This window comes from Arachis ipaensis, chromosome B10 (genome assembly GCF_059453495.1).
Source record: "Arachis ipaensis isolate K30076 ecotype BB chromosome B10, ASM5945349v1, whole genome shotgun sequence".
Classification (NCBI taxonomy): Eukaryota; Viridiplantae; Streptophyta; class Magnoliopsida; order Fabales; family Fabaceae; genus Arachis; species Arachis ipaensis.
In genome coordinates, this window is record NC_142435.1 from 128,961,907 (window position 1) to 129,033,995 (window position 72,089).

Genomic DNA, 72,089 nt, shown 5'->3' on the forward strand with positions numbered 1-72,089 from the left:
TTAGATTTTTAATATTGTTATAGGGTATAATTCTACTTTCTATAGTTTAAGAGTAATTCTGATTCTGATTTAAATTTTGGTAGGTTTTTCATGATCTAGGATTGATTTTGTTTCTAATTATGAAAGCGGTTGAAGGATTGAAATTAGAAACATAATAAAAGGATAATTTGATAATTTTAAAGTAAAAATTAACCGAGTCAACTATAAATTTATAAGTTGAATAGTTTTGTCAAATAAAATTTATTTTTATAGGTATAAAATTAGTTTTAATCATTTATTATTAGTTTTGTCGGCATTTAAATGTTTGATGATGATTAAAAATGATTATTTACTCTAAAAATAAAATTTAAAATGTTTTTATAATTGTGCCAGTGAAAATGTGAAAAATTGAGTTTCCATCCTTGTTAATGGTGCAAGCAAAAGTACACCTAAATTTTTGTGATGACCAGATTCACATACATTCATATATAGGCTTTCCACCCATAAATTATTTAAGGAAACAACAGAAAGTCCCAAACACAACATTATATATATAAAATAAAATAAATTTGATATTTATTCGTTTGACTTAATTTAGTAATAGGAATAGTAGAAGTGTAGAACTAAGTTGATATTTATACATTAATTTAGTATTTTTTTTTAGTATTGCATTAATTTAGTGTTTATTTAGTAATACTGTTCTATGGGTCGTGATATTTATTTTATTATACAAAAATTGAGTTTTTGTAATTAATGATAAAGCTAACGTGACATATTTTTGAGAGTATTTTTTATTTATTTTTTTTAACTTATTAAATATAATTTATTATGTGGATTAATTATATCAACTAATTGATTTGATTAAATATTTAAGTATCACACAATTTAATATTATGTATATTAATTAATTGAATATAATTGTTGGAGTATAATTAGGATCAATTAGATCAATTAGTATTATTTAACATATTTAAATATTTATTATAAGATATTACATCTTTATTATTTCGATGATCTCTTATCACCTATAAATATCCTTTTATATTATATTATTCTACACAACTTGAATACTCATAAACCTTTTTTCCTATTGCTCCCTCTCCTCTTTCTAACATGGTATCAGAGCCATGGTATCCTCCGTACTTTTCATACTTTTCTTCCGTGGCATTTGTTTCCCTTCTCTTTGGTCAATGCTTTGATACTTTTCTGACCTCACCGATTAGCTCATGCATTACTTACTTATTCTCATAAAGAAACTATATGTTTTTCGTCGCCTTCCGATAGTTTGTCATCTCTTCGCACTTTGTCACTTTTCAGCAATTTTTCGGAGTTTGCCATCTTTTCAGCAGTTTTTCGGCAGTTGGCCACTCATGCGGCAGTTCTGTTTATGTTCTCTTCTGACAGTTTCATCTGCGTTCTCTTTCAGCAGTTTCGTCTGCGCTTCTTTTCGGTAATTCCATTTGTGCTTTCTCGTGGCAGTTTCGTCTGTGCTTTCTTGTGGCAGTTCCATCTGCGCTTCCTTCTGGCAGTTTCGTCTGTGCTTCCTTCTGGTAGTTCCGTCTGCGCTTCCTTCCAACAATTTTGTCTGCGCTTTTTTCAGGTAGTTCCGTCTGCACCCGTTCTATCAGTTTGCCTTTTTTTTTAGTTATTTCAAATAAGTTTCAAACTCAAATTGCCACTTGAGTTTGAGGGATGATGTTAGAGTATAATTAGGATCAATTAACATTATTTAACATATCTGAATATTTATTATAGGATATTACATCTTTATTATTTTGATTCTTTTAGCACCTTTAAATACCCTTTTATATTTATCTTTCTATACAATTTGAATACACACAAATCTTTTTCTCTACTGCTCTCTCTTACCCTTTCTAATAATAATAAACACAATTTAATTTAATTAATAGTTCATTATTTTATAGTCTTTTATATATATAAACATGACAAAATAAAATTGTAAAGATAATCTTTTTATCACTTTAGATATTTTAACTCTTTTTTCTTTTTTTTTCTCTTTATGTGTAATTTTATTTTGCATTAACTTTGTTTATTTAATGATAAAATATACTCATGTTAATTTTATTATATAATAGTTTATTTTTCTCCTATGTATTTTGATTTATATAATTACTATTAATCTTGCTATTTTCGTTTTCTTAAATTGTTCTTTATTTTTTTATGACTTGATAATTTAAATAAAAAAGCAAAAAAAAAAAAGGAAAAAAACGATGGCCAAAGGCGAAGGCTAGAAGCCTAAAGCAGCAATATCATTCCTCAGTATTATTATTAGTATTATGAACTTTATTATTTCTTTTCTAACATTCTTTAATATGTCATTTCTTTTTCTTTATTATTATTAATATTTTTATTATTTTCTTCTCTAATTATAAATCTCTTTATAATAATTCTTTGATAGAATATTTTTTTGGTCTAATATATTTTTTTCTTATTTTTTGTCAAAAATAAATTTTATTAGGAGAAAGAAAGAAGATACAAATTAAATTTTAAAATTTAAATTTAAATAAGATGTGCAAAGGATAATAACTATTGAATTTATTTGGTAGATTTAAACTCTTTGTATTATCGTCATTGAAAATTTCAATACTATTATAAAATTTTAGATTTTTTTTCTTATTATTCTTAAATTATACATTATATCGTCTATTTGAAGAGTTTCATCTTTTTTGAAATAAATGTGACATTATATACTTTTTTGGATACAGAGGAATGATGAAGTTGAAGTGAGTAACAAAATTAATTATATAATAAGATACAAATTTTTAGAATTTCTAGCACAATTTGCAAATTTTTAGTTTTAAAATAAATTTGTACTCTATTTTTTATCTTTTATTTGATTTTTTTTTATAATTTTTTCTTTATTTTCTTAACGAATTATGATTGTAATAATTCATCACAAATTTGTATTTTGTAAAGAAAATTTATCAATCATAAAATACAGAAGACTTAACCAAAAAATTTAAAAAATATTAATTAATCACAAAATAAAAAATTATGAATTGTGTTTTAATTATGTTGTAAAATATAAATTGGGACTATTTAAAATTATTTTTTTTACCATTAATGCTAACTTAAATTATAATAAGGTAAGTAAAAATTGTATATAATAATTTAATTTAATTATTTATACTACCAAAATTATTCTTTATTATATTCCATTCATTTTTATTTATTGGTGATCTTTAATTGTCTATTTTAAATAAAAATTTGAATTGATTGAATTGATTTTTTTTAATTAGTAATATAATTATTGTGATATTTACTTTGTTCAGTAATATTTTTTAATTTATTTAATCTGATTAATCATCTCTTTTTTATTTTATGCTAATTTAACTAATTAAAGTTAATAAATTTCAGTTATTTTAATTCTTGCAATTTTTTATTCTAATAATGTATTTCAATTAATGCATTAATACAATTTTTATATTTATATATTATTAATAATAATAATCTCATTTTAATAATATATATATATATATATATATATATATGTTTAATTATAAAAAATCTACTATTTCTTTATACAATTAGATTAGATATATTTGTATTCAATTTATTTGATTACTTAATTAGAATTTAATTATATTAAAAAATTAGATTAAAATTATGGTAGACTAATTATATTGTTATTAATTAATTATATTAAAAGATTAAAATTATGATAAATTATTATTATTTTATTATTTTTTATTTTTGATATTAATTTAAATATTTAATTTTTTTATTATTATTTTTCATTCTCTTATTCTATGTTTTATTCTCATAAATCTTGCTAAACTAAACAAGATATTGTATATCTTCTTTTCATTCCTCTTTTATATACACATAAAATTTATTAAATTATTTCTCTTCCGTCTAATAATTTTGTTTCTCTTCTATTTATATTTCTTTTCTTCAATATTTTATTGGTTCTTATTTTTCTAAATTTTACTTTAATTTATGTATTTGTTCTTATTACACCTAACATTTTTTATTTATGTGTAATATACATTCTTATATATGTTATAGAAATATGATTTGATTCCATTAACTTGCCAAATTTTTTAAAAAATCTAAAGCTAAAGCACAAAAATATATTTATAGATATTTTACTTTTTTAACTAAAAAATATAATATTTTTTGCCATATTTATTAAAATTCTAAGTTAAATATGAATATTAATTTTTGAAATAGAATAAATATATTTTAAATTTTTTGCATCTAAAAATAATATTCTATCAATGTTAGAATATTTAGATGGATAAGTAATAGTTAATATAAAATTATTTAGGATGGATAGAACTAAGTATATCTTTTTATTGAAAATACGAATTTAAAAATATTATATTCAATTCTCAATAGTCAACTTCTAATTGAACCATTGTATGTTCAAAAGATTTTTAAAGTATTGAAATAATATTAAGTACATAATTTTTTGTGAAAATTTAATTAATTCAAGATATTTATTGTCGTTGATTAAAAAAATAAATTGAAATGACAATTTAATATTTTTATACTCTTAAAATATTATTTATTTATTTTTCTAGCATTCTTTATCATCCAATGATCACATTAATATAATTTAATTCAGTAAATTTATTTATCATCATTTGATTGAATAAAAATTTTATTTTATCTGAAAATTTCAAGATTTCTCAACCAAAAGATCATGCATGTTAAATCATTAAGAAATATAACTGGGAGCGCAAAAGTGTTCCTTCATTCGAGAACATGATTAAGATCAGAGAGCTTGGTCCTTGTGGTTCTTTTATCATCGTGAACCAAAACTTTCTGTATCCCTAATAGGGCTGAATCACATAACCGTTATATAAGTCATTTAATGTGAAATTACTTAATTTATAATTATAATTAATATATGTATTGCCCATAAATATATTAAGAAATAATAATTTCCTAACAATCTTTCATTTGGACTATACATACATATTTTCATGAGATAATCACATCTTATAAATTTTATGCACACATATGAATATTATTATCCTGATTACTTTAATAATCTAGTGTGTCTCATATATAAGTTATGAAATTACCGTAGCTTTTATTACATTAGTGTCGCAACGAAACCACGATGATCGTCATACTAAAATACTCAACCATATAGATCAAATTTGGATCAGAAAATTCAGAAATTATATGCAAAAATGATCTCATGCATGCTTATTTCCAACTGATCCAACTTGAATAAAAATTCTATTTTATTCGGTGACAGAATAAGATGAAACTGCAAGAGTAATGCCCAGACTCATAGCGACGATGACTAAGTGATGAGTTTGTGAAGAAAGATGGGAGTTGTGAAGGGGTAGGCGGCGATGGGCTCAACAACGACGATGACAAGAGCTATGAGAATTTTTGTGAAGAAGTCGAGAAGAAGAAGACTCTGGGTGAGGATGACTGGGTTTCTCTTGCATGGCTATAGAGTATAGATTGAAGCTATGAATAACTGAATCTGTGATGTGAGGCAAATTCTAATTCCTAAAAAGTGTTTTATATGTATATATCCGGGACGGATACACCCTAAATCCGACCACGCCCTGTCCTGAGCAAAATCAGTCTCGACTCGGGTAAGTTATTACCCTCCCCAACTGGGTATGGACGGGTCGGGTATTCCTGCCAAGTCTAACCACGTATTGATACTTCATTTATTAAGGGTTTATCACTAGTCAATGGATTGCTACACACACAAGACGATATTCTAATTCCTAATAGTTGTTTAAGCGTATGTATGAGATGATCACTCAACAAACTCAAATTGATTAAGACAAATATTAATTATTTTTATATTTTAATATTAAAAATCTTGAGAATTTGATTTTAAGTATAACTTTGTAAAATATTTATAATAATAATTACTACATATATTTTATTTAATTTTTTAATACAATTTTTTATATAATTTTATGTATTATTTTGTATAGGGTACGAAAACATACACTAATATATTTAACTATTAAATTATCAAAAACAGCTTTTTGCACTATATACATTTAATGTATCTATTAATAAATTATTTTGTATCTTGTATTGTAAATTTTGTACACATTTTTTATTTATGTTTTATATAGAATATGTCTATTAATAATAGTCGTAATATATAGCCATAATATGTTCGTATAATAAATATCTTTATATTAATTAGGAATTATTTTATAAAATCATTTTTTAGTCCCGTTCATTAGAAAGTAGAGAACCAGAAATCCTGAAGAATATGTGCGTTTAAGTAGAAGTTTCATTTTTATTTTATGTTATTTTATATTATATAATATTGGACAGTATCCGAAATAATGCAGAAAAGGCTATTATCAAAGAAATCTTTGAATTAAAACAGCAAAGAACTTGGATTTCTAGTTTTGGTTTGATCCAAAAGGGAGGCTAATAAAGTTGCCAATTCATAGCTAAAGAAGGAGCCCAGTCAGAATTAGATTTCCGGGAGTGGCTAAGTGCAAATAGTTCGGTTCATGCCGCTATTATGTTTTATTGTGGTTGTTACGAATTTGAATTCTTTAAATTTTAAATTTTCACTTGAGATGGTAAAGTGTGATCTCTCACTTTTGAATAGTTTTCTCTTATTTTCTCTATAAATGGTGAGAGATCACACTTTACCCTTTAAAATAACATTCAAAATTTAGAGGATTCAAATCCGATTGTTAGGAACCTGGCTATATTAGTTTTTTTTGTCTTTCGATTTGCCTTTTGTTTTCTTTCTCTTTTGTATCTCATTCACTCAAAACAAAAGAAAATTAGGCTAGTCAGGAAAACGAGTTTTAGAGTGTGTTGCCAGTCAAAAAGAATCTCACACCATCTTGATTCGTTTGCAGCTTGAATTAGAATTACGGATCCCTCTAGTGGTCACGGAATACGCTGCAGATGCTGATTTCAGAGAAGGAGATTTGTCAATATACGCATGCCGTTCATCGCCATTCCAAAATAAGATTATCCGATTCGTGCATGAATGCGACCAGCTATCGCCTGTTCAATCGTTATAAACAACAAACAAAGCTTTCAACAAAAATGCATCTGATCAAGGGATGAATACAATAAAAGTAAAAAATAAAACACTTACCTAGTGCAAGGGTCAATTGATATGAACCTTCAATGTACTTGGTTGTCACTTGATTCAAAAGAACAACCTACCAAACACAATCAAGATTTAGTTTTTGTTCACTGTTAATGAAAAACAAAATTATACAGACATCTATTTATATATGATTACATCAGTAAGCATAAGAACTTTTTATATCCACAATTTGAATGATCGTATAAAAGAATAAATTTGATCGAATGGCAAAAATCTAAGGTGGAAAAGAACAGTAAAAGATAACAGAGAAAGCCATCAAGTATTGGGCGAAGAAGTCAAGGTAATAAGAGCAACTTGATTTGTTTGCAATCACAGATTATAAAGTTAAAAAACACCTCTGGCAGAAAGAATAAAAATAGTTTCTTACAGCCAAACAGAACTTTCTTGCAAGCTTCATCAACTTCAAAGCCATTTCATTCAATAACCGAGTCCTGAGTGCCATGTCATCAAAATCTTGGCGGAAATGGAAGGTGACACTGTCAATAATGATGATTTTTACCTGGAATAGCATAATCAGTACCGATCATGATAGAACTCTTAAAAATGTACAACAAATATTAATTGAAAACAATTGGAAAGAAAACAAAAAGCTACTTCTATAGGTCCACCATGTCTAGAATCCAGCAAATACTATGTGACTGACTAATGCTAAAATAAAAATCGAGAATTGTCATCAAGATGCATTTATAAAAGTTATCAATTAATGGATAAAATATACTCACATCTTTATGCTCTTCAATGAATTTATCTAAGTAATTCACCAAAGCAATTTGTTCAGTATAGCTGCAAACGCGAAAATAGAATATATTTTCCAATATACTATTAGGGTGCATTTTGACTTCGCAATCTTGAACATTGTTGTGAAAGTGGTGGCTATATTCTGGCATGTCTTCTATGCATGCTTCCGCAATTTGTAAAACACGTTCAACCATAAAACTTCCCTCTGTGTCTGAGTATAACACACGTGAAAAAATTCCAATAAATGATCTTAATAAATCAAATGTTGCATGAGTTATAGATCTGATTAAGGCTCTTACCAATGTATATTGCCTTCCCACCTAGACCACCATACTCTAGTGGAATCTGAACATTTACTGCAAGTTGAATCCTGCAAATGTAAACAACCAAATTTCACTACTAAAATTAACCAAAATAATTCACAATTTAGGATGAAATGAAAACAAGAACATGAGGCGAAAAATTGGGATGACAAAGCATACCCAATTTGTGTTTTACCAATGCCGGGAACTCCACCTAATTAAATAAACATAGAATTATATTGCAACCCGTAATAAGGAAGAAGGAAAGAAGAAAACTGTTGTAACATTCATGCTCGTAAACAAGTTAAAGAACATGCAATTTAATTAGAAATCATAAACAATTTGATCATATTAGGAGAATCCAAAGCAGTCGCTAACCTAATTCAGTAACTTCTTTGCAGGTAATCCCTCCACCAAGGATGTTATCTAGATCCACACAAGATGTCGTAATGCGAGTACTAAACTTTTCCTCATTGAGCATAGTCCACGCGGTCTGACCACCTTACATGACACGAAACACCAAATGAATAAAAAGCAAAACAAAAAGGAAGGATTATATGAAATTCTTTGGACAATCATGCACAGTAGAATCCTAAAGCAAATTGAATTCATAACACACAAAACAAAATATAAGCATTCCAATAGTAAGGGAAAGTCACATACTCACATAACCTGGTAACCGTAATATTTTATAAAGAAATAGAATGTCAAATAACTCTTAATCATGTCCTCCTAATAGCATTTCAAGTTTCAACTTCTCCATCAGCCAGTAACGTTCACATACTCATTGCGCGGACAATTTCTTTTGACGAAGATTAAACTAATGGTTTAGGAGAGTAAACTACCTAGCTATTAATTACTTGGTATAGATTCAGTCATAGCGTCTATAACATAATCCAAGCTTCCAAAAGCTTTGATCACATAACCTGAAACTTCTGTGGCACGGTAGTTCCATTTTTCAATAGTACAGCACCAAAAACAATTGAAGAGAGCTTTCCCTGTCATCATTCTGTTTGGACCATTACTTTTTAACATAAATTAACAGTATCCACTCTATTCCTTAGAGTAAACCACCATTTTGAACCCACAAAAGATTGGTGACATCAGCCCCCAACAAAAGGATTTAGTCCGCCTCACAAAATGCACTGAAGTCAGATTAAATCAATCCTAATTTCCTTGTTACTTCACCACTATGAAATAATGGTGTACTCATTTGAAGTTCATAACCGAACACAATTATTACATATAAAAATACCAGAAAAAAAAAATCCCAAAATTTTGATATCAAGCCAAAACTAAACAATTGCCAAGTTAAAAAATAGAAAAGAGAGAAAAAAAAATGAAATAGCAACGCTATATGACCAACAAATATTATTAATTTGGACCAGTATTTCACCGGCAAAAATTTGCACCTATATTTACAGTATTTGTACACATAAAGCACATGGTTTACACCTATACTTACCCAAGTTTAAACATAAGTCAACACAATTTGCACCCACATTTATCAAAGTTTGCATAAATAAATCAGTAAAATTTATTTGTTGAAGATAATTTGATACTTATACTGACCAAATCCTGGTCCAAATTGATAAAAAATGCTCAAGAGTTTCTGAAAATGAAAAGTAGCCATTTATGAGAAAATCAGAATCATCACATACCATAGAGGTTAGAAGTATTACTACTATTCCCAATTGATCGGTCCAAAGCACTGGTTTGGGATGCATATTTCCGAATTTCACAAGCCTCATCCTCAGATACTTCGATATCTATTCAAAATCAAATAATGCGCATTTCAAAAGCTAAAACCGCTCTCTTTCTTTCTTTTATTGAACCCTAATAATTGAAAAAATGCAGGGAAAAGAGGGAATGAAAAAGCAAAAAAAAAAAAAAAAAGATCGAAAGGTTAACCTGTGGCAAGTTGTGAAGCGGAAGCACGGGAAATGGAATGGAGTGAAGTGTAGCCAGCTGCCAAGAGCTTCCCTCTCTTCGAAGCTGATATTGGAAGCATTCCCACCTCCATATCTCTCTTAACTATCTTTCATCTTCTTCACTCTTGACTGGTTAGTACTTAGTAGAGAATGTTTGGAACTACAAGAATCGGAATTCATTTAAAAATGGAATTATTTTTGTTATAGTTTGAAACAAATAAAAATAAATAATTTTAATTTATTTCACAATTTTAATTTTTATGTTTACAAATTAGATTAAAAGTGGCCAATTTTTAAATTAATTCTCGTAATAACCATGTTTAATTTGAAAAATAAAAACATATGAACTATGAAGTATGAATACTTCGTTGAGTTGCGTATCCATGTGTCATGTGTTGAAAACATGTCAGACACTGACATGTATGGACACTTGTCCGACACGTATGTCTGCCGTATTCAGTTGTGTCTTACTAAAAAATAAAAAAAAAAATTTCGGATACGTTTGAACACACCTAGATATCATCACGTGTCAACATATCCGGCCTTATTCTTAATATGTATTCTTGACATAAATTTATAAATAGTATATGTTATTATTTATTTAAACAAAAAATATTTAAATACTTTATATAATTAAAATAAAACATTAAAAGTAATTAAAAAATTAATTATGTTTTAATATTAATAAAATATTAAAATATCATTACGATTTATTTAAAAAATACTTTATGTGTGTGTGTGTCTTACACAATGTTCTAAAAACCGGACCGATCATCAAACCGCTTTAGTTATTGGTTTACTGGTTCAATCGAAAAAACTGTTTTAGAATAAAATAATAAATAAATTACAAAGGACCAAACATGAGGTACTCCAAGAACTCCTATTAGATGCAATAGCATTCAACATTATCACATATTCTCACACACACATACAAAGCCTTAACTCAAAGAACAACCATAGCAAGTGATTCGGAAAGAAAATGTAAACACCGAAACAATCACAAGCATACACAACATGTGAATATTTTTATAGCAAACATAAAATAATAAAATAACTCTTCTAATGCGTATCCGAAAATATCCCAAATCAAGAAAACTACATAATCTGATCCACTTGATTCAGAAAGCTACATATATTAGAAAAATTAAGAATCAACTAAAAGAAAAAGAAAAGGAAGGCCTGGTTGATTCGATTCAATTGCCTGAGAAGAAGAATCAAACAGGGCTGAGAAGCTGAGAGTTTAAATGTTAAACCTCAATATTCAAATAACATGACTCCATTATTGTTATTATTACACCCTTCTAATGTCACAAACTCAATATATATTATAGTCCATTGACACTTGTGCATTCACAACTTGGCCTCATCATTCTGATTCATACCTTAAGTAGAAGAAAAAGTCCCAATCAGCTTTCATTACAATTTTATCCAGAGAGTTGGGGTTTTGGTTCGGAGTTCATGCCGATGATGATGACAAGAGGGATGAATCTGTGAATCAAGAGGGATGAATCTGTGAATCAGTAACATAGGCAGTGCAAATTTTAACAAAGCTCATCACAATGATTAACAACAACAAAAAGCACTGAAGGAACAGTGAATCAGTAATATAGGCAGTGCAAATTTTAACAAAGCTCATCACAATGATTAACAACAACAAAAAGCACTGAAAGAACAATGAATCAGTAACATAGGCAGTGCAAATTTAATATTTAGAAGTTATCAATTTAAAATTTATCATCAAATACAATCAGTGAGCAAAGCCAATCAATCAAGCACTGACTGAGCATTCTGTTCTGATTCTGTGACTGGTCAACAACAAATTCAAGTTACAACAACAAATTTAACAAACCCTAGTAAAGTCCCGATTTACAGCAAAAAGGCAAATTTATTGATTACCAATTCAGCAACATACAAAAATACAGGGAGAAGGAAAATCTGAAAAAGAGAACACTAAACCAAAATATTAACCAATAATCACAAAACACTAAACCTTCACCCATCAATTACAAACAAAGCCAGCAATTACAAACATTAGCACATTATAAAACATTCCAAAACACTAAACCTTCACCCAGCAAAACCAGCAACTACAACAAAGCCATCAATAAATTTGAACAAAAAAATTAAGAGCCATCAGCAACTAACAGTGCCATCGAGCCATTAGTAACAGAGCAAAGAATTGAAAGCAACAGACTAACAGAGCCATCAAGCCATCAATAAATTTGAAAAAAAAAATTTTAAGCCATCAGCAACCAGCAAATACAAGACAGATCCATCAGCAGCAGGCAATTATAATTTACAAAGCATTACAAGAAAAATGGAACAAAAATTGAACAACAATTTCAGAACTTCAAACGAAGAAGAAGACCGAACATTCAGAAATTAAAAGGAAGAAGCGGAGGCGAAGAATGAAAGCAGGGCCACTAACCTGGGTTCTGTGCCGAGAAGCCAGCGAAGATGAAAACGACGTGCCGAGCTACCTGGGGAAGAGGAAGATGAAAACGATGAGCCAGCGAAGATGGAAACGACACGGGGAAGAGGAAGAGCGGCAGCGCTGAGGAGCTGGGAACGCCGGCGACGATGAAGGGCTAGGGTTTTGCTTATGATTCGGGGAAGAAGGGAGGGTTGGTGATACGGAACGTAACCCAGGATAAGATGGAAGATCAAAGAAAGGGACTCCTCTACCTCAATTTGATTTTCTGATGCAACAGTTAAGGGAATCACTCTACCTCACCTGTTCACACCCAAGTTTCTCAAAGAAACTCAAAGAAAATTTCATTCATAAAAATTAAGAAAAAAATGGCTACTAGGTTTTAGAGGGTTTTTATACCTCTTAAAATTAAATCCCTAACTCATAAGTTCACTAGAATAAAATATGGGCCAAATCATAATTGGGCCTAAAACAAACAAATAACAAAAATAAAATAAATATAGAATAAATTCTAAGAAAGTGATGTCTCTTTTAATTCATCTTGACTAATGAGAGTCTTCAATGCATCTTGTAAAATAGTAAGACGTGTGACTTTTGATTATGACAAGCAGTAAGACGTGTGTCTTCACTAGTTCATCCCACCAAAGCAAGGCATAGTCAGAGAATGCAACTACTGCCAAACGAACCTTCTTTGCCTCAGAGTAATTATGACAAGCAAAAATTCTTTCTACCTTACGTTCCCACTCCAAATAAACTTCAGGATCATTTCTCCCTTTGAATGGTGGTATTTGCATCTTGATGGCGTTGATATTGCTATCTTGACTTTTGATAATCGTTAATCATTATCTTGCCCAATTCTTGATGCATCTCCTGAACACATGATTTAGCCATATTTACAAAACTTTCTTTTATTCTCTTAGTTGTTGCTCTTGTAATTGGACCAATTGGCATATGACAGTTTTCAGTTTGTCCCATAGGGCTCGTATCATTCCCTCCCTCCTGAAAAAGATTCGTCCTCGAATCTGCATCACAAGCAAAAGGAGATAGGTCAGAGACATTAAAAGTAGCTGATACATTATACTCACTTGGAAGGTCAATCTTGTAAGCATTGTTATTGACCCTTTCGAGCACTTGAAATGGACCATCACCCCTAGGGTCTAACTTGGATTTTCTTTGAGTAGGAAATCTCTCCTTTCTCAAATGAACTCACACCCAGTCACCAGGTTCAAAGATAAGTTGTCTTCGACCTTTATTCACCCGTTGGGCTATCAACTTATTTTTCTGTTCAAGCGATTCACGTACTTTCAAGTGCATTGCTTTAACATTTTCAGCTTTACCTTCTGCATCCAAGCTAACAATATCACTCAAAGGCAAAGGTAATAAGTCTAAAACAGTTAAAGGATTAAAACCATAAAAAAGTTCAAAAGGAGAAAACCCAGTAGAAGAATGAATAGTTCTATTATAAGCAAACTCAATAAAAGGTAAATAATCTTCCCAAGTTTTCAAATTCTTACCAACAACAGCACGTAATAAGGTCCCTAATGTTCTATTTAGGGGTGTTTGCGGTGCGGTTTGGTTCGGTTTTTTAAGGAAAAGCCATCTGATCCGATCGTTTAATTAAGCTGCGGTTCGGTTTGGTTCGGTTTTTTTTCAAGGTCATCCGAACCAAACCAAACCAATTAAAATCGGTTTGGTTTGGTTCGGTTTGTTCGGTTTTTTCAATCAAATAAAAAAAATTCTACCATACTATTATGCAAAGTCATAACATTGAAATCGACAAACCGAAATACACAAAAGCTAACAAAGTCTTGATCTAATGAAATATAACGACAACAGAATTCAAATACGACAATTAAAGAAGTTTAATAGTTCAACAGTCAACACAACTGAAAATAAAAATAAATTGTCATTAAACTGATAGCAAAGTTATGGTATGGTGTCTTCTAAAAATAAAAATAAATTGGCACAGGAGGCAATGCAGTCGGAGATCTGATGCTTGTTGATTCATTCGGAATAGGAACTGGAGGCAATCCAGTGTCGCCCATATTCTCACTTGAACTGACGTCAAACTACATAAACAAATACAATAAGTCAAGGACAGAAATCAGCAATAAACAACACAATAAATCAAGGATAGAAACCAGCAATAAACAAGCAATAAACAAAATTGAACAAAACCTGATAATCTAAACAAGCAATAAACAAAACCAGCAATAAACACCAATAAACAAGCAAAAAACAAGCAATAAACAAAACTGAACAAAACCTGATAATCTAAACAAGCAATAAACAAAATCAGCAATAAACAACCAATAAACAAGCTATAAACAAGCAATAAACTAGCAATAAACCAGCAATAAACAAGCAATAAACTAGCAATAAACCAGCAATGAAAAAGCAATAACCAGCAATAAACAAGCAATAAACTTAACAAAACCTGATAATCTAAAAATTAAATCAAGGACAAAAACCAGCAACTGAAGTTTAAATCAATAAGCAGCAATGAACAAGCAATAAACTGAACAAAACCTGATACTCTGAAAATTAAATCAAAGACAGAAACCAGCAACTGAAGTTTAAATCAATAACCAGCAATGAACAAGCAATAAACTGAACAAAACCTGATAATCTGAAAATTAAATCAAAGACAGAAACCAGCATCTGAAGTTTAAATCAATAACCAACAATGCATCAGTAAAGTTAACCTGAATAGATGGCTCGGGCTCCATATGCACTCAAATCGGTGACTGGCTGTCTTGATCGTGGGTGACCCTACAGAACCCAGAAACGCTACTAGGTGGAGGCGGCGAAGTCGGAGGTGGCGAGGTGTGGTGGTCCTGTGTCGATCGTCGCCCGCCGGTGCTGTCTGCTGTGCTACACTGCTACTCTGTGGCTTTTGGGACAGTGGGTAACTGGGTGGTGGCGACTGGCGAGCCAGGCGAGGTGCTGTGTTGAGGGATTTTCATCTTCGTGGTGCACCGGCGGTGGGGGATCTGCTATGTTCGGCAGTGGGATTTGGAGGAAGTAAGGTGTCGAGTCTCAAGGAGGTGGGTGGCTCAGGCTGGCTCTGTGGCTGGGTCTAGGTGAGTGGGTGTGCACTGTGCAGGCCGCAGAGGGCGAGGTGTGGTGGCTCAAGCAGGCTGGCAGGGCTCTGGGTCTTTGGGATTTTGGGGTTAGGTTAGGGTGGGCGATTTGGGGAGGGACTCGCGCAGCATAAGGTAACGTGTTTGCTATTTGGGGGGGTGGGGCTCTGGGGGGATGGGGTAGGTAGTTTTTAATTTTTAGGGTTTTGGGAAGACCGGTTCGGTTCGGTTAGGATTTTGGTGGCAAGAACCGAAAACCGAACAGAACCGCAAAAAAACAGCAAAACATCATTTTTTTCGATTTTTTTGGTTTTTGGTTATTTCGATTTTTGATTTTTTCGGTTCGGTTGGTCGGTTTAGTTCGGTCCGGATCGATTTTGAACACCCCTAGTTCTATTTACTACTTCAGTTTGACCATCAGTTTGAGGATGACAAGTAGTGGAGTATAATAATTTTGTGCCTAATTTACCCCATAAAACTTTCAAAAAATGACTCAAAAATTTTACGTCACGATCAGAAACAATAGTTTGGGGAACACCATGCAAACGCACAACCTCTCTAAAGAACAGATCAGCAATATTTGTTGCATCATCAGTTTTATGGCATGCAATAAAATGAGCCATTTTACTAAATCTGTCTACCACAACAAAAATGCTATCTCGACCTTTTTTTGTTCGAGGCAAACCAAGAACAAAATCCATAGAAATATCAACCCACGGATGCATAGGAATAGGTAAAGGGGCATACAAACCATGTGGTAAAGACTTAGATTTAGCCTGTTTACATGCAACACACTTAGCACAAAATTTTTCAACATTTCTACGCATGCGTGGCCAATAAAAATGTTCAGATAACACATCCAATGACTTATGCACACCAAAATGACCCATAAAACTCCCATTATGTGATTCAAGAACAAGTAAGTCCCTCACAGAACAAGCAGGCACACAAATTCTATTACCACGAAACAGAAAACCTTCATGTCTATAAAATTTGTTAAATGCACTATGTTCACAAGAAGCATAAATAGCAGAAAAGTCAGAATCAGTGACATACAAATCCTTTAAAAACTCAAATCCCAATAACTTAGAGGTAAGTGTAGTAATCAAAGCATACCTCCGAGATAAAGCATCAGCAACGACATTATCTTTACCTTGTTTAAAGGCAATCACATAGGAAAATGTTTCAATAAATTCCACCCATTTAGCATGTCTTTTATCAAGCTTACCTTGTCCTTTTAAGTGCTTCAAAGATTCATGATCCGTGTGAATCACAAACTCCTTAGGTAAGAGGTAGTGTTGCCAAACCTCTAAAACCCGAACCAAAACATATAATTCTTTGTCATATGTTGAATATTTACGCTGAGCTAAATTCAACTTTTTACTGAAGAAGGCAATGGCTCGTTTTTCCTGCATTAAAACAGCACCTATACCGATCCTAGAAGCATCACATTCAATCTCAAAGGTTTTATCAAAGTTAGGTAAAACAAGAATAGGAGCAAAACACAAACAGTCTTTTAGGGTATGAAATACAATGTCTTGTTCCATTTCCCATTTAAATCCAACATCCTTTTTTATAACCTCTGTGAGAGGCGCAGCAATGGTAGAAATTTTTTTTACAAATCTTCTATAAAATCCAGCTAACCCATGAAAACTTCGTACCTCAGAAGCATTCTTAGGCGTTGGCCATTCACGAATAGCCTTTACCTTTTCCTCATCAACTTCAATTCCACTCGCACTCACAACAAAACCAAGAAATATAACTCGATCAATACAAAAAGTGCACTTTTTAAGATTAGCATATAATTTTTCTTTTCGAAGCACTTCCAAAACAGCTGAAACATGTGACAAGTGGTCATCCAAACAAGTGCTATAAATGAGAATATCATCAAAATAAACAACAACAAATTTATCCAAAAAGTCCCGCAAAACATGGTTCATTAGACGCATAAAAGTACTAAGGGCATTAGTTAACCCAAAAGGCATTACTAACCACTCATATAACCCATGTTTTGTTTTAAATGCAGTCTTCCATTCATCCCCTGGTTTTATTCTAATTTGATGATACCCACTTTTCAAATCAATTTTAGTGAAAATGCATGCACCATATAACTCATCAAGCATGTCATCTAACCTAGGGATAGGATAACGATACTTTACCGTAATTTTATTGACTGCATGACAATCCACACACATTCGCCAAGTACCATCCTTCTTTGGAACCAACAAAACTGGTACAGCACATGGACTCATACTCTCCCGGATGTGACCTTTGGCTAATAACTCCTCCACTTGCCTTTGAAGCTCCTTTGTCTCTTCAGGATTACTCCGATAGGCTGGTCTATTAGGAATGCTAGCACCAGGAATAAAATCAATTTGGTGCTCAATCCCACGTGGTACGTCAGTAGGGAAGACATCGGCAAATTCCTGCAACAAAGAGACAAAGCTATTTGGCAAATTTGGGTTAAGGTCAGTGTCAGAGAATAAAGTATCCCTAAACCGAATCATAAACAAAGCTTTTTTGCCTATTAAAGCACTCTTTAAATCTCTCTCTTTTGCAAAGAAACACAATTCGCTCTCAACTTTCTCAATTTTTTTTGTATTTGTACTACTCTCATGACATGGACTCTTTTCTTTCTTTTCACTCACCTTTGGGCCTTTTGCTATATTCTTTTTTCTCATAGCCTCTTTTTTCTCAGATTTTTTTGTGATCTCACATCCCATGTTCCCCTTGGTATCCTGTTGAAGCTTCAACTGGTCAAGGTAAACCTCCTTAGGTGATAAAGGAGCAAGAGTGATCTTGCGACCATTAAAATCAAAGGAGAATCAATTCGTGTAACCATCATGAAATGCTCGACGGTCGAACTGCCAAGGTCGCCCCAATAATAAATGACAAGCTTGCATTGGCACCACATCACACAATACCTCATCAACATACTTGCCAACAGAGAATGCAATTGTCACCTGTTTGTCAACCTTGATCTCTCCACTGTCATTCAACCACTGCAATGTATATGGTTTAGGATGTCGAACACATGTCAAACCCAATTTCTCCACCATAAGTGTACTAGCCACATTAGTCCAACTCCCGCCATCAATAATTAGACTACACACTTTTTCACCCACCAAGCATCTAGTGTGAAAAAGATTGTGGCGTTGCTCGAGACTTTCTTCTTTCACCTGCAAATTCAAAGCACGTCTAACAACAAGAGATTCACCATGGACTGCATACTCAACATCACCATCAGAACAATCCTCCAAAGATGACATGCTATTATGATCAGAGTCATCACCATGATCAGAATCAGACACAATATCATCACCTCTAATAACCATCAATCTCCTATTTGGGCAATCACTAGCATAATGACCCATACCATGACACTTGAAGCATTTAATATCTCGATGTCTAGAAGTAGCAGAAGAAGAGTTAGAATTACATTTCTTCTTCGTAGCATCAAGCAATGCATTAGATTCAACACCCTTAGTCTTTGTTGTATCGGCACTACGAGACTCCCACTTTGGATTAGCATGCGATAATCCTCTTGGTGCTCTTCTTTGTTGTTGCCTCTCCACCTTCATTGCCATACTGACCAAATCCTCCATCTCCACATAATGATGTAACTCCACCACATCAGCAATTGCTCTATTCAAACCATCCACAAATCGTGCCATAGTAACCTCAGTGTCCTCTTCTATGTTGGCAGTAATCATAAGCATTTCCATTTCCTTATGGTAGTCTTCAACGGACTTAGAGCCTTGAGTTAGTCGATGTAACTTCTAATGCACTTCCCTGTAGTAGTACGAAGGCACAAATCGTTTCTTCATGAGGCGCTTCATAAGATCCCAAGACTCTATAGGGTGATCATCATTCCGCCGTCGTGTCTTCACTAGTTCATCCCACCAAAGCAAGGCATAGTCAGAGAATGCAACTGCTGCCAAACGAACCTTCTTTGCCTCAGAGTAATTATGACAAGCAAAAATTCTTTCCACCTTACGTTCCCACTCCAAATAAACTTCAGGATCATTTCTCTCTTTGAATGGTGGTATTTGCATCTTGATGGCGTTGATATTTCTATCTTGACTTTTATGTCGATGTGTTATAACCCCATCAGAGTCATCATCAGAAGGTACATGATTCTGACGCCGATTTCGGAAAGGTCCTTGTTTAGTAATCTTGGATAGTGTCTGTGTCACCTCTTGCTTCCATGTCAACTAAAGTATCTTTGAAATGAGCTGCCATAACAATGAATCTGTAAAAAAAAATGTTATAAAAGGACCTCACAAGCACTCACTCACGTGTTTCACTCAAAGATGGACACTCGTGTTTATTCTCAAAATTGGCTTTTACCCTCTATTGAACTTATCACTCTTGCCTTTTACCACTCTTGAATCTCTTTGACTGTTGCACTTTAGAAATCAAATAAAATAAAAGATAGAGAAAATCCGACGCAACGATAAGAGGAGAAGATGGACAGAATAATAAAAAGGGACAAAGACACAAAAGACAAAAGATAAGAATAATAAAAAAAAATAAAAATAATAAGAATAAGAATAATAATAACGTACGTAATGATTTTTTTTTGAGACTGTTGCTTCGTTTTTTTTATATAAGAACATAACGCTTTTTTTTTGTGTTTTGTTTTTTTTAATAGTGCTACTGTGTAAACTTCAAAATATGCACTCTCAAGTATGTAGTCTTTTTTTTTTTTGATTTTTTTTTGGGTACTCAAGGTGTGTTGGCAAAAAAAAATTTACTAATAATAAGAAGAAACTTCAAAGGGCGTACTCTTTTTTTTTTACGAATAATGAGAAGAATGATAATAAAATAATAAAAAGGAAGGACAAAAAGAATAATGATGAACACAAAGGCAGCAAGGAAAGAAAATAATCCTAGGAAAAGGAATTAAAAGCCAATCAACAAGAAAAGAATAAGATGTAAGGATAAAGTGACTATGCGTGGCTGGAAGTTTTTTTTTTAATTTATATAGAACACAAAAAGGGTGAACGTAGACTAATGAAAATTAATCTAATACCTGAAATCTGATACCAAATGATACGGAACGTAACCCAGGATAAGATAGAAGATCAAAGAAAGGGACTCCTCTACCTCAATTTGATTTCCTGATGCAACAGTTAAGGGAATCACTCTACCTCACATGTTCACACCCAAGTTTCTCAAAGAAACTCAAAGAAAATTTCATTCATAAAAATTAAGAAAAAAATGGCTACTAGATTTTAGAGGGTTTTTATACCTCTTAAAATTAAATCCCTAACTCATAAGTTCACTAGAATAAAATATGGGCCAAATCATAGTTGGGCCTAAAATAAACAAATAACAAAAATAAAATAAATATAGAATAAATTCTAAGAAAGTGATGTCTCTTTTAATTCATCTTGACTAATGAGAGTCTTCAATGCATCTTGTAAAATAGTAAGACGTGTGACTTTTGATAATCGTTAATCATTGTCTTGCCCAATTCTTGATGCATCTCCTGAACACATGATTTAGCCATATTTGCAAAATCTTCTTTTATTCTCTTAGTTGTTGCTCTTGTAATTGGACCAATTAGCATATGACAGTTCTCAGTTTGTCCCATAAGGCTCGTATCAGTTGGTTCATGAATGGTTCTGCATGTTTTGTTTTTTTTTCCCAAATAAATAAAACGACGTCGTTTTATTCGAACTGGTCGGCTACCGATCCAGTCTAATCTCCCGGTTCGACAGTTTTTAAACGATTTTTTCTCCAGGAATTATAAGTAGCGGATCAGACCATTTTTATTAACGAATCCCAGTTGAACCGGTTCGACTGGAGGTCCGGTCCGATTTTCAAAACTTATATCCCAAGATGTTGCTTGTTTTTAGTTTTGTTTTCTTTTGGTCATAATGTTTCTCGTCTTAAAAAATAAAATAAAATAAAACAAAACAGATATAATATATTAATATTGCCAATTGGACTAGCTCAATTGGTATAGAATTTTATGCTAATTTTTTCTTTTTCAGAATCCCAAATTTTAAACCTTTCTGTGTACCAAAAAAAATATTAATATTAATATTAAAATATTAAATATAAATTATTGCCATATGTTATACATTTATATTATTATTAATAGAAGAGTAAATACCTAATTCGGTTCTTATCTATTTTTATAAAAAATAAGATGATTTTTGTCTAATAAAAAAAACACTTTGATTCTCAACCTTTTTATTTTGGAATAATATAATCTTTTTGTTAAAAAAATATAAAGTAGTAACAAAAATTAATTTTTTAGAATTTTATTTATAATTTGAAAAATTCATTTACTGATGGCGGTTAAGTGGAGAAAAATTTTTATTAGAAGTAATATTATATGGAGAACAAGTAATTACAACACAAAAATTTTTCAAAGAGAAAAAAATAGCATCGAACAAGAAATAAAAGAAGAGAATTGTAATGTTGATGGCATTGGTATTGCTGTTAACGATGGTTGAGAAGATAATGATGATTATAAAATATAATTGCACAATAAAAATAGTAGAAGTAGAAATTATAATGATGAGGATGAAGAAGGTAGTAGTAATGGTGGTGTAGTTAGTCCTATTATTGAAAAGAATTTTGAAGTTTAAAACTCCACAAATTATAAATAAAATCTCTCACAAAATTAACTTCGATTATTATTTATTGACTTTTTTAATTAAAAAATTGTATTGTCCCAAAATAAAAAAATCAAAGTGGAAGTATCTTTTATTTTTGGACAAAAATTATCTTAATCGTCATAAAAATAGACAGAATCGAGTTAAATGTTTACTCTTAACCGGAGCAAGCAGGATTTTGGTTCCTAGGGTGGGCTTCATTCCTTCAGTGACCACATGTTCTAATTTCTTCTAATAACTAAGGATCGTTCCAAACCAAGTTGGGTTGGTCTAGTAGTTAGCTCATTAATTCGTTTAAGTAAGTGTCGGGAGTTCAAATTCCACCTTATGCCTGCAACAGCCTATTGACCAGCGACAAACTCTTAAATAGAGTTACGATCCGCAATAGATTAGTCTTTGACCTGATGAACCGGAGGATACGTTAGAAAAAATACCTAAGGATCGTCCCATGCACACATGTTGCGTTTGTTTACAGGGACGGGACACTGAGACAAAGACACAAAGACACAAAATCGTGTTTGACAGATGAGACATAGATAGAAATATTGTGTCCAGAAACATTGAATTAGTACATTTTGTGTTCATTCTGACGGAAAGAACCAGAGACACTAACAAAGAACAAAACTTATTTTTTATTTTTTCTTTCATTATTTTTGATAATTTTTCATAATTATATTTGTCATTATTATATTTTTCTTCTCAGATATTTTAAATAAAAAAATAAAATAAATTATATTTTTATAATTTGTTTTAATTTACCACCAAATAAATATAAAAATACAAAATTTTGTGTCTCTATTAATGTCTTGTCTTTATCCTGATTTCAGATTCAAACACTGACACAAGGAACAGTACTCTGGAAATTCACGTCCCTGGAGTTGCTCTAAAATTAATTTTCACTCTCTCTCTCACTTCATGTACGAAGTTAGTCCACAATGTATTTTGGTCGGGTTATATTTAGTATACAAATAGCATTTCTTATTTTAGTCAAAACAACGTGGTTTGATCATTTTCACTCCATCTCTGGACCTTCACCTATGCAAAAATCTCTCACTTATGAGCCACACATATCTACATCTTAAATAGTTTGTCTTTATGTTCTTTTGAGCATACCTTGCCTTTCGCTTCAGTTAGTTGCTTAGTTCCATATGCTAAAAACTACCAGGAGAGAAGAGCATAGTCCAACAAAAAGTGAAAAGCAAGACAAAGTTTCCTAGCTATCAAGAGCGATGGTTGAAACTGATGGAAGGGAAGAACAACCAAACCAGTCATCCACCATGAAGACAACTAAAATTTTTCGTCTCATTACAAACTCCACTCGTTATGCGCCTCTACTTCATACACGGCGGAAAACGCATCTGGCTCTCTAGTTTCCTCGAAACCGCCGGCTTCCCGGTCATGCTCATTCCCCTTTCCATTTCCTATATACATCAAAGATGCAACAAAACAACCAACTCTGCAAAACCAAAGCTTATCTCTATGCCTACGGTGTATCTCTTCTTCCAGTGTCCACTTTTTGTCTTATACAGGCCTCCCACCTCTCTTTCACTGCCGTCTTCGCTTTCCTATTGGTGAAGCAGAAGTTCACGGCTTATTCGGTGAACTCCATAGTTCTGTTGACCATTGCTGCTGTGGTTTTGGCCCTACGGTCCAGTGGGGACCGTCCTCACGGTGAGTCCACTGGGAAGTACATAGTTGGTTTTCTTATGATTGTAGCCGGGGCTGCATTATACGGGTTTGTTTTGCCTCTTGTGGAGTTGGTTTACAAGAAGACCAAGCAACATATCACTTATTCTTTGGTCATGGAGATTCAATTCGTTATGTGCTTCTTTGCCACTTTTTTCTGCACTATTGGGATGATAATAAATAACGACTTTAAGATCTGTTACCACTTTATTACCCCAAGAATTATATACATTTTAAGAAATACTTGCATGCATGCTCGTGTGATTTATTTAATGCTTTCTCTAAAAACTTTTCCAATCCCTTGTTAGTAATGAATAAGGTTAGAGAAACACTATTTCCGTCAATTTCAACCAATATTATAGTAGGTTGTCAAACAAATTTGGTATAAACCTTACCGCATTTATGATGAGTTTTTATTAAGTTTGGATTTCGAATATTCTTATTTTTAAGAATTCGAATACTCTTTTCCTTCTGTTGAATGTTAGCTGCAATGTTAGTGCTTAGTGGTATAATGTTGCCTTTTAAGATTTTCTCAATTTGTAATGTTTAAGACAATTTTGGGAATTTCGTTTTGCAGGTGATTCCACGAGAAGCTAGAGATTATGAGCTTGGAGAAACAAAGTACTATTATGTGTTAGTGTGGAGTGCTATGATGTGGCAATTTTTCTTCTTGGGAGCAATAGGAGTTATCTTCTGTGCCTCGTCATTGTTGTCTGGGATTATAATTGCCGTGTTTCTGCCTGTGATCTTGTACAAGGAGAATTTTGAAGCAGAGAAGGGGGTTGCTCTGGTACTTTCTCTATGGGGCTTCGTGTCCTACTTCTATGGAGAGATCAAACAAGAATGGAAGAGGAACAAAAATCACCGCCTCAATACAGAGCAAGTTCAGTGTCCCCCTCTCTCTCTTATTCCATGATTGACAAGTCAGTCATTGTCATGATTTCACCATCTTAGGTTGCTTCTGCTTCAATTGTCAATATAGCAGGTCGCCCTGGGGCCCATGATCTTGACTAAACAAGGAATATCCATTCCCATCTTTTCAACAATGGCGGTCCATTATCATCCTTAGATGGTAACATCTTTACCATTGAATGTACTTAGTAGTAAGAAATTCTAGTTTATAATACTTCTTTGGATAAATACATCTGAATTTAATTTGGTATATATTTGAATCAAACAATTAATACACAGTTCATCCTATATTGATTCATAGAAATACCAAATTTCTGAATCAACAGAAAAAGGAAAGGATAGAGGAATTATATTTTGTAAAACTTGATTAATTGCCAATTAGCCTATCAAAAGAATGTAATTTGTGGTTATATTATTTGAAGTATAACAATGGATTGAAGAAGGCAACACTTGGGAATAGTTACAAGATTATCGCACCAAATTTAAGATATTGAAAGAATAAGAGAAGAAAAAATGATGCACAACATGTTCTCATCTCTGTTCTGAATACCATGATGATGGCCTAAGAATTAATCAGAAGGGTCCTCGTGAAATTTTCGTAAGTATTGAAAAAGGAACTGGCGCCAAGAAATAGCTTCGTACAACTACAACTTTATTTTCAGTAATCTGAGCACCCACTCCTTGCTTCACTATATCATATCTGCCACAACGGAACAAAAGTGAGCAATAAGCATAGTTATCTAGAGTTACAAATTAATAGGCCAATGCCCGATTCAATAAGGAGTCCTTGGACCAATCTATTAAATGCACCCATTTTGATATTCAATTGTTACCAACAATTAGCTGCAAACAGAAGGAACTAAAACATCATTTGATTTTTCCTAGTATCTCCTAGTATTAAGGGATCTAATTCTGTTGTATCTCCTAGGGGATCTGATTTCCGTACCTATGTATATATATATTGACGCTGAGAGATGATCCTCTCAAGGGAATTCATCCAAAACACAATTATTTCAAGTTGGTATCAGAGCGGGTTCCGACCCGGCTCTGGTTTCTATTTGTTTTTTTTCTTTTCCGGCTGCAATCTCTTAGCCGTGTTCCCTTTTCTCACCAGCTGACACTATCAGCTGTGTCTCTTCGTCAGAAACTGTTTTTCCGGCCCTCGTTTCCCTTCTGCAGGTGTTTTCTGGTAGTTTCTGAGTGTCTGCCATCATGTCTTCTGAGGTAACCCCTGACACCAACTCCAATGGTGGCAAACCGGCTGTTCTAACATCTGTCATTTCTGGAACCGCTACAATGACCTCTGAAAAATTGATGGTTGCCAAAAAAGACCTTTCTTGGGCTGATTTTGTGGAACTTTGGTTCATGGGGCAAGGCTATGAAGACCACCTTACTAAATCTGTTGATGATGTTTGCGCCACTGACAAAACCACTTGGAAGAAGATTGATGCCCAGCTATGTAACCTTATGTGGCAGACCATTGATCCACCAAAGCTGACTATGTTTCGGGCTTACAAAACTTGTAAAAAGGTGTGGGATCGTGCTAAAGCTTTATACACTAATGACATTGCAAGACTTTACCATGTTGCTAAGAAGCTGTGTAGTTTACAGCTTCAAGGAACTGATATGGAATCTTATGTTGGGGCTGTGGAAGCTGTCAAGGAAGAGTTGTCGACTCTCCTTCCCTATGTGTCTAATGCTGATGACCATCATGCTCAACAGGGAAAGCTGTTTTTGGTACTTACGTTACTTGGGTTGCCAGCTGAACTTGAATCTCTTTGGCAACAAATATTGGGCACCTCACCCGTTCCTTCCCTTCAAGACGTATTTGCACGACTCTTGCAATCCGGCCCCTCTCTTGAGACCCATACTTTCGACCAAACTGCATTGGCATCCCAATCTTCTTCTCAAGTGTCCTTTCCAGTGCCCACTCGCGGCGGCCGTGGGGGTCGTGGTAATCGTACTCGCCTTAGTTGTACCTATTGCCATAGGATTGGTCATACTCAGGATAAATGTTATGCTCTCCATGGTCGTCCTACCAAGGTAGCTAATGTTGTCCAAACTAATGAGCCATCTGACGTTCACTCCGCCGCACAAACACAAGGGATATTTGTCTCTGGCAATGATTATGATGAGTTTTTCAAGTACCAAGCCTCAAAGCAGGCATCTACTCCCGTTGCTTCGGTGGCCCACTCTGGTAATTCTGTTGTTTGTATCTCTCATTCCTCTTCTCTTGGACCATGGGTCCTTGACTCAGGTGCTTCTGATCACATTTCTGGTACTTCTTCTGTCCTCTCTAAAAACACCCTGCATTTCTTCCTTCTATCACTTTGGCTGATGGTTCTAAAATTGGTGCTAAGGGAATAGGTCAAGCTACTCCTCTTCCTACATTACCTTTCAAATTTGTTCTTTACATGCCCAATTGTCCTTTCAATTTGATTTCTATTAGCCAACTTACTCGTTCTCTCAATTGTTCTGTTACCTTTTTTGCTGACTCCGTCATTGTGCAGGATCGAGGGACGGGATAGACGATTGGTACAGGATGCGAGTCTCAAGGACTGTATCAGCTTGCCTTACCCACTACTACTGTGTCTTCTGTTGATGCTGTTGAGTCTCCGGACGTGGTCCATTGTCGCCTGGGACATCCCAGCCTCTCGAAGTTACAAGCTATGGTCCCGAGTTTATCTCGTCTTACTACCTTAGAGTGTCAAACTTGTCATTTAGGTAAACATGTTCGTAGTTCTTTTTCAAGTCGTGTCAATACACGAGCTGCGTCTCCCTTTTCTGTTATTCATTCTGATGTATGGGGACCTAGTCGTGTTACTTCTCATTCTGGTTTTCGTTATTTTGTCACATTTATTGATGACTTTTCTCGTTGCACTTGGTTATATTTAATGAAGGACAGATCTGAATTATTTGTACATGTCAAGTCTTTCTGTTCTGAAATTCAAAACCAATTCAAAACTTCAATTAAAATTTTATGAAGTGATAATGCTCGTGAGTATTTTTCAGCACCCTCTTCGTCTTACTTGTCCTCCCAAGGCATTCTACATCAGTCGTCTTGTCCTCATACCCCTCAACAGAATGGTGTGGCTGAGCGTAAACATCGTCACTTGATTGAAACTGCTCGCACTCTTCTTCTCCATACTCATGTTCCCCTTAAGTTTTGGGGTGAGGCTGTTCTGACTGCATGTTATTTAATTAATCGTATGCCTTCTTCTGTTTTGCAAAATCAAGTTCCTCATTCCATTTTATTTCCTCATGAACACATTTTTTCTCTTCCACTACGAGTCTTTCATTGTACTTGTTTCATCCATGATCTTACCCCAGGCAAAGACAAGTTAACTGCTCGCTCTATCAAATGTGTTTTCTTAGGGTACACTCGATTTCAAAAGGGTTATCGTTGTTATTCTCCAGCTCTTAATCGTTTCTTCGTGTCTGCCGATGTCACTTTTCTTGAGAATACCCATTTTTTCTCTGCACCCGACATCACTTCACCTTCCATTACGGAGGTGCTTCCTGTTCCTTACTTAGATGGGCCTCCTATTCCCACAAAGCCTCTCCAGGTTTATCATCGCCGCCCACGGCCTGCAGTCCAAGATAACTCATCTCCTAAACCCGTGGTTGAGCCGTCCTTGGATCCTTCTTCGGGAGTTAGCAGTAGTCCTCCTATTCCTCTCAAATAAGGTACTCGTTCCACCCGTAATCCTAATCCTATTTATAATTTTCTTAGTTACCATTGTTTATCATCTTCGCACTATGCTTTTACCTCCTCTTCGTCTTCTGTTTCTATACCCAAAACAACAGCAGAAGCTCTTTCACATCCAGGGTGGCGCCAGGCTATGATTGAGGAGATGTCTGCCTTACATTCTACTGGTACTTGGGATCTTGTTCCATTGCCATCGGGCAAATCTACTATGGGTTGTCGTTGGATCTATACTATTAAGGTCGGCTCAGACGGAACCATTGATTGATTAAAAGCCCGCCTTGTGGCTAAGGGATACACTCAAATCTTTTGTTTGGACTATGGTGATACCTTCTCTCCTGTTGCGAAGATGGCCTTTGTTCGTCTTTTTCTTTCTATGGCTGCCATTTGCCATTGGCCTCTTCATCAACTTGATATTAAAAATGCTTTCTTACATGGTGATCTCGATGAGGAAGTATACATGGAGCAACCTCCTGGGTTTGTTGCTCAGGGGGAGTCTTTCGGCTTAGTATGTCATTTACGCCGATCTTTATATGGCTTGAAACAATCCCCTCGAGCTTGGTTTGGTCGCTTTAGTGCTGTTGTTTCTAAATTTGGCATGATTCAGAGTGAAGCAGATCATTCAGTTTTCTCCCGTCATTCTTCCTCCATGACCTCCATATATCTGGTTGTTTATGTGGATGATATTGTCATTACTGGAGATGATCATGAGGGAATCACTCAGTTAAAACAGCACTTGCTTGATCACTTTCAGACTAAGGATATGGGGAAGTTAAAATATTTCCTAGGAATTGAAGTGGCACAATCTAATGCTGGGATCTGTATCTCACAGAGAAAATATGCTCTGGATATTCTTGAAGAAACTGGAATGTTGGATTCTAGACTTGTAGATACAACAATGGATCCCAACACAAAACTTAGTCCAGATCAAGGAGAACCTCTTGCAGATCCTGGTAGATATCGCAGATTAATTGGCCGATTGAATTATTTGACAGTCACTCGGCCAGATATTTCATTTGCCACAAGTATCCTAAGTCAGTTTCTTGACTCCCCATGCGATAGTCATTGGGACGCAGCTGTTAGAGTCTTTAGATATATCAAAGGTGCTCCAGGAAAAGGTTTGTTGTATGAAGATAAAGGACATAACCAGATTGTTGGGTATACTGATGCAGATTGGGCAGGATCTCCATCTGATAGACATTCTACATCTGGTTATTGTGTTTTTATTGGTGGAAACTTGATATCTTGGAAGAGTAAGAAGCAAAATGTTGTAGCAAGATCTAGTGCGGAAGCTGAATATAGAGCTATGGCACTTGCCACATGTGAACTTATATGGTTGAAGCAATTAGTTAAGGAACTTAAGTTTTGTGAGTCGAGTAAGATGGAACTGGTGTGCGATAATCAAGCTGCCTTACATATTGCTTCCAACCCTGTGTTTCATGAACGGACCAAGCACATAGAGATTGATTGCCATTTCATAAGGGAGAAGTTGCAAAGTGGGGAAATAGTATCAACATTTGTCAACTCCAACGATCAACTTGCAGATATTTTCACCAAAGCTCTCCGGGGTCCTCAGATACAATACATATGTAACAAGCTTGATGCATATGATTTATATGCTCCAGCTTGAGGGGGAGTGTTGAATATCAGATTAGAGATACAGGCTTTATATAAGTTGTTCTGTTTTGATATAGTTTCCGTCTTTAAATATCTGATTCTGTTGTATCTCCTAGTATTAAGGGATCTGATTTCTGTATATATATATATATATATATATATTGACGCTGAGAGATGATTCTCTCAAGGGAATTCATCCAAAACACAATTATTTCAAGTAGTTCTATAAAAACCGATGAAATATCTTGTGATGCCACAAAAATTCTCTCCCTCGACACATGCACATAAGACAAATGAAAGTGAACGAGGATAGCTAGAATGTACCAGATAGTTTATGTGCCTGAATGGTAAATTCATTACCTTCTACTTTACAAGGTTGAAGAATAAAACAAATCCATGGATTTGTCTTCGGCAAGTCCAAGGAAATGATGTCTGAACAAGCTCTCAGCTCAACAATTTGTGCATGAGGACGAGGATTAAGATCAGCACAGATAGTTCTACCATAATATTTGGACTGTTCAAGTGTTCAATAATTTGCTTCCACCTGTAAGTTCAACCAGTACATAGCTGCTGGTAAAGCCTGTTATCCATGTTGGATCTAAATTACAATCAGATGTTACTCAAGAATACAGCTCTATAATAGAAAAAGCTAATCTAAGCAAATCAAGCAAGTATGCAAATAATGAGGATATCAACCAATCCAATAAAGCACTAACTGCTGTACTTACGATCAAATGAATCATACTCAAGATAAAGTATTTGTAAGCAGTTACTGGGGTAGGTATAGATACTAAACCAATATCCCTTATCCCTCATCCTTTATTTTCTCTAAACGATCATAGATAAAGAGTTCATGAAACAGTGCCTTTATATTTTTCCTTTTTGTAAAATCTCTAGAAGTACATTAGTTTAACTTCTACTGCAAAGCATTCTATCTCAGTATTTTCTACAACATGCACAGTCAAGCAACCATCAAGCCTTACTTTGGACATAAAGCAACTAGAACTACCAGTACTAAGACAAAGGCATACCAGTTTCCTTCAAATGTTGAGCAGTTTTCCTGCTTTATTTCCTCCTCTGCTAGTTCTTCAAGTATAGCACGTTGTCGTTCATTAATTTTACTAAAACAAGAAAGTGTGGATCGTAAGTAATTTATGAGCAGGCAAAAGTAACTATTACTTGGCAAGCTGGTGCTTATTTTATTTATAAATATGAACGAAAAGAAAAATGTAAAAGCACTAGTGTATAGTTGTATACTAACTTATTAAGGAATAAAAAATATCATCTGGAAACAACTTTGATAATAATGCATGTCTTTGTTTTTTGATTAAAAAAATATATATATATCTCTTTCTGACAACTGAATAATTCTGTTCAATTTTCACAACCATAACAACAAGCATTGACCAAACAACTACCTGTAGCATAAAGAAATAGCACTACTGCTTTTAGAATAGCAAATACTCTTTGATCCATGTTCTTGATGAACGGATAATATGTGTGGTTGTGTTGGAAAAACGTTTCCCTTTTCAATGCCCTTCCTCCTATAACTAGAACCCACAAAATCATTGCTATTCAAAATCCCAAACAATTTAAACATTAGAGTTTGTTACATTGAATCACAATCTTAGACATCTGTGATAGATCAAGGAGAACAACCAACAACTAGAAGAAATACTGGAGCTGAGGACAAGTGTATGGAAGTTTCAGAAATCACAGAGTCAAAGCTTTAACAATGAGAACAATGAAATTGATCATGTGATATTGGAAACAACACCCTTTTTAGGAAGAGAATGCAGAGTAGTGTTTGGATTTTCTTAACAAAGCAGTAAGAGTGTTGTCCAAAAAGAAAGACAAGTCAAAAACTGCTTCAACAAAGTATTCAGTTTGAGGTTGGTGACCAGGACTAAATGGTTCAGTTTTAAACATTTCATGGAAAACCTGGTTTTCATGAATTGGTTTCAGCTCAGTTTATGGTTTAGTTTTATTAACTCTTGCTAGATACTTTGGGCCATATGTGCTGCCCAAAGTCCCACATCGTGTAGTAAGGATGTTTGGTATTGTATTCAAGGAGAGTAATTCCCCAACCTTTAAAAGCTAACTTTGACCGTACAGTTCTCCAGTTTCCCTGGGTAGTTATTGAGGGTATCAGAGCATTTGATTCAAGTGGATTCATACATGTTCAGCAATGGAGGCCAAGCTTGAAGGGGACTATCATCCCAGCCATTGCAAGGAGACAGGAAGAACATGGCAAGGCCATGGAGACGACTGCATTGCAGATGAGAGTGTTGATCAGAGAAAGAATTCCTCACAGAACATAAACAAGGAGCAAGCTCTGATGTAGAACACAGTTCCAAACCAGAATAGTGAGATCCACAGTTCCTCTGTTTTCAGGTGATGGTGTGTATGGATGGTTGATTCGGGCGGAAAGCTTCGTCAGACTCAATACTTGGAGGATTATGAGAATATGGAGCTGGCAATGGTTCAAGGGCAAAGCTCTCCAATGCAACCATTTTTAACAATTGTATCAGAGCTTGTGGTTGGCACACAAAGTGGGCTCCTTGCAGAGTGTTCTGACTAGCAAAAAGCTGAGTAAGATGTTGAGTAATGTACTGCAAAGTGCAACCTTTAGGATGTCAGACAATATAGGGTGGTGTATTAATAGAGACCTATCGGAATATGGGATGCTCAAAGTGCTCCATCAAGTAGTATGCCCCCTACCCCTCTCTCCCCATGCTCACTCCTTCTCTATTTAACAACTAGCTTCTGAGGATGTGGCTCCCCACTTTCCTTGGGTACTCATCAACTGGTTTTAATGAACATATCAGATTAAGTGGCACTGACCCTTGATTTTTTATCCTTCAATTTTTCCCCCAAAAAATTCACTGATGTAAAGGGCAGGAAAAAGACAGCAAACAACTATATAACTCATTTTCCATGATGTTATAATATCAACTAGCATCAATAAAGAAATAGGGGGGGGGGGGGGGTGGGGAATAACATTACAAGGCAGAGCATTTTACTGCTACTTTACATGATAAATAACAAATTCCTCAAAGTTTCTAAGGTATATGAAATCAACAAAAAAAAATAAATAGTACGGGAACTTACGTGGGGAAGTTAATACGAAAACACACATACTGATCCCCATGATGTACAAGATAACCATGCCTTGGTAGTCCTGCATCAACAAGTATGGTAAAGAAGCAATTCTAGAACCATGAGAAAAAAGACAACAAACTTATCCAAAACTGTATATGAAATGGGGAACCGTTCATTTAACCTTTTCCTCGTAATACTAGTAGCTGCCCTGGTTGAACACCCTTGGGTATCTGATGGGAACAGAATAACACTATTAGACCAAGTAGGTACAAAACAAGCAATGTTGCGAAATATGCCCATGGCAAATGTGAAGACTTGAATTTATGAGAGGGAGATGATGGCATAAAACAAGCCACGTTTGTGACACCATTGAGCACAAAGACTTTCAATGGAAAAGTCCTCATTTTTCAAGAAATAAAATGTTTCAATTTGCAAACCAAAAAAAAGCTTGGTAACTATTTTTAAAGCTCAAAATATTAGACTAAAATACCAGACCCACATTGCCATCATTTCCAGTAGAGTTTTCACACAATGCAACCAGTTTATATAAGACACAAACTTCTGCATTACCTGCTGAGTAAAAGTCTAGAAGAGTATTAATTATTAGTAGAGTTTCACCCTAACATAATTAGGCTTCTTGTTAGCAGGTCAAACTATTCTGAACCACTGTCCTCCTAGGTAAAAAGTAACCCATTTCTTAATGGGGTCCATAACTTCAATTATTTCCCCTATAATTGTGCTGTCAGAAGTTTCATGGATTTCACATATGGAATCAAAACAATAAAACTAGAGAGTGAAGTTTTGCATGTAATACAGCAGTATGCCTTCCGTAGCACTTTGTTAAATTTATTGTTGTACTGGAAGAAAACAGGGGAGGAGAAACGGTTTAATCTTTGGGTCCTTTGAAACACAAAATGAATACTGCGAAGGTTGTCTTAACAAGGAAGATCAGATAGAGCTGAGCTGATCAAGGGTTGGTGTCAAGTTCAATTCATGAACTTTCATTAAGGAGTATTAAGTATCCTTATGACCTTAAAAGACCGGGCATCATCTCCATGTCCTTCCCTAAACCTTCCTTCCCCAATGATGGGACTGTTCTATCAAAATAAATTGTATCTTACCTTTACTTGCATCTTCCCAGATAGAGTAGGCACATCAACTTTGCCACCAAGAATAGCCTGTAAAATGTTTAAAACTTTGCTATAAACCGAATATATTAGAGTGGGGGTGCGTTAACACCCAAATAATTAAGATGCAAATGGTATGTTGTTCCTAAAACATTACAAGCAACAGCATGAGAGAGAATAAACTTCAGTATAACTGAAGTTATTCCTCTTATATTTATTGGTGAAAATCTGTTCCCTCAGGCTGAAGGAGGCGAGACGTATTACAATGCCTTTTTCAATATCTGGTCTCAACATATACATCCATTTCTACGCTGGTTCTCAAATAACATAAGAGGAACACCATTATTTTCAACCAAAGTGAACTATATACTAATAAGAAGCTAGGATTAATAAACAGTCTTGAAAGAAACACCGTTTCCAGCAACTTCAGGCCAATCTTCTTGAGGCTTATCAGTCTTTTAAAATAGAAAATAACAAAGTACCAGATGGATGTCCATATGTGAAACCACAAAAAGTATTTTAGGACTCACCTGCGTAAAGCTAATATTAGAGTCCACATAGATATCTGCACCATCCCTGGCAAAAACTGAATCCTCGGCGACCTAACAACCAGAGATAAGATGACATTCTAATAAGAAAAGAAAAATAGAAAATAATTAACCATGGCCACAAAGAAAATTATATTATTGGTGCAGAACATATATCTCCATGCACATGAACAATATAGATGTCCAAGTGCCAATTAAGATAAAATATGCATGCTATACAGGTATCAAATCCAAAATATTGAACACCCATAATTACATGCTCAAGGAACAATGTAGCTCTTCTTCTGTGATGAAGCACTGACCTGTCCATAATTAAGCTACTAGCCAAGTTGCCTATGGGTCCCAGGGAAGAGCTAGATAAGTTGAATTGAGCAGGCCAGCATAAAAACCATAGTGGATTATTTAGACAGATCATTTTCATTGATAACAACTGGTATGTTAATGTTTGTCATGATTTATTTGGTATTATATTAGTTAATTCAGACTTTCTAAATGAAATCTTCACCTAACTTATCATTCGCCTAATGCATTTATATTCATTGAGGAATGATAATTTAATATTCAAACTTTAACATTCTAGTCCAAGATATAATCTTTTAGACAAAATATGCGAGTCAATAAACAAAGCTGTAGAAATAATTCTGTTAATTATCTATTTTAATTTATAAATATGGATTAAATGTATATTCTAGTCCTCCAAAGATAACCACTAAATATTTAAGATGACTTTTTGTCATTTTGCTAACGTGACCCTCTGACCCAGAATAATATGGTGTCAGTCTATATGCATTTTAAGATCTGCACTGAATAATTAAACAGAGAAGAAAAAGGTGGGGATCTTTACCTTGATTTTGATGTATAAACTCCCAGGTCGAGCTCCACTTTTAACGGCATTCCCGGCCTCTGGCACATGGATTGTATCTCCAGTATCCACACCTAACCATTAATTTAAGGATTCAATAAGACTAACAGAAAAAAAAGTGACTTTGAATGAAATAAAATGAAAGTAAGTATGGCAAAGGCAAGTCAGATCTGCATCATGCATAAAGCATCTCATTTCTGAAAAATTCTCATGTATAAGAGGGACCAAATTAGGCTAAAGCAAATCTACAGAATGGAGATCTCATTTCCTAAAAACACCTGTGTATAATACCTAACACTTTAAGAAAGATTGGATACTATCCCGTATCACCTCAATTTGAGCAAGTACAACGAAAAATGATCAAATTCATTTTTCTAATTGACCGTTTCAAATAAGAATAAGCAACTAAAATGACAAACATCAAACCATGTTCCATTAAATTTAACAATAATGATGCCGGGCAAAGCTGCAGTTCTTGGTAATCTCATCACAAATACTAAAATCAAACCTGCTGGTATTGTAACTTTAACCTCTTTAATCCCTTCAACCACCCCAGATCCTCTACATGACGTACAGAAATCCTGCACAAAATAGGGACAGAAAATACAAGTTTACACAAAGCAACCAACCTCACGATTATTTTGGCATGGACTGTGGAATTAGGATAACACCTTAATGACGCGACCTGATCCTTTACAGGTAATGCATGTTGATGTAAATGGAGGTATTGTTACCTGGCAGAAAAAAACATTACAATCAAGAATAAAAGAATGTTCTTATAAGTGATAACTGATAACTTCAATACAACAAAAAGAAATAGTTTCATGCATGAGTCAAATCTTGTTTAAAAGTATCCCATACTAATAAAGAACATAGATCTTTCAGGACACTTACTCGACCTAAGCCCCGGCATGTTGGACAAACTTTAGCCTTCGCACGTGGTGGATACCCTCTCCCATCTGGATTAACATAAAAGGAAAATGATTGCATCAAATGGGATTACCATATGTCACAGGGAACAACAAACATATTGGCTCACTTCACTAGGCCAAGGATTTATCTTTTACAAATTGGATTCATCACAAGATTTCATCATGAATGTTTCCTGCCTAACAGGATGGCATTAGCACTTTTTACTAATCAGGCAGCTGTTTGCAAGCCTCATACACAAATGGGAAACTGTAAAACTTCAATAAAGTAAAACATGGGCTCATTTTAAATTTTTATTATAATTAGATAAACTAGATTTTGTACTAAACTACTTGTGCAGTTAAAGATCATTCAAAGGCAATATTATACCATTTCCAGACACAACATAACATATAGAAAAGACAAATGTTGAACTCCAGAAGAGATGAATTTCTCCTAGATTTCTTAATTCCCTGAAAATAGTAATTTTACTCACCACAATAATCACATGGAACGAATGCATCAAATGACACATGTTTAGTGCACCCTCTTGCAGCTTCTGAGAAAGTAAGGGACAACTCCACCTATTAGTAAAACATTTATAAAGAAGTTAGGCTTGAAAAAGTAGAAATTGTTTCAAACAATAGATCAGAAACAGGGTTAAGCTGACCTCTATACTTGATGAAGAATGAGTGATTTCTTCTTCAAATAGCTGTCATGATCAAGAATGCTGAGAAACCTCCTTGGAAAAATACTTTATGAAATGAACAAAATAAGTGAAAATAAAAACAACATTAAGTATGAGCAACCAAAGTACCTCCGAGAATACTGTATGAAATGAAGAAGAAAACTCATGGTGAAAACCATTTTGAAACCTTTCTTTCGCATTTTGAAACCTTTCTGCAAAATCATCGTTGTCGTTGTCATATTCTATGTTCTGTGAACCACGGCTTTGCTTCTTCATCTGAAAAGGGTGATTCATCGAATAAAATGATGGTAAAGTATTAGTCAATTCAACTTCCTAAATTAGAGTGGAAGTCATCTAAATTACAGAAACTAAACAAAAGAAAAAATTACAAAAAAGCTAAACAAAAAAAATCTTAAATGTTAATAGCATTTAGGAAGAGAAAAAGACCTACCTTGTCATATTGGCCCCTCTTTTTAGAATCTCTCAACGTCTGATATCACATACAAAAAGGCAGGTGAAATATCATTATGCTGATTAATTAGTTTAAACGACCACCACACGGGGAAATAAACAAACAGTCATGATAAGGACCTCATAAGCTTCTCTTATATCTTGAAATTTCCTCTTTGCAGATGGATTATTCTTATTTGCATCTGGATGGTACTTTTTAGCAAGCTGCACACACCAGAGAAAGTATGCCATAATACAGTGTTAGTAAAAGAAGACCCTTCAATCCAAATATTCCCAAATCAAAGGTGCATAATAACAGGATATATCAAGATTTCAACCAAAATACTCAGGAAAACTGCTGCTAGCCTTCTAGCATGTTCCAAACTCTAAAAAGTAAAAACATTAGCTGTACAATATAAAATTGACGAAGATAATTGAGACATCGATTAAACCCATTTTTCTATTTAAAACATGATAATTGCTATGAATTTGAAGACGTGGTCTCTTTAAAACAAAGGAGCAATACAAAAAAGAAGACAAATGACTAATCTTATTCCATATCAGCTGCTGTGACATTGGACTAATTCCTAAATAGAAGATAGTTTATAGTTAACAAAACAAATTGTTATACTATCATCTGTATAAAACTATTTCTCCTCTTGTGTTTTACACTTATAATCATGGATGTACCTCTTCGCATGCATCACCTCTAACTACAAAATTCAAAGAAAATGATTAAACAGCTGCTTGACAAATGCCAAATATGCACAAAAATGCAAATAAAAGAGAACGTCCGTGAGATGGCAAATGTTTCTTCCCCAAGTGTGGCTGTTTTGGAATCCATCATTAATCTAATCTAACAAGCATAGCCTTGACTAACCAGTAACCAACAACCATACATGCAAAACAAAGAATTCCTAGCAATCACTCACCAACAGAAACGCCTTCTTTATCTCATCCTGAGTGGCGTTCTCAGAAATGCCAAGAACTTGATAATAATCCTGCTCAACCGATGTCGAAAATGCTGGAAGAACGCCATAAGCATAAAAAGAGAAAATAAATAACTGAACACATCTGCAAATAAAACTTGTAGATAATTGATCTAAAGGGGAAGAAAAAAAGTAACATAACTTGTACTAAGTTTCTTATATCCATCCATTGCGTTTCCAAATCACAACGAAAAAGGGATACGTGACTATATTTCCGGAGACCATCAATTAAAAGTGTGTACTCACTGAAGAAAAATACCTACGTAGTCTTGTTTGATCTGAGAATCGAATAAAATGGATATAAGGAACTTCATCTAAGCTTTTCCTAAATAAAACACATAGTGATCCTTTATCATTTCAAATAAAAACCTGCAGCATGAATATATCGATATCTCAATGGTATACTCAAACTCAGAAACTCCTCCGATTTTGGGACATTACTGCGATTGAACAAAGCTGGAACATAGACACATTGAATTCAATAATAAATAAATCAGTAAAAAGGAATCGGTAACTACTGAACCAATATATATATATATATATATATATATATATATATATATATATATATATATATATATATATATATATATATATATATATATATATATATTATAAAAATAAAAAGACTGGACAGAAATTCATGAAATTGAACCAGAACGTGCCTCGACTGAGAAACGGCGATTGGCGAAAAGGCAATAATTCGGTGAAGCAGTGTCCTCTATGGACAACAGGTTCTGAAAACGCAAAAGAGAGCAAACGGCGGCGATACTGCAATGAAGAAAGAAAAGAGGAGAATCAAGAATGTGAAGGAAGAAAAAGAAAAGAAGAAAGGAAACAGTAATTTTTATACTTGTAATGGTTTTGGTTCGTTGAGATTACCGGCGTAAACCACGTGAACCTTCTCATTGGGAGGGATCCTCTTCGGAAGCGAAATTGAGTTACAGTTATGCTCTGCTTCCACACCAAGGTTCTGAGAACTAGACCGGTCATCGAACCGTTCTAGTTATTGGTTCATTGGTTTACTGGTTCAATCGGTCTAACCGTAGTTCAACCCGAAAAGTCGTTTTAGAATAAAATAATAAATAAATTATAAATAATCATTTTAAAATATAATTATAGTCTAATAATAAATTTTAAAATATCTTTAAATTTAAAATACTATTAAGAAATATCATCAAACAAAGCCATATGATTTTATCAAAAGACAAACTCAAAAGTTATGTAGAGAATTTCAGATATTAAAGAAAAAATATCCACGATCACTTATCTTCATGTAAGCTAATTAAAAAGAAAACACACCGTCCAATAAGCACAAATACTTAGATTTGTATGGACTTACTTCTGGCTCTCAATTATAGGTACACAAGCAAGAACAAATTCACAGAATAACTCTAAAATTTCATATGCCTCCCATATATTTTGTTCTCGAATGATATGCAGAGTGAGCTAAGATAGAAATAAAATTAACAAGCGGTATGAAACACTGAACAATTACCCTTTATTCTAGCAATTGCCTCTTGGCCAGCCTGCAAGAATTGGGAAATCTCCTTGCGCATTTGCTTCAGTTGCGCATCTCTCTTGTTTTGCAGCAGCTTAATGCGTGACATCGACAGGTTAAGACATGTTTTACTACAGATTACCAAGATCAACAAGCATCGTGTTTAGAGTTGCTACAGAATGAAGAGTATCCATATAATAAATTGCAAAAGCATCCACTCAAATCCAACTACCAGTACTGAATGTTTATTATAAGAGCAGGCATCTGAATTTGATAAACTGTAATGCACGATTTACAGATATACAAAGGAAAGAGGGGGCGAATCTCAATACTCAAATCGAGTAATAAAGCATGGATATATGTCAAAATTTGGTCTTTGAAGAACAGAATCAGTAAGTAAAAGGTGAGAGAAGTGGGGAAAATCACCCGCAAGTGGCGAAAACACCTCTGTTAAAGAGCTTATTAAGAAATAAGAAATGACATTGTTGATGATGACGATGATGAAGATCAAATAATCATTCAACAACCCAGCCATTACAACACAGCAACAAACATTACAAGAACATTTGAATAAAAATTTCAGAAATTAAAAGGAAGAAGAAGAACCGAGCATTCAGTCATCAGTAAACACAGAGCCATCAATAACCAAAGTAAAATTAAAAGGAAGAAGCGGAGGCGAAGAATTGAAAGCAGGGCACTAACCTTCCACGGAGACACGGACGGCAACCGGCGAGACGACGGCGAGAACAGAGACGACGGCAAGCGGCGACCCGACGGCGAGCTGCTCCAAGCCACGAACAGAGAAGCCAGCGAGGATGCGGACGACGTGCTGAGCTGCCTGGGTTCCGGACAGGGGGAAGAGGAAGAAGCGGAAACGCTGAGAACCTGGGGACGGAACCTAGGACTAGGGTTTTGCTTTGGTCTGGGACTTTCACTACTTTGATTCAGGAGGGGGGGGGGGGGGTGCACGATGGGTTTGGTGCAAGTTTTACACCATTTATATGAAAAATATTGTTACTCAGTCTAACATAAAGATTCGGAAGCGAATCTTAGAAAAGTGGCAGATTTGACTGTTAAGTTTTATAAACTGTTGTGCAGAAATTAGATTTAGATGTGCAGTTTAGTCTGATGCTTTAAGAAGCTAATTTCATAGTAAATTTGCTTATAAAGAGAGAAGAGCATTATGTAGTTTTTTTTTTGGTGACTAGAGCATTATGTAGTTGAGTATACTGAAGGGATGTCTTCTTAAAAAAATCTTCCTCTTTTTTTTTTTTTCTTTTGTTTATTTGCTTTATTTTGTCACACAAAAAAATCTTAATTTTTTTTAGTATTATATTAAATTCACATTAAATTACAAAGTATTTTTATTGTGAATTTTCTGAGCCAATAAATTGAGCGTATCGATTCAAACTCGATTCATTTAATATATAATTTTAAATTTTAGTTCAAAGTCCGCTAACAAAATCATGAGCTTCACTTATCAAACTTTAGACGAATCAAATTTAATAAGTCAAGTTGGAGTTGGATTGCGATTTGGTTTAACTTAGTTTTAACCCTATAAACGAATCAATTCACGATGTAACTATATTAATTCAACAATCATTTATATTAACTTAATTTTATTTTAGTACTTGATTAAATTTGTATTAAATTATTAGTATTTTATTTTAAATTTGTCATTGATTAAGATCTAAATTTTTTAACAAAATAAAATTGTATCATAATTTAATATTTATTAGCCTAAATAATAATATTAAGAAAAAAATAAAAAAATTATTTTTCTTCTATTACTTGAATTAATTGTTAGAGTAACTAATTTTTTCATTTTTCTATCTAATTAAAAAAATTTGTCCAAATATTTTTTTAAATAAAAGTATTTTTTCTAATAAAAGTACATTTTATTGTTTTAAAAATACCAATCCAAATAAGTTGGATATTTTAAAAAAAATTATAAAAGTACATTTTTTTGTTTTTTTTTTCAATAATGGGCTCAGACAAGCAACCAAAGAACCCAACTCGCCCAGAAATTCGCCCCTGAACCCAACCCAGCCAGACTCGTCTTCCCCGCTCCCAGGGAGCTCTGTTAGGCTGCCAATTGCTACCGTCCAAGTCACAGTTGATTATCGTGATGCCCTGTCTATACGCCGGTGCATTGAAACCGTCACTCTTTTTTCGCTCTGGTTTGCAACGCCGGGAAGAAAATTATTTTAAATGGTTCCTGACCCCGGCTCCTGCCTGCTGTCTCTGCCCTTTTTTTGGGTCTTGGCTAAGCCCAACAACCCTACCTGGCTCCGAACCCCCTCCCCGCGAACCCAGATTCCTCTGCTCCACTCGCATGCGACCTGGAAAGCTTGCCGGCCTGAACTGCAATAGGCGCCACATGGCTGCTCTTTCAGTGCAGACGCTCGGGACGGACAAGACCAGCTAAGAGAGATAGACACAGCTCCGTTGCTACTCGCTCTGCACATTCCGGCGACTCCATAGAAGCGCAATCTGGACCGCATGTGAAAGCAGAATTGAAGGGAGACTGAAAGTCAGCCGCTCCTTGCCAGACTTGCTGCTGTTGTAGGATACTGAATATTAAATTCTTATTTTATTTTTTTTATTTATTTACTTTTTAAACTCGGGGGCCAACCATCGGTGAAATATTTAGAGGCAAAGCTAGTAGATATGAGATAAGTTAAAAAGTATTAACTATTAACCAACAAATAGCTTCTACGACAAAAATGGTATACTTGTAACAGAACAAATTACAACCTTTTGCTCTTACTAGTTGATGTGTACCCTATAAACTCGGAGATAAGATCAGAACTAAAGACCGACCACAAAGATTGGAGACGAATGAACATATCTGGGATAACCACTTGACCAAAAACTAAGCATAAGTCAAACACTATCCACTAGCCGTTACCAACAACAACAGAACTCACTAACTGAACCACGATTATCGGAACAAGCAAAGCACTTCGTTCACCTATAAAACCGAACCCAATAGCCCAGGAGAAACAGGTCACAGAACTCACTCTAAGTTATTTCTCTTACTTTCTTATAACTCACATTCTTACTTGAGCGTCGGAGTGCTTTTTGCAGGTGCTCCCGCCGCCGTGTTTCATCGTGCCGAGGTCACCCTTGAAGGCTACCTTACGGACGACGTATAACTCTCCCAAGAGCCGAGCAGCCTCGATTGGAAGTTACAGACCTCGGTCGAATCAGAACAGAATATTTGGCGCCCACCGTGGGGCCCGAAAAGTTAATTTAACCCCACTATTTCTCTACATCGCACTTTGTATTTCTTTTTTACACAGGGTTACCCAACCTTCGAGCATGGCCGACAATGGGATTCACCAACTCACCCAGGCCGAACTCATCACCCAGATGGCCGAGCTGCAAGCGGAAGTCAAAAGACTTGCCAAACTTTCCACCCAAAGTAACGCTAGTAAACGCGAAGAAAATGGTTCCAAAGGAAAAGGCAACGCAGACCTGCTAAGTGTAGACCCACCAAAGGAGAAGCTGACCCTGGACAACCCGTTCTCCGAGGAGATTACCAACTACTAGATGCCAAAACACTTCACACTACCTTCCTCACTCGAGCCATATAAGGGGATTGGTGACCACCGGTCTCATATTAAGAAATTTCAATCTATGATGTTCTTTAATGGCCCTAATAACGAACCTGTTCTTTGCAGAGCTTTCCCTACTTACCTCAACGGCGCTGCCCTACTTTGGTTTTCAAAATTACCTACAGGATCAATCTCCTCTTTTGAGGAACTGGCAAAATCTTTCATAGACTACTTCGCTGCAGCACGGATATGTGTACACGGATCAGACTACCTCGGCACCATTCGCCAAGGTCCTCATGAAAGCTTGAAAGACTATCTGACCAGATTCGCAAAAGCAACCATGGAGATACCCGATCTAGATCCCGCTGTCCACTTGCATGCCCTAAAGGCCAGACTCCGACCCGGAAAATTTAGGGAAACAATCGTGGTAACCAAGCCAAAGACACTGGAAGAATTCCGGGAAAGGGTGGTAGGACAAATGAAGATTGAAGAACTCCGCGAAGCCGAAAAAACAGAGAAAAAACAACCAAAGAGAGAGGATGACAGAACTATGAGACCGACAAATGTCAAAGACCACAAAAAGCACTTCAAACTGACCCCAAAATTTGACAACTACACCAAATTCAACACAAGAAGGAAAAAGATAATTAAAGAAATCCTCAACGCCAAGATCATAAAACCACCAGCAAGGGCAGGAAGCTACCAAGATCAGCGTTTCGTTGACAAAAGTAAACACTGCACTTTCCATCAAAAGTATGGGCACACAACCGACGAGTGCGTGATAGCCAAGGATCTATTAGAAAGATTGGCTCGGCAAGGCCTCCTAGATAAGTACATCGAAGGAAGGAAGCATAAAGAAAACGATAGGGACAAGGAAGAACGTCAACAAACCTCGGAAAACAAGGAAATCAAAAAATGGTCAAACAATATCCCACCTAAAGGGATTATAAACTGCATATCCGGAGGATTCGCCGGCGGAGGAGAAACAACATCGGTAAGGAAACGTAGCTACCGTACAATGCTGGCAATCAAAGGAACAACACTATACAGCAACAACAACGTACCTGACTTAGAAATCACTTTCAACAAGGAGGACATGTGCTCGGCCGCACCACACTCAGACGGCCAAGTGGTAATCTCCATCCAAACAGGCGAGCTGTTGGTAAGAAAAGTCCTTCTGGACCCAGGTAGTAGCGCCGATGTTCTTTTTTATACCACTTTCTTAAAAATGAAAATATCTGAAAAACTCATACAACCCTCATCCGAAGAATTAGTCGGATTCTCTGGAAAAAGAGTGCCAATTAAGGGTTACATATGGCTAAAAACGATGATGGGAAATCACCCATTATCACGGATCATTGATATACAATACCTCATATTTGATTGCCCTAGTCCCTACAATATTATCCTCGAAAGACCTGCACAGGGCAGGGCAGTAGTTTCAACTTTCCATCTATGTGTCAAATTCCAGGCACAAGACGGACGAATAGCGACACTCCACTCAGATCGCAGACAAGCTTGGCAATGCTACAACGCAAGATTCACAATTCGTGCACCAGATGTTTAATGGAGCCATCAGCAAGTTGAATACATATTCGGGTTGGTTTGACTTCTTCAGTCAAGCCAAGCTTTCTAATAGTGGATGCAGGTATTAGGTTGATACTTGCTCCAAGGTCACATAGAGCTGTCTTGGTACAAGCACCCTCTAATGTGCATGGTATTATAAAGCTTCCTGGATCTTGAAGCTTCTCTGGTAGGCTTTTTAGAATGACTGCACTGCATTCTTCAGTGAGAAACACCTTTTCAGTTTCTCTCCAATCCTTCTTATGACTTAAGATCTCTTTCATGAACTTAGCATAAGAGGGTATTTGCTCAAGTGCCTCTGCAAATGGGATCTTTATCTCGAGAGTCCTGAGATAGTCTGCAAGGCGGGCAAATTATTTATCCTGCTCCGCTTGGCGGAGTTTCTGAGGATAAGGCATCTTGGCTTTATATTCTTCAACCTTAGTTGCTGCAGATTTATTTCCTACAGAGGTGGTTGGAGAAGCCTTCTTAGAGGGGTTACTATCAGCACTTGCAGGTTTCTGATCCTTCACTGGCATTTGAACGCTAGTACTGGGCAGGGAATGGGCGTTTAACGCCAACTTTTCTCCCTTTTCTGGCGTTTGAACGCCAGAAGTGGGCATCCACTGGGCGTTTAACGCCAATCTTTCACCCTTTTCTGGCGTTTGAATGCCAGAATTATTTCTCTCTGGGCTCTTGCTGTCCTCAGAGGGATTTTGGGTAGTGGTTTGGTTATCCTCTGTCAGTTGTTCCTTTCTTGGCTTTCTACTACTTTGAGCTGATTTATTCAATGTCTTCCCGCTCCTTAGTTGTACAGCTTGGCATTCTTCTGTTATCTGTTTAGATAACTGCTGTCTTGTCTGATTCAATTGTGCTTCCATATTCTTGTTAGCATTTTTAGTGTCTTGGAGCATCTCTTTAAATTATGCTAATTATTTTGTCATAAGGAGTAATTGTTGATTAAGCTCATTAATCTGTTCTTGAGGATTAGGATCAGTAGTTATTGCCCTGGCCTCTTCCTTTATGTAGGACTCACTGCTAGAGTACAAATGTTGATTTCTAGCAACTGTATCTATGAGTTCTTGAGCCTCTTCAATCGTCTTTCTCATGTGTATAGATCCACCAGCTGAGTGATCTAGAGACATCTGAGCTTTTTCTGTAAGCCCATAGTAGAAGATATCTAACTGTACCCACTTTGAAAACATTTCAGAGGGGCATTTCCTTAGCATCCTTCTGTACCTTTCCCAGGCATTATAAAGGGATTCATGATCCTCTTGTTTAAAGCCTTGGATGTCCAGCCTTAGCTGTGTCATCCTTTTTGGAGGGTAAAATTGATTCAGAAATTTGTCTGATAACTGTCTCCATGTTTTTATGCTTGCTGTGGGTTGGTTATTTAACCACCTCTTAGCTTGATCTTTTACAGCAAATGGAAACAGTAATAATCTGTAGACATTCTGATCCACTTCTTTATCACGTACTGTGTCAGCAATTTGTAAGAACTGTGCCAGAAACTCAGTAGGTTCTTCCTGTGGAAGACCGGAATACTGGCAATTTTTCTGCACCATGAAAATGAGCTGAGAATTTAGCTTAAAACTTCTTGCTTTGATGGGAGGTATACAGATGCTACTCCCATATGCAGCTGTAATGGGGTTAGCATATGACCCCAGAGTCCTTCTGGACTGTTCATTTCCACTTATGTCCATGATGGAGAAAAAGGAATTGATATGAATTACAATTAAATTATAATTTTTTTAATTTTATTTAATTAAAAGTGACCGAAAAAGATAAAACAAAATAAATGGAAGATAAAATAAAACTTTCGAAAATTAGAAGAAAATAAAAGCAAATTGAAAACTAAATTAATTAATTAATTTAAAAGATTTTGGAAAAAAATGCTTAGTTAATTTCGAAATATGAAAGAGAAAAGTAGTTAAGTGATTTTTTGAAAAAGATTTTGAAATTAGCAATAAAAAAGATATGATTGAAAATTATTTTGAAAAAGATATGATTGAAGAAATTAAAAAGATTTGATTTTTGAAAAAGATTTGAAAAGATCAATTTTTTAAATTAGAATTTTGACTTGACTAAAAAAAAAGATATGATTTTGAAAATCTTTGACTAATTTAACGCAAAATTTCGAAATTTATGAGTAAAATAAGGAAAGGATATTTTTTTATTTTTGAATTTTAATGAGAAAAGAGAAAAACAACAAAATGACACTAAACTTAGAAATTTTAGATCAAAACAAAGAGAACAAACAAGAAAACTTTGAATGTCAAGATGAACACCAAGAACACTCTGAAGATCAAGATGAACACCAAGAACAAATTTTTGAAAAATTTTTAAGTAAATAGAAGCACAAAAACACACCAAACTTAAAATTTTTAGAAAATCAAACACAAATTTTCAAAAAATTAAAGGAAAACATAGAGAAGACACCAAACTTAAAATTTTTAGAAAATCAAACATAAATTTTCAAAAATTTAAAGGAAAACACAGAGAAGACACCAAACTTAGAATTTTTTAAAGATCAAGAAAGAACTAAGAACATGCAAATTCGAAAAATTGAAAGAAAATAAAAGCATGCAATTGACACACCAAACTTAAAATATGAAACTAAACTCAAATAAAAGACTCTAAACCAACAAAAAAATAAATTATTCCTAATCTAAGCAACAAAATAAACCGTCAGTTGTCCAAACTCGAACAATCCCTGGCAACAGCGCCAAAAACTTGGTGCATGAAATCACAATCACACTTTTGCAACTTCGCACAACTAACCAGCAAGTGCACTGGGTCGTCCAAGTAATACCTTACGTGAGTAAGGGTCGATCCCACAGAGATTGTCAGCTTGAAGCAAGCTATGGTTATCTTGTAACTCTTAGTCAGGATATCAATAATTCTCAGATTTGATTGTAAAAAGTAAAAGAACATGAATGAATACTTGTTATGCAGTAATGAAGAACATGTTGAGGTTTTGGAGATACTTTATCTTCTGAATCTCTGCTTTCCTACTATCTTCTTCTTCATGCACGCAAGGCTCCTTCCATGGCAAGCTTTATGTTGGGTATCACCGTTGTCAATGGCTACTTCCCGTCCTCTCAGTGAAAATGTTCCAAATGCGCTGTCACCGCACGGCTAATCAGTTGTTGGTTCTCGATCATGTTGGAATAGGATCCATTGATCCTTTTGCATCTGTCACACGCCCAACACTTGCGAGTTTGAAGCTCGTCACGGTCATCCCTTCCCAGATCCTACTCGGAATACCACAGACAAGGTTTAGACTTTCTGGATCTCAGGAATGGCCGCCAGTAATTCTAGCCTATACCACGAAGGTTCCAATCTTAGATTAGAGACCCAAGAGATACATATTCAAGCTTGATTGCATGTAGAACAGAGGTGGTGGTCAGACACGCGTTCATAGATGAGAATAATGATGATTGTCATGGATCATCACATTCATCAGGTTGAAGTGCGAATGAATATCTTAGAATAGAAGCAAGCGTGATAGAATGGAAAATAGTAGTAATTGCATTAATTCATGAAGAATAGCAGAGCTCCTCACCCCCAACAATGGGGTTTAGAGACTCATGCCATAGAAGATACAATATGGAACGTGTAGAATGTCATGAGGTACAAGATGAATCACTAAAAGTAGTTTTTATAGTAAACTAGTGACCTAGGGTTACAGAAAATGAGTAAGCTAGGGTGTTTAGTGTAAAAAATCCACTTTTGGGGCCCACTTGGTGTGTGCTTGGGCTGAGCATTGAAGCTTTCATGTGTAGAGACTTTTCTTGGAGTTAAACGCCAGCTTTTGTGCCAGTTTGGGCGTTTAACTCCAGTTTTTATGCTAGTTTTGGCGTTAAACGCCAGAATTCTTAAGCTGACTTGGAACGCCGGTTCGGGCCATCAAATCTTGGGCAAAGTATAGACTATTATATATTGCTGGAAAGCCCAGGACATCTACTTTCCAACGCAATTAAGAACGTGCCAATTGGGCTTCTGTAGCTCTAGGAAATCCACTTCGAGTGCAGGGAGGTTAGAATCCAACAGCATCTACAGTCCTTTTTCAGCCTCTGAATCAGATTTTTGCTCAGGTCCCTCAATTTCAGCCAGAAAATACCTGAAATCACAGAAAAACACACAAACTCATAGTAAAGTCCAGAAAAGTAAATTTTAAATAAAAACTAATAAAAATATAATAAAAACTAACTAAAATATACTAAAAACAGTGCCAAAAAGCGTATAAATTATCCGCTCATCAATACGCATTCAAGCTATCGCCCAATGACTACGTTGAGCTCAGATAGAATGGGAGTGGTTGTCAGGTACGCGTTCATAGATTTGAGAATAATGATGAGTGTCACGGATCATCATCTTCTCCGGATTGAAGTACGAATGAATATCTTATAATAGAATCAAGCGTGATTGAATGAAAAACAGTAGTAATTGCATTAATTCATTGAAACACAGCAGATCTCCTCACCCCCAACCATGGGGTTTAGAGACTCATGCCATCAGAAATACAATATGAAGTGTAAAAATGTCATAGGTTACAAGATGAATCTCTAAAAGTAGTTTTTATACTAGACTAGTAACTTAGGTTTACAAAAAATAAGTAACTAAATGCAGATAGTGCAGAATTCCACTTCTGGGACCCACTTGGTGTATGCCTGGGCTGAGCTTTCAAGCTTTGACGTTCATATGCCCAAAGTTGGCGTTAAACGCCACCCCATGTGCCAGAATGGGCGTTTAACGCCAAAAAAGGTGCCAGTTCTGGCGTTTTACGCTAGACAGTTTTAGGCTGACTTTGGACGCTGGTTTAGGCCATCAAATCTCAGGCAAAGTATGAACTATTATATATTGATAGGATTCCCAGGATGTCTACTTTCCATCTCAATTGAGAGCGCGCTAATTGGGCTTCTGTAGGGCCAGAAAATCCACTTCGAGTGCAGGGAGGTCAGAATCCAACAGCATCTGCAGTCCTTTTTCAGCATCTGAATCAGATTTTTGCTCAGGTCCCTCAATTTCAGCCAAAAAATACCTGAAATCATAGAAAAACACACAAACTCATAGTAAAGTCCAGAAATATAATTTTTGAATAAAAACTAATAAAAATATAATAAAAAGTAACTAAAACATACTAAAAACTATATAAAAACAATGCCAAAATGGTATAAAAATTATCCGCTCATCAGCATACATGACGCGTACGCGTGACAAGCAAATTGCACAGCGACGTGTGCGTGTACTTGACATGTACGCGTGACCTAAGCGTACACGTGACATGCGCCACGTGTAGAAATCATAGAAGAAGCTGGGGGCAATTTTAGACTGAGTTTGGACCCAGTTTTCGGCCCAGAAATACAGACTAGAACCAGGTGACAAGCAAAGTCTGAACACATTCACATTTACAGAGTTTTGAGTTTTTTATTTTTGAATCTTAGAGAGAAAATACTACTTCATCTAGGGTTCTTCATATTCATAGTTTTAGAGTTTTATGCTTTTGATTTGGATATTGAGAAGAGTTACTACATCCATTGAAGTTTTTATCATTCTAGTTTGTTTCCTTAATTCCTTACTCTTTTATCACCCATTTACCCTGTTCAGATTTACACATGGATATCTTTGATCTTTGAATTTATTAATGCAAGAATTATTTTTACATTTAATTTCACTATTGGCTTGAGTATCATCTTTCCTTAATTTATTACTCCAAAATTAGCTTTTATTAATTTAATTTTAGTTACCTTATCTCTTCTCTTTTCCTTTTACATGTCTGCGACATTGGGATCCACGTCAATGGAGTAGGCTCTTGACTTGACCTTGGAGTTGATTAATAGGAGACCCTTGAGTTGAAATACTCAAGTGTTAATTTGCAATTGGAAGTTGTTGGCTAACTCTCTAGTCACTAACGCTAATCCTTCTATAGGAGAGGATTAGGACTTGTGAATTAGAGTTGGCTAATTTACTTGACTTTCTTTTATTTGGTAAAGGTTAACTAAGTAAAAACAACAACCTCTTACTATTACACTTGGGAGAATTCAACAAGGATAGAACTTCCGACTAATCTTCTCCTGGTCAAGGCTTCTTTATTTCAATTACACAAAACCTCTTGTTAATTTTTATTTCTTTAATTTATAATCATTTATTTTTCTATTCTCCAACTCTAAAATTTCTCGGAAAAATTCCTGACCAATAAAATAGCACTCTTTTGTCAACTCGTTGGGAGACGACCTAGGAATTCTACTCGCAGTAATTTATTCTCAAATTATGATAATTCTTTCTAAATTGATAAGCGGAGTTTTTGTCGGTTAAGAACTGTACTTGCAACGCTGTTTTTATTATAAATTCTTAATCGGAAATTTTTCGCCCGTCAATTTTTGGCGCCGTTGCTGCGGAGTTGCAACAGTGTGCTAAATTATTGGTTGGTGTAAATATTTTTAAATTTACATATTTGCATATTTTATTTTTTTTTTTTACCATGATCTGTATGTTTCTTTCATTGAATGACGCGTTCACTGCCTGATCTGAGCTTAGCCGTGTTTGATCCTAAAATCGAAAGAACTATTTCACGTATTAGGCGAGCTCGACGTCAGTTAGCCTCTGAGAGTGGTGAAGTGATTACTACCAATTCACCAGTCTCATCTGAGGGCGAATCTAAAGCGCCATTTGAGGAAGAAACAAGCTCTTCTTCTACTGATTCTATTGATTTACGCGTAGGTAATATGGCGGAGCCCAGAAGTATTACTCTCCAGGAAGCAGGAGCTCCGAACTTTACACTGCAACCGTATCAAGTGCGTCACCCAAATCTGGCTGCAAATTTTGAACTAAAGACTGCGCTAATCAATCTACTGCCCAAGTTTCATGGCCTACCTACTCAAGAGCCTATCAAGCACCTCAGAGATTTTCAGACAGCCTGCTCAACTAGTAGGCGTCATGGTGCAGATGAGACTACTATTTGGCTATATGCCTTCCTGTTTTCTCTTGAAGGAAAGGCAAGGGAGTGGTTCTATACTCAACCTGAAGAAGTCGTTACTAATTGGGATATGCTCAGAAGGGAATTCCTGGACAAATATTTTCCAGCTGAAGTTACAGATAGACTGAGGAAAAAATTTTCTGTATTATCCAAGGTGAGTCAGAGACTCTCTACGAGTATTGGGAGTGCTTCAGGAATCTCCTAGACTCATGTCCCTACCACAAGATTGACCAGTTGGTGTTGATTAGCTATTTCACACAAGGCATGAAGCCTCAAGACAAGACTACATTAGATGCTGCGAGTAATGGCTCTCTGAAGAAGTACAAGACGGTGACAGAAGCGTGGTAACTGATCACCGATCTAGCTGAGTCTACCCGGAATGCCAGGTACAGGAACAACCATCCCAAGGCTATTGTGGAGGTTTTCTCTAGAACTACAATCAAGGTTGGTAAGATAACTCCAACCAAGACTGGAGAGACAATCCCAACCAGGGGTGGAGAGATAATTCCAACCAAGGATGGAGGGACAACTACAACCAAGGAGACAGATACAACGATGGAAATCAGAGGTGGAACAACAACAACAATCAGCAGAACCGGTATCAACAGAACCCCCCATACCAACAGCAGAACCAAGGCCAGACTTACCGAGCACCTCACCAAAGGCAATCCCAAGCGCCTCAGAACAACCAACAGCAAGCCCCTCAAATTACTTACCCCCCTTCATCCTCTAATGATGAGATGCTTCTCTCTATTGCACAAGGACAGAAAGGCATTCAGAATACACTTAACTCTACCATAAATGGTCTAAACTCTACTTTACAAGCTCTTATCTCCCGTTTGGAACCACCATCTACCCCCAACAATCAACCTTCAAGCTCCAGTGCACTTCCTTCTCAACCCTTACCTAACCCAAAGGGTAGAATCAATGCCGTCACTTTGAGATCTGGAACCACACTGTAAGAGAGGAGTCAAGAGGAGCCGAGCTCAAAAGAAGACATTCAAGTTGAAGACATTGTTGAGGTAGAGGATACTGAAGAAGAGGATAAAGTACAAGACATGGTTGAAGAAGAAGAGGCTCAACCAAGGAATAGAGTACCAAAAGAAGATGCAGTTACAAGAGAAGCCATTCCCATTCCATTTCCACACCTTGCTAGAAAATCCAGAAAGTTGATGGAGCTAGACCCCAAGATGGTGGAGATCTTCAAAAAGGTTGAGGTAACGATTCCCCTTTTTGATGCCATTCGCCAGGTACCTAAGTATGCTAAGTTTCTAAAAGATTTTTGCATGAATAAAGATAAAATACATGATTTAGAAACTATTCCACTAGGTAGCTCTATTTCTGCTTTAATGGGTGCTATACCGGAAAAAATATAGTGATCCGGGTCCATGCATGGTTACTATTACTATTAAGGGTGTACAATTTTATGACTGCAAGTGTGATTTAGGTGCGTGTGTGAGTATTATGCCATTATTTGTATATGATGCCTTGAGGCTCCCTCCCTTAAAAAGGTCGGCAGCACGTTTTGTTTTGGCAGATAAAAGCATAATCTCGGTGGTTGGAGTTGCTGAGGACGTGCTGGTGAGCATTAAGGGGCTAACATTCCCTATTGACTTATACATCTTGGAGATGCCCCCTAATGACTCAAGAAGACCATCATCCATCCTGCTTGGAAGGCCATTTCTGAAGACTTCAAGGTTCAAATTGGATGCCTTCTTAGGAACTTACTCTTTTGAGATAGATGGCAAAGCAATGAGTTTCAACCTGGAGGAAGCTATGAAACGCCCCCTAGAAGATCACTCCATCTTCCAGTGCGACATCATTGATGAAACTGTAGCTGCAGTTCACCAAGAAGAAGTATAAGAGATGCACATGGAGCAAGGTGCAAGTGTGGGAAAGCCCTCCGGACAAGCTGAAGATACCTTTCTACCATCCATGGCTCCAGAAGATCAAGTGCCAAGCCATGAGTAGCAAAAGGAGTTGAAGCCCCTTCCACCCCACCTCAAGTATGCTTACCTTGAGGATAATCAGAAGCTCCCAGTTATTATTGCAAGGGAACTCACTTCCCAACAAGAGGAGCAGTTGCTTAGTGTGCTAAAAAGACACAAGAAAGCTATTGGGTAGAACTTGGCAGATATAGTAGGCATCAGCCCTCAAGTATGTGAGCACCGTATATTTTTAAAAGAGGGAGCAAGGCCTGTCCGTCAACCTCAAAGGAGGTTGAACCCCACCATCTTAAAAGTTGTCAAGAAGGAAGTAACCAGACTATTTGAAGCTGATATCATCTATCCAATCTCGGATAGTGAATGGGTTAGCCCAGTACAAGTGGTGCCCAAGAAGTCTGGAGTCACAACAGTGAAGAATGAGCATGGAGAACTCATGGCAACTAGAGTGCAGAATTCCTGGAGGGTGTGCATTGATTACAGGCGCCTCAACCAAGCTACTCGCAAGGATCACTACCCACTGCCCTTCATCGATCAGATGCTTGATCACTTGTCAGGTAAATCACACTACTGCTTTCTAGATGGTTACACTGGCTATTTTCAAATTCATATAGCTCCTAAAGATCAGGAGAAAACTACTTTTACATGCCCCTTTGGAACGTATGCATACAAGAGGATGCCTTTTGGCTTATGTAATGCACCGGCTACGTTTCAAAGGTGCATGATAAATATTTTCGCAGATCTTCTTGAGAGTTGTATGGAAGTTTTCATGGATGACTTTAGTGTGTATGGTGATTCTTTCAACCTTTGCTTGGATAGTTTAGCTAGAGTATTAGACAGGGGTGTTAGTTCAAACCCTGTATTAAATTTTGAAAAATATCATTTTATGGTAAAACAAGGTATTGTTCTAGGACATGTTGTTTCTAATACTGGTATTTCTGTAGATCCAGCAAAGGTAGATGTCATTTTTAGTTTACCTTACCCCTCCTCCGTGAGGAAAGTTCATTCATTCCTTGGTCATGCAGGTTTCTATCAGAGATTTATCAAGGACTTCAATAAGGTAGTATTGCCTTTATCCCGATTGCTGCAGAAGGATGTTGAGTTCGAGCTGAGTGAGGACTGCATGGAAGCGTTTGATAAGCTGAAGATCGCCTTGACTCAAGCTCTGATTGTGAGAGGACCAGACTGGAGCCAGCCTTTTGAGATTATGTGTGATGCCTCCAACTATGCAGTAGGAGCGGCGCTGGCTCAGCGCGAAGGTAAGGACCCTTTTATAATTGCTTATGCTTCTAAGACCTTAGACGCTGCTCAGTCTAATTATACTACCACTAAAAAAGAGCTTCTAGCTATTATTTTTGCTCTGGATAAATTCCGAGCCTACTTACTTGGTACTAAGGTGGTAGTATACTCAGACCATGCAGCTCTAAAATATTTGTTAGCTAAAAAAGATTCCAAACCAAGGTTAATACATTGGATATTGTTGCTCCAAGATTTGATTTAGAAATCAAAGATAGGAGTGGTTCCCAGAATTTAGTGACAGACCACTTGAGTCACCTAGAGCACATTAAGAGTGACTCCATTCCTATCAATGATACTTTTCCATTTGATAGCTTGCATGCAATATCTGAGGTAGTTTCTTGGTATACACCTATAGCTAATTATTTAGTTAGTCATACCTCCCCCCCCCCCCAAATTTTACTAAGCATCAAAAGGACAAGCTGAAAAACGAGTCTAAATATTATATATGGGATGACCCATATTTATGGAGGTATGGTGCTGACCAGATAATTAGAAGGTGTATGCCTCAATCAAAATTCCAGTCAATTTTAGAGGCCTGCCACTCCTCTGAGAGTGGTGGACATTTTGGTCCTCAACGAACAGCTAGAAAAATTTTAGACTGTAGATTCTGGTGGCCCACTCTTTTTAAGGATGCTACTGTCTTCTGTAAATCTTGCTCCCCATGCCAAAGTTTGGGAATATATCCAAGAGGGATGAGATGCCCCAACAACTTATATTGTTCTGTGAAATTTTTGATGTTTGGGGCATTGACTTCATGGGTCCATTTCCAAACTCTAGTGGTTTCTTATACATATTGTTAGCTGTGGATTATGTTTCTAAATGGGTGGAAGCAATTCCTACCCGTACTGATGATGCTAACATCGTTGTCTTCTTTGTTAGAAATCATATTATCTATCGCTTTGGATCACCACAAGCAATCGTGAGTGATCAAGGCACTCATTTTTGTAACAGGAGATTGACAGGTCTATTGAAGAAACATGGCATTGTGCACAAGGTAGCAACAACTTACCACCCTCAGACCAATGGGCAAGCCGAGGTGTCTAACAGAGAGATAAAGCGCATACTGGAGAAGATTGTCAAGCCTCGTAGGAAGGACTGGAGCACCAGACTTGTAGATGCGCTCTGAGCTTATTGGACAGCATACAAGACACCCATCGGAATGAGTCCCTTCCGCCTAGTATACGGAAAGGCTTGTCACCTCCCAGTAGAGGTGGAACACAAGGCTTTCTGGGCTGTAAGGAAATGCAACATGGGATTTGAGAAAGCCGGTGCTGAAAAGAAGCTGCAACTAGCAAAACGGGAGAACCTTCGACTCTAAGCATATGACAACTCCAGACTATACAAAGAGAAGGTGAAGGCTGTACATGACAAGCATATCAAGAGAAGAGAGTTCAGACCTGGGGAGCTGGTTCTCCTTTACAACTCCAGGTTGAGGCTCATGCCAGGCAAGCTGAGATCAAGGTGGGAAGGCCCCTATAGAGTAGAGAAGGCAGAGCCATACGGAGTCTTCCACCTGAGTCATCCTGCAAGCTCCAAATTCACCAAAGTCAATGGCCACCACTTGAAGCTGTATCATGGTGAGAAAATGAAGGAAAATAAAGAGCTAGAGGTCTTCCTCTTGGAGGATCTACCAACAGAAGAAGATTGAGCTTATGGACCGTCCAACTTAAGGATGTAAAAGCAAAGTGCTAGGTGGGAGATAACCCACCGTTGTATGATTGTCCTTTTTTATTCCTAGTTTTATTTTATTTTGTTTTTATTAGTGTTCATTCATAATTTCTGTATAATCACCTGCATTCTGCATTAAAAAAAAGCATTCGACGCGCAAGCGTCTAGGACACGCACGCGTCACTTGTGAATGCGAAAAGAATAGGAATTGAACAGAGAGTTATGCGGGATTGGCACTGGAACCATGCTCTGCGCGCAAACCAGCCCACGTGTACACGTACTTCACGCGTGCGCGTCGCTTGCGTTGTTAACCACCCACGCATAAGCATCCATGACGCGTACGCGTGACCCTGGAATTCGGCGTAAATGAGTGTTTGAACAGAGAGTTGTGATGACCTCGCGCTGGAACTATGCTATAGGCACAAATTTACACACGCATACGCGTCCGCGTCAGTTTCACTATGTGGCTATCCACGCATGCGCGTAACTGACGCACACGCGTCATATGTCTTTTTGGCTCCAGTGCAGTTCAACTCGAGATTTGTGCATGCGCAGGGCTGCTCTCGCGCGATTTGCACGACCAAGGGCACGCGTACGCGTGCCAGACGCTTACGTGTCACTATCCATTCTATGCGACGCACGCATACGCGTCGCATGCGCCGCATAACTACACCAGTACGCCGCCCATGTTTTAATTTCCCCCCTCCTAAATCCTAATTCTCTTTCATTCCTAATTCTTTCTTCCTTCTTCTTCCTTCTTTCTTCCTTATTCCTTCTTACTATCTACTACTTTCTCCCTCCCTTTTTGATCTTCTACCTCAGGTTCTTTTCTTCCTCTCATCTACTCTTTCATTCTTCTTTCATTATTGCATATTAATAATTTATCTTTCTTCTCAATTTTTATTAGCTTAGTTATTTGTGGTTTCTTTTGCATTCTTTTTTCCATGCATTTTTATGTTGGTGTTGGAGTTCTACCACCACCATCTACCAGCGTCAAGCCACCAACAAAGCGGGTGAAGAGGATTATTAAAGTTGATGAAGCAGAGAAAGCCTTTTCCGCATGGGACTCCACACGGTTCACTAACCATTACTGCGAGCAGATGTTTCCCATCCTAGCTGAGAGGAACTACAATAATGAGCATCTACTCATTGCCCCAACATATTTTGTTGATTTTGTGGAGCCCCGTATTGAGAGGAGACATTGGAGATTTTTGAGGAGGCAGCCGCGAGAGGCTAACCTATCTTGGGTAGTTGAATTCTACTCCAACTTCCACTCGCTTACTCTGTAGTCTGTCTATGTTCGTCAGAAGCAAGTACCTGTCTCCGAGGGTGCCATACAGAGAGTACTGGAGCTTCCACCTAGCCCAGAGGGGCTGGATGCATATCAAGAGGCCTCTCTTAAGCGCCAGATATATCAGTTCGACTGGACCAGCGTCCTTGGGGTTATAGCCCAACCTGTCAGCACCTGGATCTATGGGCAGCATCGGTCAAAATCCAAGAGCATCTCCGCCCAATCACTTACCTTGGAGGCTCGCGTGTGGGCACAAATTATGTCCCACTATATCTTTCCGAGCACTCATGAGTCCACCTTCACAGCGGACATGGCTGTTCTCATCTGGTGCATCCTGATAGAGCAACCTCTCAACCTACCCCGACACATCCGGCAAGCCATGGGACACATACAGATAGTGGGTAACCTACCTTTCCCCGTATTGGTTTCAGATTTAGTCTCTGCAGCAGGTGTTTCCTATCGGGCAGGGAATACCAAGACCATGATCTCAAAGGCCGATCAGTATGTCCCGAATGGGAAGTACATCAAACCTCCAGTTCCTTCTGCGAGCCGGCCTCCAGGCCCATCTTTGGATACTCCTCCTTCTTCTACTCCACCTTCATCCACACCACAAGCACCATCCACCCATCAGATGTTCCTTCAGATCCTTGAGTGGTTCGATGGGCAAGACCGGCGGATGGAGCAAATAGAGTGCCGTAACAAGCGCCGATACAACTATCTGAAGGAACTCATCATTGGTACTCACCCACCTCCGGAACAGAAGGACACTCCGGACTCCCTTTTACCTAGTAGCACAGGGAGCCATGGCGAACCAGACAGCGGAGGTGATGCTTCCAGCCCTACCTTGCTCCTTACTGATGGCACGGAGGACCGTGCCAAGACTTAAGTGTGGGGAGGTCAGTTCCTGACTTCCGGAGGTAATCTCTCTCTGAACACTAACATTTTAGTTTTCTTTTGTTAGATAGGATAGATTGCATGATAATAATTGTTTGCATGTATGTTTTGCTTGGTTAAAATAATGAGTTTCTTTTCAAGACCCTAGTTTATAGTATTTCACTAATTTAAATTGAAAATTTGTGTTAAACTTGTTTGAAGATTGTAATTTGGAACATAAATTACGGCTAAGAACACACAACCTGTGAGATTTTGAGCATAATTATATGGTTACATTATTTAACCATGATTTTCATTCTTGTGTATTTTCTTCTCTATGATTGTAATCTATGGTTTGTTCCATTCTATATGTCCATTGTTTAGTGTATTTGCATGCATACATATGATTGAGGCCATTAATTGTTATTAGCTCACTTATCCCAAATAGCCTACCATTTCAATTACCCTTGTTTGCCACTTTGAGCCTTTTAATCCCCATTTGTTCTTTATATTACCACATCACTAGCCTTAAGCGAAAAAATAATTAATTATCCCATTTGAATCTTTGGTTAGCTTAAGATAGAGATTGTGTATCAATTAAGTGTGGGGAATTATGGGAACTTGGGTTGATGAGAATGTGTTGTGTTTTATTGACAAAAATATTGGGAATTTGGGTGCATACTCATGTGAGACCAGAAAAACCATATGCATTGATATGTTATGTTTGCTTTCATATTTTTACAAAAAAAATTTACAATATAAATAAATAAATAAATAAATAGGGAACAAAATTACCCCAATATTAAGTTTAATAAAAGATAAATGCATATGTGGTGAAATTAAAGAAAATTTGATATATGAGTACATGAAATATACAAAAGTAAGATTATGGGTAGCTAGGAATAATTTCATATATATGGAGTGTGTGTATGTTAGGTGAGAACTTAGGTTAGTCAAAGATTCATATTATAGCTCACTTGGCCATACATATATCCTCACCCTTACCTTAGCCCCATTACAACCTTGAAAAGACCTCATGATGTTTGCATTTGTACACTAAATATTTGTTGATTGGTTAGATGAAGAACAAAGTTTTAGAAAATATGACTAGAGAATAGTAGAGTGATTGACCCTAGACACCTGAGAGATTAGAGTGCATATACACTTCTAGTGAGGGTTCAATGCTTGATTCTATGTTCCCTGCCTTCATAAGCCATCTTCTTACAAGTTTGCTTGCCATTTATTGTGTGATTTGAATTAGTGAAATCTGATTTATATTTGTCTTGAAGAACTTGTTTACTTTTAACCAAGTAGATAGAAACATCTTAGCATATAGTTGCATTCACATACATAGGTTGCATCTCATGAGTCTTACTTTCCCCCGTTCATTCTTTTGGTCTCCTTAAGCTTAGCATGAGGACATGCTAATGTTTAAGTGTGGGGAGATTGATAAACCACTATTTTATGGTTTATCTTGTGCTAAATTGAGTGGTTTTTTATCAAGTCTTTTGCACACTTATTCATACAATTTGCATGTTTTACATTTTCCTTCCTAATTTTATGTTATGATTGAAAACTTGCTTTCTAAGCCTTTAAATTGTATATTTTTAATTCCCCTTTATACCATTCGATGTCGCGATCTGTGTGTTAAGTGTTTTCAAGCTATATAGGGCAGGAATGGCTTAGAGGATGGAGAGGAAGCTTGCAAAAATAGAAGGAACACAAGAAATAAAGGAGATGACCAGCGAGGATCGACGCGCACGCATGGTTCACGCGTGCACGTGATTTGGAGATTTTCACAGTGACGCGTACGCGTACATGACGCGTACACGTGACAAGCGAATTGCATAGTGATACGTGCGCGTACCTGATGCGTATGCGTGACACGCGAAGATGACCATTGACGCGTACGCGTGACGTGCGCCACGTGCAAAAATCGCAGAAGACGCTGGGGGCAATTTTGGGCTGAGTTTGGACCCAGTTTTCGACCCAGAAACACTGACTAGAGCCAGGGGACAAGCAGAGACTGAACACATTCACATTTACAGAGTTTTGAGTTTTTTAGTTTTGAATCTTAGAGAGAAAATACTACTTCATCTAGGGTTCTTCATATTCATAGTTTTATAGTTTTATGCTTTTGATTTAGATATTGAGAAGAGTTACTACCTCCGTTTAAGTTTCTATCATTCTAGTTTGTTTCCTTAATTCCTTACTATTTTATCACCCATTTACCCTGTTCAGATTTACACATGGATATCTTTGATCTTTGAATTTATTAATGCAAGAATTATTTTTACATTTAATTTCACTATTGGCTTGAGTATCATCTTTCCTTAATTTATTACTCCAAAATTAGCTTTTATTAATTTAATTTTAGTTACCTTGTCTCTTCTCTTTTCCCTTTACATGTCTGCGACATTGGGATCCACGTCAATGGAGTAGGCTCTTGACTTGATCTTGGAGTTGATTAATAGGAGACCCTTGAGTTGAAATACTCAAGTGTTAATTTACAATTGGAAGTTGTTGGCTAACTCTCTAGTTACTAATGCTAATCATTCCATAGGAGAGGATTAAGACTTGTGAATTAGAGTTTGCTCAATTACTTGATTTTCCTTTATTCGGTAAAGGTTAACTAAGTAAAAATAACAACCTCTTACTATTACACTTGGGAGAATTCAACAAGGATAGAACTTCTGATTAATCTTCTCCTGGTCAAGGCTTCTTTATTTCAATTACACAAAACCTCTTGTTAATTTTCATTGCTTTAATTTATAATCATTTATTTTTCTATTCTCCAACTCTAAAATTTCTCAGAAAAATTCCTGACCAATAAAATAGTACTCTTTTGTCAACTCGTTGGGAGACGACATGGGAATTCTACTCCCAGTAATTTATTCTCAAATTGTGACAATTCTTTCTAAATTGATAAGCGGAGTTTTTGTCGGTTAAGAACTGTACTTGCAACGCTGTTCTTATTATAAATTCTTAATCGGCAATTTTCTGCCCATCAGATATCTATGCTAATGTGTAATTTAGAACTAGTATTTGTGGCTGTATTTGTTAATGTTTCCTTTGGGCTTGACTACATGGGTGGCCGACAAGTACCCGATTGTAACTGATATTGTTGCTGCTATTTTGTTCAGGATTTCTTTAACGAAGGAAATTTAATGTGGCCCTTAATGTTATGCCATTTTATTTTGGGGTTCGGACAGGTTTAATCAAGACAATTTAAGTTTCTTCTGGACAGCACAAGTGTACAACTACTTGCCATTATAATGTAATGAATGGAAATCAAGCCAATCTCTTAATTTTTACTTAATAACGATTTTGATGATGTTAACTATAAGAACCGGAGTTTTTATGAAAAATTGTTTAACTAAATAGAATAATTTAAATGTCCAAACTAGGTTCTGGAAAGTTAGAATGAGAATTTAGGGATTTAAATATGATTTTTGGACTCAGTAGGTCTTTCTGAGTCAGAAAATGTATTTTCTGCGAAAAATCGTAAAAAACTGTGAACGGGCAGTTGAACCGGTTGAACCGGTTCAAGTCTGCCCGGTACTGTGCAAGAAAAAGTGGAAACAGTCAAAAACCTTAGAAAAATATTAGAAATGGAAAATTGGGCGTAAATTTTAAAGGTTTTGCCCAAAGTTGGGCCAAACGGGCTAAAATCGCTAACGGGTTGGACCGGGCCCAAGTCCAACATATATAAGGGTTCATTTAATGAACCCATTCAACACACCACTCTCATAACTCACACACCAGCTGAGAAAGAGAGGAGGGAGAAGAGAGAAGAGCACTATTCACCTACAACTTCAATCCGCGATATCTAGCTCTCGCCGAGCCCGTCACTTCTAGCTAAGCTTTGTGGTAAGTTTCTTGAGATTCCCTGCCCAATTTTCGTGCCCTTGTGAATTTCGAGTTTTTGGTTTGGTTTTGAGTGAAATTTTTTTATTTTGGGTGTTTAGGTACACTCTAACACTTGATTGTTTGTGGTTTTGGCTTCCAAAACTATTGGGTAAGGTAAGAGCTTTTGAACCCCTTGTGAGATTATGTTTATATTGAGCCCTAGGTTGATTTTGATGATTTATATATATAGCTTGATTATTGTGAGTTTGGAGCTTGTTGGTGCTTGTTGGAGTGGATTTGGAGGCTTGCTTGTGGTCGAAAGCATAGATTGTGCTCAATTTTGGGTTAAGGGCATATTAGAAATCGGTCAAGGTATGATTTCGGTTTTCTCTATGTAGTATATAATATTCATGGACACTTAGGCTAGTGACCCATAGGATAGGTTTGGATTTAGATGGTTGATTGATAATGTATGTTGAAATGATATTGTTATGTTGAGAAAAAATGATGTTGAGGAATGATGCTTGATGACTTTAAATAATTGTATATTGTTGGATATTGATATAAAGCATGAATGAGGTTGATGATGAGAATTGATAGTGGTAAAATGATTATTGGTGAATGTGTTGGTGGAGGATTGACTTTGGTATCATATAATTGAGGTTTGATGGTTGAGAATAGTGTAATATGTTATGAAGGGGTAGGTTTTGATGAAAAGTGGAGTTTAGAATGGTTTTATTTGGTTTTGGTTGGTTTGAGTTATGAAAATGGAAAAATTGGTAAATTGTGAACTTTTGTTGAAAGTTGGTTTTTGGTGAACTTTGTCTGATCATAACTTATGCCTCAGTTTTCAAAATTGGTTGAAATTGGTTTGAAATTAAAGCTTATTGAAAACTCCTCAAATCAATATAAAGTTTGTAAAATTTGGAATTTTGAAGAGGAAGTTATGATCATTCAAAGATGGGTGTAAAAATCTAAAATTCTACAAAGTTACAGAATTTTGAGATTTCTGGTATGTGCGCACGCACACCTCTGTGAAATTTTAAATCTGTGCGCACGCACAGACCTGTGCGTACGCACACGTGGAGGAAGGCAAACTGTTCAGAGCGCTAGCACAGCTTGTGCGCACACATACCAATGAGGATTTACAACCTGTGCGCACGCACAAGTTGGGAAGGGCAGACTGTTGAAGGCGCTAGCAGACCTTGTGCGAGCGAACAGACCTTGCAGCGCAGGATTTGGTACCTGTGCGTACGCACACCTCTATGCGTACACACACTTTTAAAAATTTTTCGGGCGTGCGCACGCACACCCCTGTGCGTACGCACACGTCCTATTTCTCAAATTTAAGTTTTGTTTTCAACTATTTCACCTTCCCAACAAGATTGTAAGCTTCTATGACACCATTTTAAGGCTTTTGGACATAATTTTGAGTATGAGAACATGGGAGTTAACCTAATAGTTTTAGTTGGTGTTATTATGAAGAATTAGAGAACAGAGGCTTAGGTTTCTGGTGTACTGAGGTTGGGTCTGCTGGAATGAGGAGGGAGAAAGATATATGAATCGAGGAACTGATGATGGTTATTACGAGTTTGTTGGATGTTGAATGAAAGTGTGCCAGGTACTATATCCTTGGAATGTTGAGAACTGATGGCTGAAAGTGATTTGAGATGAGAAATGGTGATGATGGGTGATGATTGAGGTCGATGGGCTTGTTGAATGTGGATAGTGTGCCAGGCACTATATCCCTGGAATGATTTATGATGAAATATATGTTGTTGTTGTTTTTCTTTTTTGCCGCAAGAGTGCACCAGGCACTATATCCTCGGAATGAGCATGCAAGTGTGCTAGGCACTATATCTTCAGAACGATAGTGTGCCAGGCACTATATCCTCAGAACAAAAGTGTGCCAGGCGCTATATCCTCGAACGTGGCAGAAAGGCGACATCCGAAAGGATGTGTCGAGTTGGCATTCATAGACCGACAAGTGATATCACAGCCAATAGGACAGGCATTCATTATGTGCATTTTCTATCTGTTTGTTTGCTTTACCGACTTGTAATTGTATGCCTAATTGAATAACATGCTTATTTGCTTACTTGAGTTACTTGCCTTATATGCTCCTACTTGTGATTTACTTGCATTGCAATTAATTGTGATTTCTACGGGGAATGAGGATGTTGGAAAGGCGGTGGCGATGGGATCGTATGGATGATAGATTGGTGAATGCTGTGGGACAGCGGTGTTTAGTTAGAATAGAAATCCCTTAAGATAGAGTACCCTGTTTATTTATGTTAAGATTTATATGATTATGCTTTATTGTTTAGTATGCCTAAGATGAATCTTGTGATGGATATGAAGTCTAGGATTGCCTTTGGCGTCCCGGGGTCTTATATCCTACATCACTGGGCATTGTTACCATACTGAGAACCTCCGGTTCTCATACCATATTTCTGTTATATTTTTCAGATGCAGGTCGCGACCCACCTCGGTGAGTTGCTTGGATGGTGACAGAAGCGGAGGATCCTGTTACTCTTGGAGTCTTTTTGACTTATTTTGTTTACATATCTCTCACTTTTGTATTTTGTTTTACCTAGAGGCTTGTATTTGAGAGAGAAAAACTTGTATAAGCTGATTTTACTGTCTGGTTTCTGTATGTATGTATATATGGCTAGCCGGCTTAAACTCCGCGAGCTGTGGCTAGATTCTTATGATATTATACTATTATCTTTTGTTATATTATATCTATATATTGTACTTTAAGTCATAAGCTTCGTTAGTACGTTATGCGCTTTTTAAATCCTGTTTTGAGCTATATCCTTCATCGGGCTTCTAGATTATATTATTTCTTCTATATATTATATGTGTGAGCTTAGAACTGTCATAACCTTTGATTATCCTTTGCTTTACGACGCGAGATAAAGCTTAGACTAATTAAAGGTGTTACATTAACTTGGGAAATCTTGTTAATGGTGTAACACTAAACCAAAGTGTTTGCCTAAAAGAAATAACTGGTTATAAAATGTGCTGCTTCATCCCTATCTTTTTATGAAAATAAATTACATAAATGTTACTGATTTTATAGCTACTTGATCTGGGTATACAACTTAGCCAACATTATATTTCATATTTCTTAACTTAATTTGACAAGGTGAATTCTATGGTTCCTTTTGTTGTGGTTTCATTGACTAATTTGCTTTTAACAGGAATTATTTTGTTAATTTGAAGTATGTTGAGTCTTGATTATATGTTGAAATGTACTCTAAAGGTACTCAAGCATGCTTTATTTTTGTTGTTATAATGAGCAGAAAATCATTAGATGATAACAAATCAGGTTATGATTATCATGTTACTTCTGCTCAAAAATCAAGCTGTTCAATATTTCTAATATTCCATATGTTGAATATATTGTGGCTTTAAGCTTGATTTAAGAAAGTTACATGTAATGCTTCCTTTAATAAAATGGCACATATTAAGGGGGAGCTATGTAACAATTGGAAAGGGGGAGGATTCCAAATCTTCAAAGGGAGTACTCTTAATCCTTACTCTTTTCAATTCAATTTTTTAATAATGTTTGTCATTAAGGGGGAGATTGATGAGTTTGGAAAACTCCAAATTAATTTAATGATGATAAAAAATTATTAAAATAATTAATCACAAAATTATTAATTTGAATTTTAATTCACATTTGTTAATTAATAATTTTGTTGCTTGCAGAATTTGTCATTGGGAATAAAGAAAAATGAAAGCCCAAAATAGTTGGCAAAAATAATCAGCCTTGTACAAAAATATTTAAAAATATATGTGGCTGAAATTATTATCATGTGAATTGGGCCAGGAATTATTATGTAAGCCCAAATTAAATCCTTTGGTGAAAGACCAACTAGCTTGGTCCGAATTGAAAAAAAAAAGAAGGAAAGGGGTAATGCTTGATTGGGTTCGGTTATCCATTCACTTGGGTTATGGAATTCAAATTTTGATTAACTTGGATTTAATACATGCCTTGGTAACATGAGAGAGAAAGCTCACATTGATGTGATTGCTATTATTGCTTTACACGCTACTAGGCATGGGTAATGTAAACATAACTCATTTTTATTTTCTTCCTTAATTCCATTGCAAGCTTTTCTCTGTTCTCTCTCCTCTCTCTTTCGGTCATGTCTAGCAAGAAAAGAGGGATGAAGCAAGTTATCAGTAAAAATCTCAGAGAAACTAAAAGCAAGGAAAGGGCTAAGGTGATGATGTCCTTAGCAGAAAGAAGATCTACAGCAGGGTGTGGCTGAGATCTTTGCCACTAATAGTAAGATGTGGTGAAGAAGTCTCAAGTTCTCCATACCCAAAAAATGGAAGAGATCTAACTCGGTCAGAGAAGAAGATCCCTTGGGCATGGCTCGTCTCTACTTTTGATCAACCATCACAGAAGGTAGCTACTGTAGCTACATGGAGGAAGAGGCAGAAGATAGAGCAGATAGAGTTGTCAAGCATCAATGACTCATCAAGGGTCAGGAATCCTTCTTGGGGAGCAAGTCAAGATGAAAGGCCCGGATTGATGAAGCTTGGTGGGAAGGGAAGAGAAAGAGGTAATTGCATGTTGGATTTTGCATTCGGTTCTCTCTCTTCTCTCTCTGGCTGAACCGATTTTGTATTGAAGAAGAAGATTAGCTCGGTTCATCCGTTTCAACCTTGGAGGCTTCCCCTTCTATAATAAGGGTGAATAGGCAAGGCTTGAGACAAGGAGAGAAAGTGAAAGCACAGAGTTCTCATAGCTATCCAAGCTAACAAAAGTTCTTCTCCTTTAATGTTTTCATATTGTATTTTTCTATTTAGTTTTGTCTGTCTTAAGTCTCATGGAAAAAGGCAAACATTGAGGTTTGTATGAAAAAGCCATAGAGCAGAAAAAGGCAGAGTATACAAAATTAAAAGAAAAAGCCATAGATGTCCTTAGAGGTCCTTTGTACATCTGTGTTGTGTTTCATGATTCTGTGGGAATTCCCTTGCAAGTTGGGTTAGCACTTAGCAGTTGAAAGCTTGGTAGGTGACCAAGTCAAGTTCAGGATTGGGGATAGATTCTAGACTTGTCTCGGATAGGAAGGGTAGTTCCTAAGGAGAATTCGTGTCTATAATCTGATTGATTATAGTGAAATTCCATCATTGTTGTGATGGAGACTGGATGTAGGCTGCACTGCACTTAGTAGCTGAACCAGGATACTTCTGGGTGTGATTCTCTCTTTCTATTCTACTCAATTTCTGATTCTGTTCGTAGGAGACAAAATTGAAAAATATATCCTCATTGGTTACGAGACAAAAAAAGTCTCTTGACTAGTGACGAGACAAAAAGCAGAAATATCTCCTAAAGTATTTTAAAAGGGCAGCAAGAGTTACTCAGCAAAAAAGGGGCTAAGATTCAACCCCCTCTTCTCTTAGCCACTGATAACTATCACGATGGTTCAACCACTCACTAATGGTGTAGCACTGAAACTGTTTTATTGTGAGCATATTTACATTTACATTTTTGTTATTCTGTGCTAATGTTTTTTTATTTCCTGGGTTCATGTGACTACATGGTTATAGCGATGGCTCGAGTTCATATCTGGAAATGATTCCAGTCGATACACCGTTCGTGCCCATGGTGATGGGAAGTCCCTCTCTTTTACCTTGTGGGTGCACCAGACTTCATGGACGGTGGAGACCTCCCTCTCTCGTAAACCCATGCACCCTATGGAAGTAACTCATTTTCTAATTTTATTGTTCCTAGAGGGTTGACGATGAAACTCGGATGAGATTGGCTATGGATCTTTTATGTCAAAGTCAAACCCAAAGTGGGAGGAGGTCTGTCAGTTGGCAGGATATTTCTGGAATAACTTTGTTAAGAGCTACTTGGAGATTGATGGTTGTGACTCCAAGAATGGCGGGCAAGAGGATGCAACAGTCGGCAGCAGTAGCAGCCAAAGCATGACCATCTAATTACATAGTAGGGGATGGTTATTTTTTTGAGCCCTTCACTCTGGTCAGGACGATGTTTCATGTTCTAATGTGTTAATGAAGTTGCAAACGCTCCTTTTCCCATTGCATGCAACCTTTTGTGACTATTATGTTGCATGCATTATAATAGATGTTATTTGGGCTACTCCCATTAGTAATTATATTGGTTCGTCATGTCCGAGTCACTCGCTGAACATGTAAGCGGGATCGTAAATGGTATTGGATTTTAAGTTAGATGCTTTATCTAATAGCACTGAAACCTATTGCACTAAAACTACTGAAATCTATCAAGATTAATAATTTTTTGTTATGAATGTCAAATAATCATTTTCTCAAAACATAGAATTCTTTGACTTATTCAGCATATAAAAATAACATAGAACGACAAAATTATAAGCCCCAAGAGATCTCCATTCGTCCGATATTTTGTTATCGTGTTAATGCAATCTAAAGTGGTAACAAGTAAATGGAAATAAAATTATAAAATGCATTGTTATTATAAAAAAAAAGGACTGCTGCTGTCCTTGAATCTGACCTCAACTTGAAAACTATTATCACATTCAAATGTATGGCTCTTTATATTATTTATTTAGATAGAATTTATTATATAATATATTTTTTTCAATTTCCTTATTGAAGCAGTCGGATTGTTTGTAATTTTTTTTATATTTGTCTATTAAACCATAACAAAAAATGTCTAACATAATTTAGCATTGAGTAATGCCCAAAGTTGACTATACAAAATTATCTAATGTAATTTAGCATCGTCCAGTAAATGCAGGTCCAACATTCCATTATGAACCTCCTTAACGAATCAGAAGTTAACTAAAATTGAACCTAATCAACTACAACAGCATAAATTAAAAACAACTCCTCAATAAAGTTTGATGACTTGACTCCAATCTAGTATAACGGAATATAAATGAACATAGTTAAGTGCTTCAAGTCCGAGAAAATATATTTTTCATGGTTCGGTGGATGCAGCTGCACGATTCTAGGCTCGACCAGCTTAATGGAACACAAATGACCATGATTTGGAACCTTAATAAGATCAGTAAAATAAAAAAAAATGTCTTCAACAAAGAACCATGTGGTCAATACTTTAAGCAGCAATCTTGCAACAATCGCAATATCTCTAACACCTACAGTGAAGAACAACAGTAACAAATCATAACTACATTGAATCGCTTTGCATGTTCCAGGACAATAACAAGTTAATACCAAAAATGACATAGAAAAGTATTCACAACTTTCCAAACACAATCTACATGACCCTTAACTATCAAGCGGTGTGTTATATTCAAATTTAAAAATCAGAATGCGACTTACAAAGCAAAATGAGATTACTAAACCACAAGTTGATTACCTTTGTATCCTAGGCGATGGCATTACCCAGTCTACCCATGTTCCTGGTTTGGCTTTGCGCTGCACCTATTATATGGTCCCATCTGTCGTTTGTTCTATCATCCTCCTCCCTGCACCAATTGTCTCCCTCATCTAACCCCTTGCCTTGATCAACGTGCAAATAAACATTCGGCAAAACAGCCTACGTCACAACAAAATTGATATTCAGTACTGATGCAATTAGATAAAATTATTTAACTCGTGAATAAAATTATTTAAAACAAATGTTTACCTCGAGTTTTCTGACTGTGGTTTCCATGGTGGGACACCGTGAATCTTTCGTCGATGTGAAATTCCTCTGTGGCTCAGTGCACCTCCTCTTTGTGTGCCCAGTTTTTCTGCATTTCGTGCACCTCCTTTTTTTACCTTTGTGCTCCCGTGTGCTGGGTGCCTCTTTTGTGTGCACAACAGCTGGATCTCGTACATCACAGGCCGCCTTCGGACTCCTATCCATCGTATTATTACCGTTGCATACTTGAAGATCAAATCGTATTTGCCTGATTCCGCTCATGCATTTCTTGTAGAGTTCGTCGTTCTTAGATCCAACAACAACATCCACTATGAAGCAGCATGCAGGGCACCATGTCTCAACAAGAAACCCCGTTCATTAGCGTCTTCTGTCTTCTCATTATATTCGTTGACTGTCTTCACATCCTTCCTCCATCATCTCAATATCAACCGCTCGGTAATTTTTTTTACATGCTCGTGCTTCATGACAAAAAAACATATGCCTGCATGGAAAACCTTCTTTCTCCCGAAATCCACATCGACAGTCCAACCTCCCTTTGTTTGGATCGTACAATGCCACCACATTCTGACCGGGATATCCATATTCCTCAACTGTGTACACCATGTGTTCGAGGCCACATTCTTCTACAGATGCCATGCACACAACCTATATGTCGAATCGAATGCAATCATGTCCCCAAGGTGTTGAAAATCAACCCTGCTAGGACCATCTGTCCAAAACATCTTTGCCAATATGCCTTCTTCAGTCAAATTGTACTGATGCGTGTGTATCTTATACCCTTTTTCTTATCATCTTCCAGTTATTTTTATTTAGTTTTTATTTAGTTTTACTTGATTTTAGTGTAAAAATCTCCTTTGGATGCTACTTTGGATTGTTTTGGTGTTTTTATGATTTCAGGTGAAATTCAAAGCAATTTGACGGAGTTTGGAGCTAAAAAGGAAAAAGCAGACAGCACCTCCCTGGGCATTAAATGCCCAACTGGCGTTTAGCGCCAGCAAGGGACCTCAAGCCAGCACGCCATCACTCCCCTTAGGGCGTTTAACGCCAGCAGTAGGCAGCATTTCCCCTCTTTGGAGCTTCTCAAGTGGATTTAGCATTTATTAGTTTTACAAAAAATATCTTTTAGTCATAGGATT

General features: G+C 36.2%; 3 protein-coding genes and 2 pseudogenes across 10 annotated transcripts; 3 read left to right on the top strand and 2 right to left on the bottom strand.

Moving 5' to 3' along the window:
• Positions 1-6,559: 6,559 nt before the first annotated feature.
• LOC107622494 (DNA repair protein RAD51 homolog 3) lies at positions 6,560-12,610 on the bottom strand. Its single transcript, XM_088510296.1, has 10 exons — positions 12,478-12,610; positions 10,030-10,209; positions 9,780-9,887; positions 8,497-8,619; positions 8,299-8,332; positions 8,116-8,186; positions 7,801-8,027; positions 7,446-7,577; positions 7,064-7,130; positions 6,560-6,969 (listed from the first exon to the last, which is right to left on the bottom strand). Exons 2-10 carry the CDS (start codon positions 10,139-10,141, stop codon positions 6,794-6,796), a joined length of 1,050 nt encoding a protein of 349 aa, XP_088366422.1. The 5' UTR covers positions 10,142-10,209; positions 12,478-12,610; the 3' UTR covers positions 6,560-6,793.
• Positions 12,611-23,212: 10,602 nt separating this feature from the next.
• On the top strand, positions 23,213-24,435 carry LOC107622495 (purine permease 1 pseudogene; annotated as a pseudogene).
• Positions 24,192-24,797, top strand: LOC148581681 (purine permease 3 pseudogene; annotated as a pseudogene).
• Positions 24,798-25,145: 348 nt separating this feature from the next.
• Positions 25,146-41,441, bottom strand: LOC107622493 (chaperone protein dnaJ 1, mitochondrial). Of its 8 annotated transcripts, XM_088510300.1 has the most exons (23): positions 40,995-41,441; positions 40,290-40,423; positions 39,674-39,830; positions 39,457-39,562; positions 39,161-39,247; positions 38,735-38,826; positions 37,944-38,027; positions 37,804-37,842; positions 37,482-37,628; positions 37,335-37,376; positions 37,161-37,248; positions 36,650-36,714; positions 36,427-36,489; positions 36,264-36,336; positions 35,738-35,829; positions 34,876-34,947; positions 34,340-34,396; positions 33,714-33,803; positions 33,400-33,448; positions 33,228-33,297; positions 31,148-31,237; positions 30,477-30,660; positions 25,146-25,493 (listed from the first exon to the last, which is right to left on the bottom strand). In XM_088510300.1, the coding sequence occupies exons 3-22, from the start codon at positions 39,782-39,784 to the stop codon at positions 30,561-30,563; spliced, it is 1,617 nt and encodes a 538-aa protein (XP_088366426.1). In that variant the 5' UTR covers positions 39,785-39,830; positions 40,290-40,423; positions 40,995-41,441; the 3' UTR covers positions 25,146-25,493; positions 30,477-30,560. The 8 variants fall into 8 exon arrangements, with proteins under 8 accessions (XP_088366426.1, XP_016179903.1, XP_016179904.1 ...); XM_016324417.3 differs by lacking the exon at positions 33,714-33,803; XM_016324418.3 differs by lacking the exon at positions 33,714-33,803 and having other exon boundaries at positions 30,477-30,696; positions 40,995-41,440.
• LOC148581682 (uncharacterized) lies at positions 25,857-28,967 on the top strand. The gene has a single exon (XM_088510301.1). The coding sequence runs from the start codon at positions 26,006-26,008 to the stop codon at positions 27,158-27,160; it is 1,155 nt and encodes a 384-aa protein (XP_088366427.1). The 5' UTR covers positions 25,857-26,005; the 3' UTR covers positions 27,161-28,967.
• Positions 41,442-72,089: the final 30,648 nt, after the last annotated feature.

Bases quoted from the DNA above. Each gene is read 5' to 3' on its own strand.
- LOC107622494 (XM_088510296.1), bottom strand. From the start codon at position 10,141: ATGGAGGTGGGAATGCTTCCAATATCAGCTTCGAAGAGAGGGAAGCTC. The intron at 7,578-7,800 runs GTGAGTATATTT...ATGCTATTCCAG, and splicing joins TCATTGAAGAGCATAAAGAT to GTAAAAATCATCATTATTGA. The intron at 7,131-7,445 runs GTAAGAAACTAT...TGTGTTTGGTAG, and splicing joins CAAGAAAGTTCTGTTTGGCT to GTTGTTCTTTTGAATCAAGT.
- LOC148581682 (XM_088510301.1), top strand. From the start codon at position 26,006: ATGTCTTCTGAGGTAACCCCTGACACCAACTCCAATGGTGGCAAACCG.
- LOC107622493 (XM_088510300.1), bottom strand. From the start codon at position 39,784: ATGACCGGTCTAGTTCTCAGAACCTTGGTGTGGAAGCAGAGCATAACT. The intron at 37,843-37,943 runs GTCCTTATCATG...ATGTGATATCAG, and splicing joins ATATAAGAGAAGCTTATGAG to ACGTTGAGAGATTCTAAAAA. The intron at 31,238-33,227 runs GTAAGTTCCCGT...TTCTTGTTTTAG, and splicing joins TTTCGTATTAACTTCCCCAC to TAAAATTAATGAACGACAAC.